This window comes from Protopterus annectens, chromosome 10.part0, assembly GCF_019279795.1.
Source record: "Protopterus annectens isolate FY-2018-M chromosome 10.part0, PAN1.0, whole genome shotgun sequence".
Lineage (NCBI taxonomy): Eukaryota > Metazoa > Chordata > Ceratodontiformes > Protopteridae > Protopterus > Protopterus annectens.
The window spans coordinates 1,160,307,514-1,160,379,602 of record NC_056744.1 but is presented as its reverse complement, the minus strand read 5'-3'; positions in this window follow the sequence as shown (position 1 = coordinate 1,160,379,602).

Below are 72,089 nucleotides of genomic sequence, written 5' to 3'. Positions count from 1 at the left end.
TTACAAAATGTTGATGGGTCAAATTTCTAGTCATTTCATGAAGGTGTTATTTTTACTTGTTGAGTGATGGAGTATATGGCTAGTGGACTCATAGATTTACAGAAATGATAGTTATGTTGAAAGATACAATACTGAAACTCAAATTATATACCGTGCAGGGTAAGGTATTATATAGCAACAATTAGTACATATTTAATTGCATATTTCTGTTTCAATTAGCATTATAGGCAATGTCATGCTCACAAATGATGTAAAGTCACCTCTTAATCTTTGCATCACGTTGTCTTTTCAGCACATTCAGCGATGATTAAATTATACCCGTGCTACATAAAACATACTAATCCTAATCATTACCTTTTTTGTTTCACATTTTTTATTTAGTGTTAAAAAAGTAATATATATATAACTTAGTGTGATTATAACATAATCAGAGTGCCATGTACACCTAGTGATCTTACCAATGTTTTAGTTCCCAGAATTATTTAAATGTAAAATTCTTTCTGCACTTAAATGCACTTTTGTACATTTGCAAAATGTCAAGCAACTCACAGTTACACTGCTTATCCTTAAAAGCCACATATGCATCTGGAAAGCTGTTAGGAAACTGAAACTTCTGCTTAAATTGCTTAGACTGAGAACATAGCAAAGAACAGTGATGGTCCTAATTGAAAATGCAATTGAAAGAATAATTTTCTCACTGCTTTAATTGACTTTCTTTTTAGCTCAGCACTGTTCAAATGTGTCAAGTCTCTTTGAAGGTACACCGTTATTCTGGTCGAAATAATTTCTGTAAAGCCTGTTTCATATCTACTTGGCCTGGTGAGCTTTGAGTATATCACAGAGGAGGAATGTTAAGCACAGGATGGGGGCTTTGTAAATGTGGGAAAAAGAAAAATCTGAAAGATTATTGCAGGTAGCACTCTGATCTCATTTCCTTTAATACTGAAGGGAATAGTGCAACCTCAGAAGCAATGTAATTCATGCTTCATGGTGTAAATGCATTTAATGTCTCTGGATGTATTTAATGCTACAATGACATCTGAAATACATCTATTACCTGCAAGCTTCTGTTCTTGATATAAGCATGTAACGCATAACATTATGAGCAATAATCTCTTTAAGAAGGTGAAATGGCAGTGCTGACAATAGCTGCCACCTATGCTAGAAGCTGAAATTCTGATCGGATTAAAACAAATGTATATGGCAACCAAAAATAAAATCAGTCAAAATGAAACACAACTCTTTACTGAAATGAATGACTGACTTTGCTCTATTCTGTGTATCTCTCACTGCATATAAGTATGTAAATGTATAGTGTGTGTGTGTGTGTGTGTGTGTGTATACATACATATATATATATATATATATATATATATATATATATATATATATATAAACAACCTATCATTAGATTGATGTTTGGTCTTGATGTTTTGTGGTTCAATATTCTGAAATATTAATCTAATTATAGCTCCATATATATATATATATATATATATATATACACACACACACACACACACACACACACACACACACACACACACACACACACCTATTATTATAGAGAGAGAGAGAGAGAGAGAGAGAATGAGGCACACACTTTAAATGCATTTACACACATGCAGACACACACACAAATACTGGTCACACTGGTAGTTTGTTAGAATACTAGAGTGATAGAGATTGCTAGTGGAAATTTTTGGACCAGTAAATAAAACACTGTATTTAAAGAAATTAGAGGTGCTAAAAGCATAGTCATTGTTGGCTATCTAAACAGAATAATGAATATGGAGTGTGCTCTTAAAGTGGTCTTTTAAATTATGGGCACAACTAATACAGGATGCTAAAATAAAAAAAAGACCTTTGGAAGAATTTATAAGGATATTTAGATTTTATTTTAATTCTTTATTTGTCAACAAGCTATTTAAACTGGATCTTCACAAACCTTTTTACCAGTGCCTGAGTCTTAAGAGCAATAGTAAATTAAACACAAAAGGAGAAGCTGTGGCACAGAATTAAATGGTATGTTCTGGGGAGGTGAAAACATATTTGAAAACTTGAGGAAAATATATACAAACATAAGGAGAATATACCCCCTCAACGTGCATGGAACTCTGGTCCCTGAAAGCTGTGAGATGGTGCCTAAATCATCTAGTGTTCTATTTCTGGTGAAAACTCAAATGTGCTAAACATGGTTCCTTAGCTACAACTGAATAACATCATTACCTTTAATAAATAAATCACCTAAGTACATTTACTTATATGTAAGGTACTTTTGGACAATTACAAACATGAAACAGTAAAGCAAGTATTTTTTTCAGGGCACTAAGTCCCCTGCACCTCCTGTATAGGAGGCTTTGAACCCACACCCTCATATTTTTATATTCTTGCTCTATGTTGGCTGCAAATCAGAGAAAGAGTGACTATTGAAAGCAACAAAACAAACAAAAAGCTGCCTTGCTCTTTTTCTTAGATGCCAGAATTTCAGAGTCAATAAATATTAAAACACTTTGACACCAGACATCCACAATACTCCTTTGCGTTGAGAGCAAATACGACTGATTAATGTAAGCAAACACAATGGAAACAAAGTGACACCTGGCAGCTGAAGGAAACTCTGGCCTTGTTTTGTAGGCTGGTATAGTTTTAGGTCCAGTAATTTCAAGTTGTAACCAGTGGGATTTGTTAGGTTCTGTTTCCATCACATTTTTACAATGATTATGTCTCATGGCAGGAAACCTTCATGTACAGAGTGGCATTATGTGCCTAATATAAACTGACTACAGTTCTTATGCTATACATGCCATCCAAAGATCATAAGAAAGGGCTCAGGATAGAAAAAAAAAAGAATAAATGGAGGAAGGATATCTAAGATGGTGTGTTCAAAATTGCAGCATGTAAATCTGAAACAAGATGAAGCAGTTGCAGCAATTGTGCTTTACAACTGTGCACTTTTGCTCCAGTGCTCATCCTTAAATGTCTGTGGTCACTTTTCACAAACCATTTCAGGCAACTTCCAGGATAATGAGCAGCCATTGATTTATCTTACTTGGTAATGCAAATTCTTTTGTAAATATTTTTTAAAGTGAACTGTATTAGATTTGCATTTAATAAGCATTGTACAATTTCAGAGCCAATTAACATGTAACTCATCTAAAAACATACAGAAAGAAGCAAACATATGGATATAAAGACACTGACAACGCAGGAAAAAAGGGGGATAATACCGTTGTTATTAAGTGGATCATAGATAGTAATGTTTCTACTTGGATTTTCATACCTCGCAACTGTCCAGATTTTCGCAGAATGTCCAGATTTTTGCCTTATATTTTTGGTCTGTTCCTCATAAAGTTTTGGTTTTCTGTCAAATGATTGGTAAATCATTGAGGAAGTAAGTCAGAAAAATTATGACAAGCATTTATATTTCAGACTTCATACCCTTCAGAAGATTCATGCTAATGGAAAATCTGTTATGCTATCAATTTTCTAAGTTTATAAGCACAATATTTAAAACTTATCCCTATTTTTGGGTTTTTGTTCCTCCATTATTTATGGATTTCCAGACATTTTTTTTCTCTAGGAGGTTGAGAGGTATGCTTATACTGGATGCCAGCAGCAGTGATGAGAATGATTTTGAGAGATGCTCAATCTATAGCATATATTAAACCCTGAGAAAGATGATCCTTCCTAAGTGAGTACTTGAACTTGCCTTAGAAGGAAATTTTTGTGACAGTGAGTGATGAGATTTTGGAGTCAAAGCTCTGTTTATCACAATTACTTTATATAATGACTTCCTTTCTTGCACTGATAGTGTAATGTGGTATGGGCCTGGCACTATGTTCCCAAAGTATGGTGAAATAAAAGTTATTCTAATGCAGATTATGGCAGTTTGGGGGCTAACATTTAAAGAGTCTGAAATGGAGGGCAATAACAGAAGTTATGAACCCCATTTTCAGGCAAATTTCATCTTTAAATATCCCCAGCATTGTACAGGGGGCCATATGATACCGCTTTGTGTAGTCTTGAAGCTGAACTGTATGCATGAGATCTGACAGGAAAGCAAGTTTGGAAAATGCCCAGTAAATAAATATTCTTGACTTGCTTCATGAGGTACTCAGAGTATGAAATACCATACTACTATATGAATTACCCTATCCTACCCTTGGTGCGTGAGGTTTCTTTATCAATTACAGATAAAAATCTGTATGTCCTCCCTGAATTCATGTAAGTTTTCTCTTGGTGCTCTGTTTTTCTCTCCCAAATTCCAAAGACATTCTGCAAGGTAAATCAGGGACTCTAAACTGCCAGTAGATGTGAGTGTGTGGGGGGTGGTGTTGTTTGAGTGTGGGTGTGATAAGGAAATAAAGGCCGGGCAATCTATTTTTGTTTACACTTATGCTTTGTATTCTCCAAGGGTAGTAGTGGCTATCCACAGGGTCACTCTAGGAGTCAAATGCAACTTGTAACTGAGTGACCAAGTGAGCAGTACATGAGAAGCCTGCACTTGTCTTATATTTTTAAGGGACTAACTCTAGAGAGGCTCAAGCTGTGAATCAGTGATTGAGCCTACTGACTGACATTTAAAACATAGGTTTAGTGAAGGCCAGTCTTAAGTGGAAGTGTTTGCAAATATTCAGGCCATGTATTTTCTTTAAGTTTTCAAAGGTTAATAATGTTAGGGTCTTGTTTGCTACTTGTTGGATATAAAAAGAAAAAACGCTACTTAGGAATCACAAACCAGAATTTATAGTTTAGTTTGCAAGGATTTTAAAAAAATTTCATTTTCTATCCTTGAACAGGTAGAACAAAAACCAATGGGGGGGGGGGGGTGATTGGGAAAACCTGCTGGAAAAAAGGGAATTCCATTGGCAAGTCTTGTTGAACTGCACTTGCCCACCTGGTATCAATGAAGTAATTTCTTTAAAACTTGTTTTAAAAGGCAAATCTTTATGTATTAGTTAATCTTGTTTTTTTAACCTTATGCACTTTCCTAGTGATATTATGTATTGTTTGTTGTTTTTCCTTTTACCATAAGTCATGTTTACATGTATATCTTGGAATGTTGGCAGCTTTATGATTTGAATTTTAACTGTGGTAGTTTTAACAATGGTGTATTTTACTTTAAGGAAAAAGGAGGCATGTTTTTGGCGCCATTTTTTAAAATAGTTGTATTTAAGCATTGTTTTCTTTTGGTTTTATTCAGTTTCTGAAGAAGTTCCTTACCAGAGTGAATGGAAGTGCTTAAACTGATGTGTTTTTGGATGTAATAAATTCTGGTCCATGATTCCTGAGTAGCTCTTTTTTCTTTTTATTTGTTTTATAGTACGCTGCTAGTCCATTGTTTTGTTCACTTGTTGGATATCTTCAGTCATGCTAAGCCCTCAATTCTCCAACATCTATAGGTTATTTTAGTATCATCCACTAAAAATTTAGAATGGCTGTAATCCCCCTACCTATCTAGCATCTTTAGTTTATTTTAGTATCACCCACTATTAATTTAGGAGAGGTTTAATAGAGGAATCTGTTCCCATTAAGCCGTCACTCTTTCTTTCCTTTCTGGCAAGATAATGCCTTTTAGGGGTGGTCCCCTATAGGTGCCAGCCTCATAGATGTTGTGGAAGACAGGGCTAGGATAAGGCCAGTTGGGATGTATTTAACCAACACATATATAACACAAAGTTTACTAGGGATGAAGTGATCCTGAATGAAATTATGCATCATGAAGGCTATGGTGTAGAAGCCCAAGTTAGACAGCTACTGCCATTCCAGAGTCCATTAACAATATGCAGATTGCCTAGTTGTTTCCCACTCCTTACCATTCAGCAAAGTCAGAGCAAACATGCTGATGGTTTCTAGTCACCCAGATAAGTGTGTGAGAAGCAGTAATGTGACTTGCGATGCAGATGGCTATAGGAAAGAACAAAAGTTTTATGGCATTAATCCTGCTCAGAGTCAACAGACACTAGGTCTTTCAGGAGTGGATTTAGGTCATGATGTGCTCGTGTATTGGCTTTAAGTTAATTTTTATCATTTTCTGTGGTTAGTAGTAAGTATAATCCCATATATTTTGAATGTCCATTGCACCACTAGAACAAAGAATGTGTGGTTTCTGATTTTTAGACAGTAGCCACTTTATTAACTAGGAAACATCTGTTTTGTATATATTGGCTTTTTCACTGGACAACTCCTAATACAGATGGAACATAGACTTTAAAATTCCATGTTCCTATCCATGGTCATTTGAGAAATTAGACAATTACTAAAACACATACAAGGTGCTTACATTTTGTCTTAATAAGTCCCATTATTGGAGTCTATCTGTTTTACAGAATCTTACAGAAACTAAAACGAATATGAGTAACTAGCAGCATTCTTGTTTCATTCCCCTTTCTAGCAAAAACAGAGAGGAAAAACAGGGCCTTTGCTGCCTGGATGATGGCTTGAAAAACATTATATTGTCATGTGATTTCCCACAGACAGTCCAGTCTAACCAAGTCAAATATCTTCTCAAAAATTACTATAGTAACTGCCACTGACTTTCAGCCTCTCTGTTGTGCTTTGTGCAATTACAGGCCCAAGAAGGGTTGCAGTCTTTTTTCAGTACTTTGGGGTATGTACTAGCCTGTACTGAAATCAGAGAGAGAGTGTGTAGTAGTTGAAGGAAGATGTGGCATTTTTGCCTGGCATGCAAAGTATGCAAATATCTTATGTTTTTATGGAAAAGGGGGCATATCTCCTATCCAGGACAAGGTTTACAATAGGGCAGCAAATGCTTTTGATATTACACCCTGTTCTTGCTAGTATATTTCAATGGGGACATGTCCCTGACCAGATGTCTTCAGTAATAGAATTTTTTTTTTGTTTTGTTTTGTTTTGGTTTTATGGAATGTTTAGAGTACCTTGAATGTCTGCTCTGGAGAAATGTCTTGCTGTAGCTATAGACAGAAGATCTAACTGTGCTAAGAGTTCTTGAAGACTTTCCAGCAAATGCAAGTATAATTATGCTGTTTTCATTAAGCAGAATGGAATTCTTTGTTGGCAAAATGAATACTTTGTGATTCTGCTATTGCAAATTTAGTCAATAAGCTTGTCATAAGATGTATTCTTTGACCAAACTTTTCTTTAGCCAAGGAAACAATATTTTTCCTAATCTTCTTCACGTCTAGTCTCTTATAATCAGATACTTTATTCTGCTGAACTATAAGTGTTTAAATCATACAACTTTGTGCAATTTTTACTTCACACAAGAAAGGAAAAAAGTAAAGTATGGTAAACTTTGTAAACTTGCAGGTGAATATACTACGGAGTAGAGGGTAAGACAGTTAAATGGTTGGAAGGGTTTGACACCTGCATAAATCACCATGTTAGACAAATGTTCATTCACAATCTTTAGAGCTCAAGTTTGTACCCATGAGGTGGAATCCTCAATATTTTAGAAGAGATTCATTCTGACCAGGTATACATTTGATGATATTTTGCATAATGCATCAAACTTGTATTTGGTTGTTTCATACTCCTTTAATGTTGGGATATTTTCACAATTTTAAATGCATCTTGACCCTTGGTCACCTTTACGAAGATCATGGGTATTCTGAATTTCTGCTGCTTTTGCTATGCAGCTTATGTTGAAAGGAGTTCCACCAGCTGAACTTGTAAATTGAACATAGCAGAATCCTAATGTGGTTTCTAAGTAATCTGAAGAATGGCTTATGTTCAGAGTTCATTGCATTCACTACAGCAATCCTGAGTTTGAATATTAAAAGTATGCCAGGGAGCGGACATGGAATGATCACTACTTCATGTATAGCAGTTATTAGGTCTGAGAATCCACATCAGTAATCCATGTGGTTATGATGATTATTACTTGTACTGGACTAGATAGATAGATAGATAGATAGATAGATAGATAGATAGATAGATAGATAGATAGATAGATAGATAGATTTTACTTTGTGGGAAGCCCTCCAAACACCTAACAAATTCTTGATTGATAGTAGTTTATAAAGATGCTATTGTGCTTTTGTGTCTTATTTTGATTATCTGCAGATGGACTGCACCCATCCAGTGCTGAATCTAAACCACATTTAATTTCCCTACCCCCAATGACCTCCACCCCCAAAACAACTGAGCAACATGGGTTCTGATGAGACAGTGAATTGACTTTGTTGTTTATCCACAATAAAAGCCATATGCACTTTTTTCATTTTTAAGTTATAAAAATGACTAGCTTTGATTCACCAAAATATTTACAGCATATTATTACAATAAAAATAATACTGAAAAATCCATAAGGAAAATGAAATAGGAAAATTACAATACAATAATAAATAAGGAATAATGAAAATCGTAGACAAAAAAGGAAACTCAAAAGTACAATAAACAAGGAACTAAAAAAATTCAGTCCTCTTGGGAACACATACAATATATGGGGCTAAAAACAAGGAACCAAACAAACAAAAAAAATCAGATCTACGAGAAACAATTACAGTAATTAACAAACTCAGTTCACCATTTTTTAAGAAGCTAACCAGAGGAGATATGTCCATTCTTCTTTCAACAAATTCTTTGTGTTCACATATGCCTGCACCACATGTATTTGATGGAGTCTTGAAACCTTAAAAAAGAGAGTCAAAGCAAATGTTCTTTCAATTATCTTGCTACTAGGTTCATAGGCTTAAAGGTGGTTGCAAAGCTATCAGCTAAAGAGCCATTTTAAGCCTAACCAAGCTTAACTCAAATTTACCAAAATATTGTTGACATGTGGCAATAACACAAGGAATTTTACAGATATGATATAGGCTTGTACACATCAAGCATTCACAAGTTACCCCTGTCCAGTAAGGACATAGGTGTCAAACCAAGGGTAAATTTATTATTTCCCAGCCATTTGTCCAAGTTACATTTTCATAGAGTTTAGGATGACCTTTGCTTCACATGGATGGAAAGCATGTTTTAGAGAATGGGTTGTCTTTGAGACACATACCTGTCCCACTAATATGTCCTGTTTATGTTGCAGATGAGGATTATATCCTTAGATTGGTTATTCCTGATATTTGTTTTGTGAATGTGCAACAAATCCATCAGTGCAGGATCAGGGGATGCCTTGTAGGCTAGTCATAGATCATTGCTCAGCAGTTTGTAGGAGACCAAGTACAGGAATCAGGCTTCGATATGATCTGCACAGGCCTTGTTGTTTACTCTCTGCATTTTTTTTTATTTTTGCGGGTGACTATTGTGGACTCTCAAGCTGTTGCAAATGCCTGGTCAAGTTCATGTTGAAGGATGCTTTGTACTCAATGATTGGTCTGATGAGACCAAAGTGCATCAAAACAATAACCTCCTTGGACCTGGATGCCATGCCATTACTTATACGTTGTGCAATGTAGAATGATTTTCTCACCATAGTAGACAGATGGTGGTGAAAGGTCAGGTTACTGTCAACATGCATTCCCAGATCCTTGACCACTGTTTCTACTTTTAGTGGTGCATTATCAATGTGGTAAATTCCAGGGTTAGACATTTTTTCCCAAGGTATTATTATGCATTTTCTCACACTGAGTTTTAGTCCATGGCTCTGGCACCAGTTGTATGTTTGCCTTAGGCCCTATTGAATGGTATCTGTGTTTTTCGGGGGGTTATGGACCACACCTAGTTTGCAGTCATCTGAAGTTGTTGTCAGCCAAAAGGCCTTGATGTTTAAATTAACTTCAAGGAAGTAGATGTCAAAAAGGGGAGGCCCCAGCACCAGTCTTTGTAGGACACTGCTAGTGACTGTCTTCGTTATGCAGCTGGAATCCCTATCCTAACTTCATACATTACATCAGTGAGCCTGCAGGCTAGCCATTAGGTGACATATGGATTTATATCTAATTTTATAAGTTAATCTACAATGCCCGAGTGAGGTATTGTGTCAATCACAATGACATTATCAAAGAATTCCACTAGGTTAGGTAGGCATAACCTGCCTTTGACAAAACCAAACTGGGTTGGGTCCAGTATCTGTAGGTTTCTTATGTCATTGTTTATCAGATCCATGATAATTCTTTCCATGTCCTTGCATATGAGATTAGACTTATTAGTCTATAGTTCCCCGGGTCTGTGCAAAGCCCACCATGTGTAGAGGAATAACTGCTGCAGTCCTCTATTCATTTGGCATGAAGCCTGCATTGAGGATATGGTTAACTAGAGATTCTAGTAGACCTGACAGGTCATGTTTCATGCTATGCAGGCATCCTGGGATATTATCAATGACTGAGATAGCACAGTAACGACATAATCCCTAGTGATTGTTGGAAAATCATGTGGGATATTTCCTGGGGAGTGACTACGATGATAGGGTTGGGGTAAAAACAATTAAATTAAAAGAAACAAAATAATGAAATGGTTATATGCCTGCCACCAAACCTAAATATTTGGGTAGGACTTCAACACAGTTATAATATTTGTCTCACTTTGCCTTCACTGTCAGTATGCTAAATCATTGTAAACACCCATAAGAAATTAATTTATAATGAGTACAATGTATGGTTATTAATATTTTGTATTGGACTGACATGTATCTTAAAGAGAGATACACCTTGATTAGTTCTGTAAATAGATCAGCCCACTTCAAATTCATCATACGAAGGCTAATGATTTTCTATTACATTAGACCTACTATGTCTCCTGTATTCTTAACTTTTCTTACTTCTTATAGTAGATATCCAACTTATATACTATAAGCTTCTGAGACTGTCTTTTTAAATGTGCACTTAGGGAGGAAAAACTTTTGTAATAGCATCTGGCAAGCTTACAAATATTTTGACAAAAAGAGTTCTAAACTGTCAAGATATAACACATGGCCTTTTATCATTAAAGCTATCCATATTACACCTGATCAGTACACAATCAAAAACCTAAACGTAGACCATTTTTGGGAAAAAAAGTAATCATCGGAAACAAATTCATCTCAGAGTTCATGACATAATGGGTTTATGCCTAATTTCATAAATTAATCCTCAATGACTGAGTGATACATTGATTCAAACAACTTGGCCAAGTCAAGCAAGGCAGTGTATACTGTTTTGTCCTCGTACATAGCTTTAGTGACCTTCTCAAACAAGTCCACCAGGTTAATTAGGTATGACCTGCCTTTGACAAAACCAAACTGGATAGGGGATGGTGTTTGTATGTTTCTTATGTCATTGTTTATCAGATCCATTATAGTTCATTCCATGGCCTTGAATATGAGACTAGACAAACTTAAGTGCCATGATTCTAGCTATGTAATATATTGCTATACATTCAACGTGATGTTGTTTTGAGAGCACATCTTCTCTTGCATTTAATTTAATTGGGTTAGGCATTAACTCTAATGGTAAATGTTTTGGTTTGTCTATTTCCAGTTTCATAATGTTGCTGCACATGTAGCGGATCCAAATGTTTGCTACAAATCATGTTGAGAGCTATTCTGTTTAAATTAAATTCACTTGATATTAACAAACGTTACAGACATAAAGCTGATGATGGGAAGAAGTTGTACTATAACAGAACAGAAAGCTAATATGAAAATATTACTTCATATACTTGAGCATGAGTGGTCAAGTTCTCATTCCTTTATATTCTCACTCTCAAGCAATTGAATTTGTGAGGAATCTTACTGCAAATGATATTAAGCCCATAGCATTCTTCTAATACTGAAACATTTTTAATGACAGCCTGCAAATTAATGTACCATCATTGAAGGGCAAAGGTGTTGAAAATGAGCTCCTGGTTTCATCAGGGTAATTTACATGAGTATCACATGTAATTTACAGTGGTCATCCTTTTAGACTACCCTGCAGTGTGAATGTCAGACAATATGGAAGCATGTGAGGCAGAACAGCTAAGTAAAATCTTGCTATATAATCAAACTGAATTAAAAGCAAAGTAGAAGGCTGTTCGTTGTCTTTTTCATAGTACCAAGAGGTATATTTTAATGGTCATGTTCAGGTGACGGACATTCAGGTTTGCACTTTTTGAGTTTTTATATGTTATGATTTTTTTTTTTTTTTACACAACAGAATTAGGACAGTCTGAGCAGCTTTACCGACTGCCATATTAAAACATCACATACTTAATGTGTAATTAGCATGCATATATAAATTAATATTGTAAAATTATTTCACAAATTTTATGATAGCGACCTGAAAAGGGGGTTAAGCCATTATGGAAGAAAATAATATTATTGTTTTATAATAGTGAAAGTGCTTCAAAATCTCACAAGTTCATAAACTAAACATTTATTTAAATTATTTATATAGTTTTCATTTACCTATTTTTCCCAAACAAGATCCTAAGCACTCCAGCAGACTGCTATTTTCCTTTATTTCCTGTTTTAATTCCTGCAATAGCAACAGTTCTGCTTATAACCAAGATGATTTGTAAATGAAGTTTCATAAAGCAGGTCCTGGAGATACACAATGAAGCATGCAGCCGGATAGTTTCTCTTCCACCATCCCAGTTGTCTAATGGCCACCCCCTCCCCGTAATATTCTACATGAATGATCTGTGCAATGTAACATCAGCTAGTTATGACAAAGGGTACTTAGGGTTCAGTCTTTTAGTTCTACATGGAGAACATCGATATCTGTGCAGTAACAGAAACCTGGTTCAAGGCTCCCGAGAGCACCCCAGCACCACCAGGTTATACCTCATACCATGCTTTTCAGCCCCAAAACTTGGACCGAACCACAAAAGGAGGGGGAGTATCAATATTCATCAAAGATACCCACACCTCCAGGTTGGTGGCACAGCACGAAGCATCAGAGACTATCCATGTGCAACTAACAGTGGGTAAAACTGCCTTCCAGTTTATAGCCTGCTACAGACCACCCTCCCAAACCCAGGAACCCCACTCGGCCTTCCGGAGAACACTGGAAAATATGAAGGTCTCTCTAAACACCATTATATTGGGTGACTTCAACTACCCAAACATTAGACTGGGAGCATTACTCTAGCTCCAACACCCTAGCCCAAAGGTTCCTAGAATTTATAAACTCAAATGCTATGGAACAACTTGTTACCACTCCCACAAGAGGGGAAAACATACTGGACCTGATCATCACCAACATGGGGACTTTATGCTCGAGACCAGAAGTGTATCCCTCACTGGTAAGATCAGACCATAAACTAATCTCACTGGATATTCACATCCCGACCCCACCCCCTGCCCAGAAAACCACAGTGAAAAACTTCTCAAAAGCAAATTTCATACTCCTCAAAACCGAGGTGGAATCCTTCAAAGCCCCCGGGCCTGTGGAAAATATGGCCCAGACCACAGAATCCTTTATAAATGCATTCTATTAACACCTTCAGGAATGCATGGATCATGCAATCCCAAATAAAACCAAGACCCAATCCTCCAAAGGTAGACGTCCTGTCTGGTGGACCCCAGCCATAAACAAACTATACAATAGAAGGAGGAAGCTACTACATGATAGAGCAAAATCCCAAAAAGGGAAGGCATCTCTGATCAGTATTAGCAAAAAACTATGGGCACTCATAAAATTGTCTAAGGCCAGCTTCGAGAGAAAAATTGCACAAGACACTAAGGATAATCACAAGGCGTTCTTTAGTTATGTTAGGAACCTGGGTGGGAATTCCCAGATATGCTCAGAATTAGTCCAAAATGACAAAAAATACACCGAACCCACAGACATTGCCAACATCCTAGCTGACAGGCTCAGCACAAACTCCCCCCCCTCCCCACCAAAAGGGCAAATATCTATCCCAGCAGAATGCTGCCCCCCTGACATCTCAGATGCTCAGGTAAGAGCCGCCCTCTCCAAAGCAAAAAACACAGCATCAATGGGACCAGACGGTGTCCCGGGCAGCGTCCTACATGAACTCCAAGAAGAGCTAAACCCAAACATAAAACTACTGTTCAATCTCAGCCTTACTACAGGATATGTACCCAAAGAGTGGCGTACAGCAACAGTGGTCCCTCTCCACAAAAGTGGTGCCTCAACGGATCCTGGAAACTATCACCCCATAAGCCTGACTAGCTTGGTCTGCAAAGCTATGGAAAGGATCATCATGGACCTAATAAATAAAGATATTGGGGACCTACAGACACTGGATCCTACCCAGTTCGGCTTTGTTAAGGGCAGATCCTGCCTCTTAAACCTGATTGATTTCTTTGAAACAGTCATCAAGGCCATTGACGAGGGGAAGGTGGTCCACACAGCCTACCTGGACCTCACAAAAGCCTTCGATACAATTACCCCACTCGGGCATTATAGATAAGCTCACCAGCTTAAATATAAACCCCTATGTCACTAGATGGGTTGCAAACTGGCTCAAGGACAGAATCCACATGGTTAGAATTGCTGGAGCCATGTCAGACTCCAAACCAGTTACAAGTGGCATCCCACAAGGCTCAGTCCTGGGACCTCTCTTGTTCGGTATATATTTCTTGGAGGTACAGGCCAACACGGAAGGACTGTGGCTGACCATGTTCGCAGATGACTGCAAACTGGGCGCCATAATTGACTCTCCAGCCAACACAAGCATCCTCCAAAAGGGCCTCATAGAAACAGACAACTGGTGCCAGAGCCATGGCCTCAAGCTAAACGCCAAAAAGTGTATAGTCATCCCCTTTGGCAAAAACAAAGTGCCCACAAATTACCACATAGGTGGTAATCCATTACGTACAGAAGAAGTAATTAAGGACCTGGGGACCCAAGTTGATAGCAATCTCTCATTTGACAACCACATGGCCAAAGTGGTTAGAAAAACATTTTATATAGTCCACCTAATCATGAAGGGATTCACATCTAGATCAGGGGAGGTCATTGTGCCTCTTTACTCATCCCTCATCAGGCCCATAATTGAGTACTATGCCCCTTTTGGGATGTACCTTACCAGACACCTGCAGCAACTGGAAAGACCCCAAAAGTACCTCACCAAGAGGATCAAAGGGCTCAAACATATGCCATATGCTGCCCGGTTAAAGAAACTCCAGCTCTACTCAGTGGCATACCGCCTGCTCAGAGGCGATCTGTGCCTGACGTATAAAGCCATGTCCAACCCGGAATTAATGGACATGCTGCACCTCAGAAAATCCAAATCCCATCAAGCTACACGCTCGAAAGACTTGAACCTCAGCACTAAAATAAATAGGACATGCTGGAGGGACAAATTCATAACCCAGAGGCTCCCTTCACTCTGGAATAAAATCCCAGTCCAGGTTAGGCAGAGTCCCTCATTGACTCTCTTCAAGAGGAATCTTGATGAGTGGATGGGAGATCGTAGGTTTACCCTGGGTATCACTTCTGTGTCACTGTTAGACAGAGGCACAGTATACTAACCTCGAAAAAGGGCATAGCAAAATAAATTTAAAATGGGTGGTGAAAGCCAAACACACTCTGGCTAGCCTTATAAATGCCCTAGGGCAGATAGCCTAGTATGAACCTATGAACCTATGAACCTATGAAACTATGAACCTATGAACCTATGAACTTATGTAAAAAGAGAGTGAAAGTACACTCTGAAAGAAACCCTTACAAGCTGCAGAATACTGACTGTTTTAATTATTTCAGTTTCCAGTAGCATCAGACAGTGGGACAGGTCTGGCTGCCAATCCACAGAGAATTAATACTACAGTTGACAGCTAAATGGTTACATCTGAGAAAGGTTTGAACTGCATGACTGAGTACTTTCTGTCACTTTAGACCTCACCTCTCTTTTCTTCTGGGAGAGACTAGCACATCTGTGCATAACAGGCTGCAGGAATTCTGGTCGGGTCTGCAGGTTTATTGCAGCACAGAATAATGACTATAGGGTAGTATATGAATAGAGCTCACAATCTGAGTCATGATCCACTCGAGCAATGATTTTTTTTTTCTGCATTATCATCTGTGTGGCATTGTCTGGCAATGTAACAGCTGAGACATTTGCATATGGAAATACTATTTTAGAAACATAATACACTGAATAAATTAAACTGTAACAAATTCTGTATTTGACTATATAACATGGTGCATATTCTATTAACCTGTTTTTCCTGCAGACTAACATTTCTAGGGAAGACAGAGATATAAGTCGGATTTTGTTGTAGGCTTGTATTCATTACAGACAAAGCAGCTCATTAAGTGCTTTTTATGATAAGATCCAAAGTGCAACAATAAAGCATATAAAAGCTATCAATGAAAAATCCTACTTAAGTAAAAAATGCCAAAGTTAAAAATTGAAAAAAAAATCTGAAAAAGAAAACAGAATAACTGCCCTCATCCCATGACATCAGTGTTGAGACTGAAACAAAAATATGTTATTGAATGATGTTAGAATCCAAACAAAAATCAAGATCAACTGATGCATTCCCTTCATTTGGAATTACTGAATCCTGGCCCATGGAATAACAATTTAATCTGCATCTCAATTGTTTTCTTTTTATTTTTTAATATCTTTATTAGACATAACATTTTTAAAACTGCTATAGGTATATATACAGTAATAGAAAAGAAAACAAACTGTAATAACATTCACTCTCTCATTTTTATGTAGCATACGTAAGTTTTCTTTTTAATAATTTTGCATTCGCTCCAACCTTACATAAAATGCTCAGTTCCTGCTTTCCCTCAAATTTCATTCCTCCTGAATATTAATCTACATTTATTGTTACCTTAACTTCCATTATATCTAGGTCATTTTCTTCTTCCCTTTTTTCAAGATCTTACCTCCAGCTCTTTTATCTCTTTTGCAATAGTCAGTCCTTCAGTTATTGTTGGTTTTGCTTTAATTTCTATGTTCTTCCAATTACTTTTTAGCTACCAATAGCATAAACTTAGTAAGGCAGAATTCTGACTGGTCAACTTAGATCCAGTATCCTAGCTAAAAAGAATAATTTCCTTGGTTACAACCATATGATCCCCAAACTTTCTGACAAAGTATTCTGTTGGGAATTTTTAAAATATGCCAACTTGTTGCAAAAAAAATAGCCCCTATTACTTTTCGCTTTACCATTACACCTCCATCATTGCTATCTACCAGAGTAAAAACTCTCTGAAGTCTGGTTGTGGTAAAAAAAAAATCTGTTCAAACACCTCTTTGCAAAAATCGAAAACCTTCTGAAATTTGCTGAAAATCTGAGATATATACAGACCTTACCTCTCAACCTCTTCAAGCAATAATTCTGAGCAAAGCCTAAAATGAAGGGAGGTAAAAGGCCCAAAATTATGGACAATTTTAGCATACATTTTCAAATGGAGCTTAACTGTCTTTCATTAGTTAGTGATGTAAATCTTCAAAAATCTTCAGTGATTTGTCAGGAAAAAGAAACAGATTATGAGGAACAGGCCAAAAAATATGAGGCAAAAATCTGGACATTTTGCAAAATACTGTACAATTGAGAGGTATAGTACAGATGTCCGCCTATTGTTCTTGTGTATCTTGCCTTTCCATTCCCTCTTCCCAATCTTTTCTAAACTCTTCTGATTGAGTCTTATATATATATATATATATATATATATATATATATATATATATATACATACATATATATATATATATATATATATATATATATATATATATTTATATCTTATATGTGTATATATATATATATATATATATATATATATATATATATATATATATATATATATATATTTCTTCTCCCTTATCATAAAATTTAGAAATAGATGAAAATAACTACATTTCTTAGCAATGGGACCCTTGGCACAATAATGGACCAGTTCCCTTACTTGGCTTTCATTCTCCAATTACCATAAACCACTGCTGAGATCTGTCAGTCTGTATACAATACATTCTTTATAAAACTCACTAATATTTGGGCCTAATTTAAATTTTTTATTTCAAAATTTACAGCAAAAACATTGAAAATCATTTGTTAAACAAAACAGAAAAACTCTTAAACTGAAAACACACCGAGCAATGGAAATGGTGAAGTCTTATTCTTTTTGAATATAACATTTAATGCAAGTAGACCTGACAAGCTATTAAACTACAAGAAACATGGGCTGGGAAGGGATTCACAGTCCAAGAGCATAAAGCAAATAAGTAATTATCAGCTTTGCAAATAGTGCAGAGATTCAAAGATAATACTTGCTATACCTTGTCTGTGAGCCACCCCATGAAGCAAACTCTCAAAAATTAGTGCTGTGTGACAATATAGCCCTTATTTATATATTCCAGTAATAGTTAGCTTTCCATTTAATTTCCTGCTTACCAGCCTCAGACATGGAAAGGAAAAAGATTTTGACCTCTATTTTTGCATACATGTTCAGTGCTCTGTACACTGCGGGTGTGCCTATATAAATGAGAAACAGCTGGATAAGAATTCAAATAGAAATGAATGTCAAGAAATTTACCTCAACAGTGAAACCAAGCTCTAGAGGAGAGTCTTGACATAATTCATGATTAGGGTAATAATAACTTGTAGGGGAATGACAAAAATTGTTATGCACTTTTCTTTTTTTTTGTAAAAACTTTTTTTATTGATTTTTTTTAACAAAAAACATAACATTTGTATATATTTCTTCAAATTCAGTTAAATCAAAACTGAACATAACAAAACTATTTACAATGACCATAACAATAACTAATATATGTGATTAATATTACATATTATCTAATAATTTCTTAAGTTTCAGCCTAGTTTCTTATGTGTTACTTTTGTTGATCAAAAATCAAGAGTTAACAGTTCTCTGTTACATACAGTTTTAGCCAACAAAATAAATTCAGTAAATGAGAGGACATTTTTACTTTTCCAGTTAGATGTAATTACTTTCCTTGCTATTGCAAGAAGAGACCAGAGAAGATGTACTTGTGTTATTGGGATATGTTCTGGCATTGGTGCATTAAACAGAAGTAAAGAATCAGAAATGTCACATCTCTCTGACCACAATGCCTTTGAAACCATTTTACATTCTAAAAACATATGAGCCCAATCTGCACATAATATTTCATCACATCTCCAACATTTGTGACAATTATTATGTGTAATTAAATCTAATTTATGTGGAGTTATATAGCTCCTATGAATAAATTTCCAAGTGAAAATTTTTCAAGATGTAGATGATGTCTTGTTAACAGATTTTAACACCACTATTTTGTCATGATCTGAGATTTCTAATTTGTTTACTTTTTCCATATAGTTCCATAACAAGCCTTCTGATATTTGTAATTCAGCCCTTAGTGATTTATATATTGTGGATATTGAAAGCCCTGTATTATATTTTGTCATGTTCAGTTCACAAAAGAGAGAGATTATCATTGGATGTGACAAAATGTTAAGCTCCTGATTTAATTTGAGCTCATTTATTAGATGTTCTCTAAAGATTTGTATATTTAACCAATTACTTTGATTTGTGTTCTATCTTGCTATAAGGATATTTGTATCATAAATATTATTATTTCCAATAAATTGGTGCCAGAATATAAGACCATTATCCTTCATTTCCATTAACATCTTTATATTAAATGAATCTATACATTTTTCTGTAAACGCTATCGGAAACATTAAAAATAACAGCTGTCTAGTCTTATAATTACTAATCATTATCTTTTTGAAATTGTTTAGTATGTAGCTAATGCAATGTGGAAATCTTTCAAATTTGTTTTCTTTGTAAATGATGTCTTTAACAACCAAAAATAATTTGATATTGTCTGAGAAACTATCCTTGTTTAATGTTTCATTGAGATTAGCAATTAATATAGTTTCATGTAATTTCTTACAATTTGACATGTATTTATGGCTTAACCACCAGCTCACAATATGTAAAATAATTGATTCTGCATAAAGTTCTATGTTTGGAAATGCTATACCTCCCTTTTTCCATTCCCTATAGTGCCAATCATATTTTATTCTTGGTTTTATAGGGTGTCACAAGAACTTAAACAGGAGTGCGTTGATTTGTTTTATTACTTTTGTAGAGGGGCCAACTATTATAAATTGAAATAGAAAAATAATTTTTGGTAGTATACACATTTTTATTAATGATAATTTTTCTTCCATATTAAAGAACATTTTCTCCCATTTGCATAATATTCTTTGATCATTTTTAATAAGTTATTGTAGTTCGAGTGGTGTCTTTTCAGTTTGTTTTTATATGTATTCTTAAGTAATTGAATGTATCATTTTTCGAATTGAAATTGTTATGTCTTTCCATTATGGTGCTATTTTCTTTATATAATAGTATAGTTTTAGTTTTATTATTGTTAAATTTTAAACCTGAAATTTCTTCAAAGTATTTTAAGGTATTTATAATATGTTCTATAGAAGAGTCTATATTCCCAATAGTTAATAAAATGTCATCAGAGAAGAGTTGTATTTTGGAAGTATAATTTGAGTTGATGTTAAAATTAACTATATTAATGTTTTCTCTAATACAATTAGCTAAAGGTTCCACTGATAAGGCAAATAGTAACAGTGATAGTGGGCAACCTTGCTTAGTTCCTTTCCGTATTTTGATCTGAGAGGATAGATATGCACCAATTTTGATATATGACACCGAGCTTTCATATAGGTTGTTTAGTATTCTAATAAAATCAGAGGAGAAACTAAACAATTCTAATACTTTAAACAGGTATGGTCAGGTTATAGAGTCAAAAACTTTATCTAGATCTAGACTAATAATAGACAATTCTTTTTTTTCTTATTCGCAAAGTCTATTAATGACAGAAGTTTAATTACATTATCTTGTACTTTCCTGTTTAGTATGTATGAAATCCATTTGATCTCCTTCTGTTAGATTTGGCATAATTTGACTTAGTCTCTTTGCCAGAACTGAAGTGAAAATTTTGTAATCTACATTCACTAGGGAGATAGGACGATATGAATTTACTTGTTTGTGATCTTTGTCTTGTTTAAGAATGGGCAAAATTAATGCATATTTCCATGAGAGGAACAGAATTCCATACTTTCTGAACTCCTCAAAAGCTGCTACTAAAATGTTTAGAGTTTCATCAGGGAGAAATTTATAATATTCTCCTATAATTCTGTCTATACCTGGAGCTTTATTATTCTTAATGTTCTTAATACTTTCCATAATTTCTTTTAATGTAATTGATTTAGTTAGTTTGATGTTTTGTTCATTTGTAACTTTTTTGTTGATGTTTTCTTTCAGAAAATTATCTCGTAATGCATTTTTATCTGATTCCATAGTTGTATTATTTAATATGTCATGGTGTGTTCTAAAATTTTCTAATATTTCTTTTAAATCTGTTATTTATCTATTTTGGTTTCTATTGTTATCTGTGATTTCTTTTATATAATTTATGTTTGATAGGTTCTTTGCTTTGACTGCTAATCTATACAGATTTATAGGATTTATTGAGTAAGATTGAAGCTTAAGCTTCTCCAGATTTATAGCCACTTTATGATTTAGTATTTCTACATACATAGTGTTTAATGCTTTTAACTCAGAGATTTTAATGATATCCTTGGTATTTAAATTCTTTTTTAGTGTGTCAATCTTTGATTGTAATGTGATTAGGTTCATAGGTTCATAGGTTCATAGGCAGGTACTAGGCTATCTGCCCTAGGGCATTTATAAGCCTAGCCAGAATGTGTTGGCTTTTGCCTCCCTTTTAGTCTAGATTCCTGAGTCTCTGTCCAGCAGGGCCATAGAAGTGATCCCAGGAGCAAATGTATGATTTCCCATCCACTCATCAAGATTTCTCTTGAAGAGGGTCAGCGAGGGGCTCTGCTTAACATGGACTGGGATTCTATTCCAGAGTGCGGGAAGCCTTTGGGATATGAATCTATCCCCTCCAGCATGTCCTATTTATTGTTGTGCTATCGTTAAATCCCTGGAGCATGTAGCTCTAATGGATCTGGTTTTCTTGAGGTGGAGCATGTCCAACAATTCCGGGTTAGACATGGCCTTGTACGTCAGGCAGAGATCGCCACTGAGTAAGTGGTAAGCAAATGAGTAGAGCTGGAGTTTCTTTAGTTGAGCTGCATAGAGCATCTGTTTGAGGCCCATGATCCTTTTGGTGAGGTATTTTTGAGGTCTCTCCAGCTGTTGCAGGTGTCGGGTAAGGTACATCCCAAATGGAGCATTGTACTCAATTATGGGCCTGATGAGTGATGAGTAGAGGGGCACAATGTCCTCTCTTGAGCTAGATGTCAACCCTTTTGTGATTAGGTGAGCTATATAGAAGGTATTTCTAACTACTTTGGCAATGTGATTGTCAAAGGAGAGGTTACTATCTACTTGGGTCCCCAGATCCTTAATTACTTCTTCCATACTTAGTGGATTACCTTCGATGTGGTAGTTTGTGGGCACTTTGTTTTTCCCAAAGGGGATGACTGTATTTTTTTGCATTTAGCTTGAGGCCATGGTTCTGACACCAGGTATCCATCTCTGTAAGGCCCTTCTGGAGGATGCTTGTGTCAGCTGGAGAGTCTATTATGGCTCCCAGTTTGCAATCATCTGCGAACTTGGTCAGCCACAGTCCTCCCGTGTTTGCCTGTACCTCAGAGAAGTATATACCGAACAAGAGGGGTCCCAGGACTGAGCCCTGTAGGATGCCACTTGTAATTGGTTTAGAGTCAGACATGGCACCTGTGACTCTGACCATGTGAGTTCTATCCCTGAGCCAGTTTGAAACCCATCTTCTGACATATGGGTTGATATTTAAGCTGGTAAGCTTATTTATGATGCCAGAGTGGGGTATTGTGTCGAAGGCCTTTGCGAGGTCTACGTAGGCTGTGTGGACTCCCTTTCCCTTATCTAAGGCTTTGGTAACTGATTAGATCCTCATCCCATTGTTTCCTTTTATTTAAATACCAGTTTTTAATTTTACCATATGCAAAAGATTTTAATGAGTCCCAGACAATGGTCTTCGAAGTCTCATTATTATCATTGATAATGACAAAAGATTTAATTTCATTTAAAAAACATTCCTTGAAACCCATGGGCTTAACAATATAAGCAGGTAGTCTTTGCCAACCTATCAGTTCTTTTGGAGTGATATTAATCTTAAATAAAATAGCATTATGGTCTGACAGAGAGCAAGACCTGATTAAAACTTCTTGAGTTTTAGAAACTAAGTTATTAGAAATTAACACTTTATCAATAGCTGTTTGTGTACCAAATGTATATGAGAAATGTGTGTAGTTTAATGACTCAGGTTCTTTAAACTCATGTATGTCTCTAAGATGTAATGTATTAATAACATTTTTTTAATTTTTTGGCTGGGGCTGACAGTTTGAAATTGTCATTCTTTGTGGTGTCCTTTTCAGTGAGAATACAATTAAAATCCCCAGCATATATTATGTCTCCTTTGGCTTTAATAGATATTAATTCTAAGTGTTTATTAGTTGTTTCAGCCCCGATACCAGGTCTCTAGTATGAACTGACTAAAGTAATGTATCTTTTCATTATCTCCAAAACTACTAAACACAACATACCATTCTTCTCTGAGAATATTTCTACTATTTGAGGTAATGGTACAGATTTATTCCATAGTATCATTGTACCTCTTATCTTGGTCTGAAAGTGTGACTCCACAAGATTTGTATAACCTTTAAACACTATTTTGTCTATATCTTTCTTCATAAAATGAGTTTCTTGTAGAAAGGCTATATCTACTTTGTTCATTTTGAAATATTTAGTAAGGCTTCCTCTCTTCATTGGGTTGTTAAGGCCATTAACGTTTAAAGATACACATTTATAAGTGTGCATTTTTGAGAGAACAAATCAAAATTCTTGTATTTTTTCATGGGCAAATATTTAGTACAAAACATAACTAACAAGACAGAAGTAACTATATACAATCCTATACATGGAATATTAAATTCCTGGTTAGATGAACGTGTCATCTAAACCACCCACTTCAAACTCTAAGACTTTCGACAGTATCCAATAAGATGCATCTGTCGCGTATGTATTCATACAGAGTACGTTTAAGTCTCAACTCTTAAATAAATAAAATTTAAATTCATATTATATTGATAATTGACACATAACAAGATGACTATTAATAAACTTTAACTAGCATGCTGGTTACTTAATTCAAATAAGTACTTATACTGACTAATATAATAAATCATCCTGAAAAGACACTCTCAGCTCTTGATAAGTAAAGATTTTATATGTAGGAACTAAAGCTTTTTAAAATTATTGATGTTTACTTCTATATCTGTCACCGATCATATGTAAAACTAAATAATTATTCCTATGCTCAAATCTCCTCCCCACCCCCTCCCCTCTCTCCCATTTCCAATTACAGGTAAGGTATAATGACCTTTACATATTGATTGCATGCTCTTAAATAATCTTTATGTTATATGCATGAGGAGATAGAAAATAATTTGTTTCTTCAATTGCAATATATTCAAATGAATTATGCACTTTGAATCATGCTAGTATTTGCCATTTGATGATAACTACAGGTTTTACAACATGTAGCAATCATTCATTAATATTAGATGAGTATACAGCAAGATTAATCTGTATTAAAGCTAACATAAACTTGCGAGAATGACAAATCCGAATACCTGTACAAAACATTACATCCTAAACCATTGTTTTATACAGTGACTCATCCTGAGTGTTATAGTAACTCTGCAAGTGCATAAGCAACAAATTTACACCATTCTATCCACAAAATATTAATAACTTCAGCTACAATACATTTGTAGTAGTCCTGTGAACCCTGTATTGGTTATCTATTTTCAAGCCGTTTTTGTATTTTTGAGCAAATCAAGGGTAGAAATGACAGGAAACCTTTACAAAATGTTAAAATACAGTCTTGTTTCTCAATTTTAACATCAACTTACAGTTTATATTAATGATGATCTTGTAATTAGTCTGTACACGTTGTGACAGCTTGAGATTGCCATTTTCTTTTGTTGCACATAATAATCAATGTGAGACTATAGTTCAGAGGTCAACAGAGTTACTTTGCCATGTTCCCACGCTCGTATACTGGTTTCTGGACTCGGGGAACTTTAATCAGCTCGCAAAATGAATCTAATGAAGCTTTTTTTCCTCTTCTGGCACCAATACATGCCTCGAGATTAGTAAGTTACACTTTTAAAATGAAAGTTTCCTGATCATATGCTCACATGCTTGGGAATCGAGTTTTCAAGCATAAAAGAGAAATGTACATAATTAATAGCTATCTGAAACGTAGTTACTATATAAAATATTACAGCCTGAATGTATATGATTTTGTTTAGCATTTTCTATATAATCAATCACTATTTAATTAAACTTAATATAATAATCATGTTTGTCTGAAAATATCAGCATATTGACTATAACATATGCATCTCTATATTAAGTAACCTAAACATGACCCCCACCCTCTAGTTCTCAATCATCTGAACGGATTATCTGTGTCTTATTCTAAAAGTGCTTTGTGGTGTGTATGCTATGGTACAGTAAATGGTACAGTTAGTTAATAAGACTAGGCTATTCTTATTTGTGAATATGAGCATCACTTGCATTTATACTTAACTATTTCAATGTAGGTACAAAATTATTTATATGTGTGATATGTTTAATTAATTAGAAAGACATATAGCTGAGTGGGGAAGGGAAAGAGCTGAGTCAGAGACCTATATAAGCACAAGCATAAGAACAATCATGAAAAAGGTATATTTTAGAGAAAGTATATTTTAAGATTTTACCATGTGTGTTATTTGTAGTTTTCACTTGTTTAATGGTTTAAGTCCCATATGTGTATTTCATTTAGGAATGACAGTAGATTTATTTCCCTTTAAATTTCTTGCTAGTTTTGTCATTAGTTGTAATTTTCCCATTTGTAGTTTGTCTTTTTAAACTAGGTAAGGCAATGTCCATATCTTCAGCTTTCTCTAGTACGTTATTCTTTTTGACAAAATTTGTGGCTTCTTCTAAATTGTTGAAAGTTTTCTGACGATCTTGTAGAGTAATCTTAATCCTTGCTGGGAAGAGGATTTGAGCTTTTATATTAGCTTTTTTAAGTTCTTAAATAAGAGGAATGCATGCCTTCCTTTCTGTTATAGTAGTAGATGTGTAATCATTATCAAATCTGATGTTTTAACCATTGTCAAAATGGGTTTCCAGACCACGCAGCTTTCAGGACTAAATCTTTATCCTGCATGGACAAGAATTTGACAATAATGGATCTTACTGAAGAGGAATTTCTTGTAGTATTTGGATTTGATAAAGATCTATGCGCTCTTTCAATTCTGAAAGACAGGGATTCTGGAAGGTTTAATACCTTAGGTAGCCAGTTGTTCAAGAAGAGAATCATGTTGTTTCCCTCCATCTTCTCAGGAACACCATAAACTCTGATGTTATTTCTTCTTGATCTTGATTCTAGATCTTCTATTTTTCAGTTAGGAAGTTATTTTGCTTCAGAAGAAAGTTAATTTGAGTGTCATTTTCCATCTGTCTTCCATCAATTTCATTAACTGACTCCTCTATACTTGCTATTTGGTCTGAGTGTTTTGTGATTATTTCTTTTAGATCATCAATTTGTTTCCTGTTTCTTTCTTCATGTTTTCCATGATGTGTTCTAAATTGTCCATTTTTGTTGAGAGATCTTGAATACTACTAATAATAGTTTGAAGTTCCTTCTTCATGAGCCTATCTTGAGCTGAAGTTTTTGGATGACTCATATCTTCTATATTCTGTATGCAGCTGTAGAAATTCTGACAGCGAATTCTAAGAAAAAAAAGCACTAAAAGTCTGAATTTTCCTTTTACGTAATCCAGAATAGTATATAGATTATTTATATCCAGAAATCGTCTATGTTTTTTTGAGAAAATTTATAAAAATCCTGTCAGAAACATAACTTAAAGACAGAGCATCTAAAAAGTGCTGCTCTCACTCTGGTATTTTGGCCACGCCCCCGGTATGCACTTTTCTGATATCCTCTAAGAGAAAAGTAGATAGATAGATAGATAGATAGATAAGCTGTGTGTGTGTGTGTGTGTGTGTGTGTGTGTGTGTGTGTGTGTGTGTGTGTGTGTGTGTGTGTTTGTATATACTCAAAAATTAAAATTAAGGTGGTTTGAATTTTCAAAAAAAAAAAAAATCAGCTATGTACAGCTAGAAATGGCATTTATAACACTCTTCATCTGTGGCAAATGCCCATAACTCACTCCTGTCCTACAGTGTGACATTCCCACGAGGGTCTTTAACTTATCAGACACAAATCTACTTCAGATATAAAAACATGGAATACTTTTGATGTGTCCCTGTATTCCATCTATGTATTTAAATTGTGGAACTCCTTCCCTACTACTGTTAGGCCTATATCCTTCCCCAGCTGCTTCAAAATCAGTCTAAAGTACCACCTGCTTAATTCCTGTTACTGTTTTTGTTCCAACTCACCTGGCTAAAATCACCATTGCATCTCTTGCTTTTCCTCTACAACTATTTGCATATTGCATCTAAACTGCATTTCCTTTAACTTACTTCTTTGCTACTAATCATTGTTCTGCCCTTTATCATCCTAAAAAAAACATACATTGCTATTCTCTCTTACAAATCTAAACTCTTACCTTTCCAGTTATACTAAATTCCTCATTGCAATCTACTCCAATAATCTTCCTTTAATAATGCCTCCTTGCTCTCTTGTCTCTTTCAAATTAGAATCCTTCTGGCTCTAATTAATACTCCTCTCCATCTCCACCCTTCTCTTTACACACTAAGTATCTTACACTATGTAACTATTCTTTCTCCTGAAAACAATCATTGTGCTTAGTCATTAATTTTGTCATGTTGTGTTTTTTATGTATTGTTTTTACATATATTTTATATGTTTTATATGTCTTTAAGATTTTAACATGGAAATACAGGTGCAATTATGTTAGTTAATATACCTGATGAAGCCTAACTGGTGAAAGCGCTTGTGTTCTGCAGTAATAAAACGATTTGGAGAAGCCTGGAGCCTTACCTCTGTTCTGTTTTTGCTTTCTTAACAAGAATATACTTTTTATTGAGGTACCTGGTAGCTGTTGGGACTGTTTTATGTTGTATTATATATTTTTTCATTATTCTCTACATTTTTTTCATTTTATTGCAACAATGTGTAATTTTGTAGTCATTTTTCTCTACAGGTCTGCTAAAAAGAGATCTGTTATGGTCCTACTGAGCCATCCCAGTAATCAAACATCAATAAATCAATTATAGGTACTTTTCTGTTATCGGGGCAACACTTCTAACGTGCACGCAATGATCGCACAAGCAGTAGCTCTGAAGCAATTGTTTTGAAAGAGAAAGAAACACCTTAGAAATCATGTTTCTAAAAGCAGGGTTACATTTTTAGGTCAGGGTAATGTTATCTCGATTTTTTTAAGGGCTTAACAAAGACTCTAAGCCAAAAAAAAATGTGTTACATGGATAGAAAGCCCTTGCTGCAGAATGCGAGTTGGTAATCAAACATCGAAATAGATAACGGAAAAGTCCTGTAATAATAATAAATGTCACTGGAACCCAGCAAGTGGGTTAACAAGTGTGCGACCACAAAAAAACAAAATAGTAAACAACAAATGGAAGTGCAGGTCGTAAGAGGCAATAGCAGGAGTCATAAAAATATCACCAAGCAAAGAACTTTCAAGCTGTTTCTGAAAACATAAAGCATGCAGTTAATCTCATGCGGTTCACTTATGTCATATATAGAAAAAAACAATCCAGTTGCTCAACAGGCTGTTACTCATTAATCGCTTCAGACCGCCTTTACTATTTTTTGGCTCCAATTACAAACAGAAAATCAGCTCGGTAAATACCACTGAATTGTCTTGTCACTTCCGCTCCGCCTCCTCCTATTAATCCTAACTTCCCTTTCAGTTCAGCAACCTGTTTACCATCAATTCTTCACATTTACCTTACAACTGTTAACATGGTCCTTCTGGAAAGCAACATTCGAGTTAAATGTCCTCTGCAGGTTTCCGTATACAATTTCATATTTATAAGTGACAGGAAAATAACTGCGTGGTGCACACAACAGCAGACACTGTGAAATCTTTGCGAGCATGGAATTGCAAGCGGTCATTAGAAGTGTTGCCCCGATAACGGAAAAGTACCCAATTATACATATATATATATATATATATATATATATATATGTGTGTGTGTGTGTGTGTGTGTGTGTGTGGGTGTGTGTGTGTGTGTGTGAGCGAGACTCTCTGGTTGTTAGTTGGGAACTTACAGCCCTCTTAGACATGTTAGGACATATTTTTCACAAATCACATCTAGAAAGGATTGTCAGATCACCATGAATGAAAGGATTTTTTTCAGTAATACCTACATAAAAAAATGTCTTATTTTATGAGTAGAGCATAATTTGGGACACATATGTGCTCAGACAGGATGGCTTGCACTTGACAAGACCAGAAAAGAGAATATTTGCAGCAGATATTTTGCAGTATTTGGCAAACACAAGGCAGGATTTTTGACAGGTGGGAAATTTAACAGTTCACAGATAGCAACATGATATGAGTGTTAATAATAAAGTATTTTTTTTATTGGAAATTTGCTACACTCCCACCAGATTGATATTGTTATTGTTTGTGAAACATGGTTAAAGAACAATGACTGGAAACCAATTCTGTCAGGGTATAAATGTTTTTAATGTAACAGACATTCTAGCAAAAAATCAGGTTTAGGGATTATGATAGGAATTAAACATAGTAATGAGATCTGTGTTTATTACATATTCATTGATAATGCCAGTACTATAGATTGTATAACACTGACAAAAATACAACCTTGGAACGTATTACAGTTGTTGAAGTATACAGACTGCCAAAGACAAATGCTGATAACCTAAAGGAATTCATGCACAGGAGAGAAGAATAATAGTGACTGGCATACTTCCCAACTGTGCCAAATTACTCGTTTTTTACCATGTTTTAGGGTCCAAATAATGGGATGCCATGATTCCCAAGTGCCACCCCTTCATTTCTGAATTTTTCCCAGCTTTTTTGTTAAATTTTTTTTCCGCGTTTTGAGCTGATGTCATCACATGCGTGATGACGTCAGCTCCGTCAGCCTATTGGAATTGAGTTCAAGGGCTCACATGCACACATTTCCAACTTGTTTGAATGGATCTGTGAGTGGGAAGGACTGCTTCTTATGGTACTGCTACAGAGCTTGCGAATGGGAAGGACTACTTCTTATTTTACTTAATATCTTCTGGGTACTGCTTGCGAGTTTGAAGGACTGCTTCTTATGGTACTTCTGCAGAGCTTGCAAGCGGGAAGGACTGCGACTTATTTTATTTTGGGTACTGTTTGCGAGCTAGATGGACTACTTCTTATGCTACTGTTGCAAAGTGGGAAGGACTGCTTCTTATTTTATTTATTAAATTCTGGGTACTGCTTACAAGCAGGAAGGATATCTTCTGGAAACTGCTGCAGACTGGGAAAGAAATGACTGCTGCTTGAATTGGATCTACGTGGGTATCATGAATGGACTGCTTGGATTGAGCATTTCAGGTATCTAAACAAAAATGGTGTGTGTGTGTGTGTGTGTGTGTGTGCGCGCACTATATATGAATTGTTAGAGTGAAAGCGCAGACAGGCCATGTAGATATGCACTTTGTAGGGATAGTGACTGAGAAGACATGCAGCCACACTATGGATTTCTTTCTTTTTTTTTTTTGCCCAGGTCCATTGTAAAGGCATCAGGATAGTTAATGGGGGTATAACACCCTTAAAATTGCAAACTCATTATTAGCAATTTTACTGCAGTTTCAGATTTTCGTGAGCAATGTTGAATGTGTAATATATTATGTTCTAGCATAAATGGGGGACAATTAAAGATGGATTACTTGCTTATTATAAGTGAGATGACTAGTTTGAGTAATGCTTTCATGGAGTGTAAGGCAATTACTCTGGGTTTGAGAGAAGAGATCACAATAATCTTTTGAGGTGTTTGATAGACTTATCACCTTAATTTTGGAACTGTGTTTGCCCTGGGGAAAACAGTACCTTAATACTCTGCAGAAAAATATAAATATTAGGTCCAAAGATGAGGAAAGGAGATTGCTTCCAGTGGAAATTGTTAGTCCAGGGGGAGTAGAGGAGGATTTTGGTTCTATTGTAGTAGATAGGTGCTACATATAGATGTTCAGCTTTCTTTTGACAGTGTAAAGGATAAAAGAAGATTTGTAAGAATTTTGGGGGGGGTGGACTGGTTTGACTCCACTACTATACTCATGTGTGGGTGGGAGATATTAGGGGGAATGGAGACTGAGGTGCAGAGAAGTAGCTACTTGCCGGATTATAAGTTCAGGTTTAGAAGAAGTGAGAAGGGCCCATGGAAATATGGTAGGTGAAAGCAAGCAGGAGACCTTAAAATGATGCTGAGAAATATGTTGTTAGAAGTGAGGGGAAGCTAGTATGACATGGCATGAAGAGAGATAGGATGCTAGTACGTATTTCAGGAAATAAGGGTAGATAAGTTAGATAATCATTGTGTGTTATGTATCTGTGTGCATTTGTGGTGTGTGTGCATGTGAAAATGCCCCAGGTGAATACACCTGGTGGCTTGAAGTACTCAGGCTCAAACTCTGTACCTTGGGTACAGGTAAAAAGAGCCTAAAGTCCATAGCCACCACCACTTGTGAATGGATGCCTCATACGTTTGTTCTGTTCCTCATAAAATCTGTGGTTTTCAGGATTTTTGTGGCAAACCACTGAAGGATTGAATTCACTAAATAATGACAGGCATTTGAATTTCAGACTTCATGATAACACAAAACCTTTTATTCTAGCAGTTTATAAGATCAGTATTTGAAATGTGTCCCTATTTTTGGGCTGTATTCCCCCATTACTGGCTTTGCCCAGTTTTTTTTTTTTTTGCTAAGATGTTGAGAGCTATGGTGAAGTGATAACCAAATTCTGCATTCCCCCATTATTGGCTTTGTCCAGGTTTTTTCTGTTAAGAGGTTGAGAGCTATGGTGAGAAGTGAGAATTGAATTCTCTAAATGATAGTGATTAAAGTTTCAGTCTTCCTGTCTTTCAGGAAACTGCTTATTTGGCATAGTGATATGTTGCTCTGACTATGGGTTTTGTCCCCCTCAAAAAAAAAACTGAAATTGAAAATAAGTGTGAGAAGCTGTGCAAGATGCCTATGGCTTTCACTACTGTCATTATATATATATATATATATATATATATATATATATATATATATATATATATATATACATATATATATATATATATATATATATATATATATATATATATATATATATATATATATATATATATATATTACTGTGTGTGTGTAGAAGTAGACTTTTATGATGGAAGTGTTCTGAATTGGGCAGTTTTGTCATTATTAGGTCATTCATTTTGTTTCATTGCCTACTGGAAAAATGTTCAAACAATAAATTTAAAATGCAATTGTGTGTGTGGAAGTAGACTTTTATGATGGAAATGTTCTGAACTGGGTCGTTTTGTCATTATTGAGTCATGCATTTTGTTTCATTGCCTACTGGAAAAATGTTCAGTCAATAAATTGAAAATGTGCTCTAAGTGTAGCAAGTGCGCTGTATTATACAAGGAATATATTTCCATAAAGTCAGGAAGGTGTCTCAAAGAACACATGTATGTTTCTTGTTTTGTGTGCAAGGGGCCTATGATTTGAAAAGAGCCCAAAGGTAATCTTTATCCATCACTGGCCAGATGCATTTTCTTTGGATGTGGTGTGGGTTTCAATACTCATTCAATGAATGTGAGTTTCAAGGGCAGAGAAGTTTTAATGCCAAGTCTATTTTCATTGTGAAACAGTATTGCTTTGCTTAGCACATGTCTATTAGTGTTTGTGCATTGTGCTATAAAATGTAAAAATAAAAAAACAAATAATCATTGTAGTAGTAAAGCAGTATGCACACATTAGTGTTTATAGTAAATTGGGTGAAATAGACAGGTAATGGGACATTGGAATGGCTGCAGGGGGACTCTGGTGCCATATTTTGGCTGTCTCTTCTTCAGTTTGCATTTGAAAGTTGGTATCCCATGATTCCATTGGAGTGGGTGGGGTTACATAATTTTGTATGGAAATTTTATGTTAATCGACGTACAGATTTGACCTATTTTTCATGGGCCTTGTCCAGATTTTTGATGTTTCTAGGTTGAGAGGTATGGTGACTGGGTACTTATATTTACCAAAAATTGACTGAAATAATATTGATTTAACAACATTAGTAAGGAAATTATTCACCACATATGGTCAGAAACAGCAATTGCTTCAGATTCTAAAAAAAAAGCCTACCAGAGAATGGAACATACTAGGCATTGTTTGTGTTCATAAAGAAATTACTGTTACTTCAAGTCAAGTTTTACCACCATTGATACTCAGTAATCATGAGGTTATAAAAGTTAATTGTTGCTAGATAATTCTGGAAAACTGAAATCTAAGCCAATGCACAGAAGGTTAATTACAGATTATATGTAAGAAAAACAGTCAATATGTCAAACTAAATGGAATGAATCATACAATGGAAAACTGCAGAAGAAATGTGAAAAGTTTTGAAAGTGAAGTTATTTGAATGTAAAAAAAATCAAAAATGTATTTAACATCAGATACTATGCACACAACATCAGGAGGATGTATTTCCATAAGAACAAGATAATTAATTAAAGTGAGAGACAAAAATTATAAGAAATGGAAAAGAGGTCAAACTGCAACTTTGAAAACTGAAATAAACAGGCTGGACAGACAAAGTAAATATAGCGTGAGACAAGATCAAGAAAAATGTAAAGAAAATTTATAAAAGATATTGAGCATAACATGAAACTATTTAATAGATACATAAAATGTGGAAGGTGTAAAGACATACAAATTGATAAACTGTATGTAGATTCTAAAATTTATTCTCAGACATAACAGATTATAGATATATTTACAAAATGTTATGCAAAGCAGCTTGGCTCCACAAATGTGATGATAAATTGTCCTAGTGACATCCAGATAACCTCAGGTAGTGAAATCAAATTAGATTAGACTGAAAAAGAACTATGAAACCTGGATCCAAACAAAACATGGGAAAATACAGAATCAGTAATAATGGCCTAAGAACGCATCAGCAAGAACTTACAAGTACCATTAAGAGTCCAAATGGAAAGAAGAAGAGTTAGCAAGCAAAGGAGAGTAGTAGTGCTGAAATTGAACTCATCCTCAAATCTTGGTGAGTACCTTCACGAGCTGGACCCTGCTTTCTACAAAATCTCACCAAGACGACACTGATATATAAACTGTATTTATATAGCATAAATCATGGACAGAAGTAGATCAAAAATAAAAAAAGCTGGGTGCACAAGACCCAGGATAAAAAGTGTCCAATCCTGGCAGGTGCACTGGTAGCAGGACTTGAAAAATGACAGTGTATAATCCTCAAAATAGAGAAAAAATCCCACAATGGGGCCAGGCCCAGGGGGAGGATGGCCCCTGTTGTAGAAGGAAGTAGCAGTCCACAAAAAACACAAAAACTCACAGGCCAGAGAAGAGCCATAAAGATGACAGAGTGGACTGTTGAAGATAAGAAAGAAAAAAATTATGTATTGTTACTATTATGCAAAAAGCCCAGAATTTCCAGATACAATATATACAAAAAGATTAAGATATATATTAGAGGAAAGAAAAATGCTTCCACAAGAAAAACTGCCAGAAGCTTCAAATAAAAATGTGTGGTCATTAATACAACCAATTTTTGAAAAACAGTATATAGACCAGGAAACTTTGATCAGTTTGGAAAAAGAAGCATCTGAGGAGGTGCAAAAATATAAACAACAAAACCTAGATATTTTTGAAAAGTATAAAAAAGAAATATGGACATGGGAAAGAAAGAGAGATTTGATATGGTGCAATATTTATGCAAAGCCAAAAGCCAAATTAATCAACATAAAGAAGGCAGCCCCAAAGATATTCAAACAGAAATACAAGCAAAGGCATTCAGACATGGAAAATTTCACAATAATAAAAATAATATCACAAAGAGGGAATGTAGAAAACCAGATTAGTAACGTAGAAGTTAAAAAATAATAGAAGTTGAAGTTTTGGAGTGCATGTGAAGTGAAGGATTTGATGTAGAGGTTCTAACACAGGTTACATCACAGCACGATGGAACAAATCCCAAAGTAAGGAGAAACAGGAAGATCAGGAGACCTCTGAATAAGAAATATGGACATAGGAAAGAAAAAGAGAGATAATATGGTGTAATATCTATGCAAAGGAGAAAGCAAAACTAATCAATACAAAAAGAGCAGCACTAAAGATATTTGAAGAGAAGTACAGGTAAAAGAATCCAGATGTGGAAAATGTTACAATACAAAAATTGAGAAGACAAAGAGGAAAAGTAGAAAAGTAGGAGAAGTAGAAAAGGAGATCAGTAATGGAGGAGCTAAAGAAATAGAAACTGAGGTTATGGAGTACCTCCAAAGTGAAGGATTTAGTGTAGAAAATCTAATTTAGAAAGCACCACAAAAGGATGAAGTAATGGAACTCGAAATTAAGGGGAAACCAGTGGAACAGGAAGTAATTGGTCAGGTGCCATATGAAGATATTTGGAGCCTTCCACAGGAAATGATTATAAGCATTCACTTGAAGCTGGACAGCAAGGGGAGGAACAGGAAACTGTGGAAACTCTGACACAGCTAATGTTGAGGAATAATAGGCCAGTTAGTTCTCATATGACAGAACAACAGATAGCACAGGATAAAATTGAAGAGAATGTGCCACAGGAAGATGCAATAGACCTTTCTATAGAATGTCGGCAGGAAATGGAAAACAAAAAATATACCATCAGTTTAAAAGAAAACAAGCTAAGAGAAGAGTTGCTTGACTTACTAGAGATAAATAGACATATTAAGATCAGTATAAGAAATAGACTGCAGAAGGTCAATAAAACCCAAAAGTCAGAACTTTGATAAAACAAATGAACACAATAATTAGGACTGTCCATAAAGATCCATGCAATATAACAGAAGTAAGTAGGATATATTACTGTGCAGCTAAATTAATAACTGATAAAGTTCTACCACAAGAATATAGGTTAGTGAGGGAGAGAAAGGGGAGAAATCAAATACCATAACGGAAGTATCAAATAGAGAAAACTATAAAGCAAGTAAGACAAGAAGTGTCTCTGTTAGAAGAGTATAGAAGAGGGAACAGATCAACAAAAATACTTCGAAACATAGACATGATAAAAGCAATTTGCAGTATTAGAACAGATCAGGATCTATTATGCACTACAGCAAATAACAAACTAAAAATCTCAGCACAGGCAGAAAAACTTAGAAGATACGCAGATAAATATAAAGGTTCATAGGTTCACAGCTGTGTACTAGGCTAATGGCCCTGGAGTCTTTACAAGCCTAGCCCATAGGATTACCCAGGCATTGTGCCACCCGACCTTAGTTCCCAGTGCCTCTGTTGAGTAGAGCCACTGGAGAGATCCCTGAGGTGTATTTTCTATTTCCCATCCACTCATCAAGCTTTCTCTTGAAGAGGGCCAGTGAGGTGCTCTGTTTGACATGTATGAGAAGTCTATTCCATAGCATGGTCAGTCTCTGGGTTATGAACCTGTCCCTCCAGCATGGTATTTTGATTGTGGTAATGAGGTTGAGGTCTCTGGAGCATGTAGTGTGGAGGGATTTGGATTTCTTTAGATGTAGCATTTCTAACAGAGCTGGGTCAGATGTGGCTTTGTAAGTCAAGCAGAGATTGCCTCTAAGTAGGCAATATGAGAAAGAGAATAGTTGGAGTTTTTTGAGTCTGTCCATATAGGACAAGTGTTTAAGGCCTAGGATCCTCTTTGTAAGGTACTTCTGAGGCCTCTCCAGTTGTTGCAGGTCTCTAGTGAGGTACATGCCACATGGGACATTGTACATGATGATTGGCCTAATGAGGAAAGAGTAGAGAGAGACAATGACCACTTTCTTCCTGGATGCAAAACCCTTAGTAATGAGATGTGCCACATAGAAGGACTTTCTGACCACAGTGGCAATGTGTTGGTAAAAAGAGAGGTTGCTGTCAACCTGTATTCCCAGATCTCTTATAATGCCTTCTGTGTTCAGTGGACTACCATTGATGTGGTAATTCATGGGAACTGGGTTTTTTCCAAAGGGGATGATGACACATGTTTTGGCATTGAGCTTACGGCCATGATTCTGACACCAGTCATTGGTCTCCGTGAGGCCTTTCTGTTGGATGTCATCATCACTTGCGGAGTTAATAATGTCTCCCAACTTGCAATCATCTGTGAAATTTGTCAGCCAGAGTCCCTTCACGTTGACCTGGACTTCTGAGAAATAGATACCAAGCAGGAGAGGACCCAGGACTGATCCCTGTGGAACTCCACTCATGACTGGTCAGCAGTCTGACTTGGAGTCAGCTACTTTCACACTGTGGGTTCTATCTGTGAGCCAGTTTGCAACCCACCTAGTGATATAGGGGCTGATGCGTAGCTTAGAGAGTTTTTCTATGATTTCTGAGTGGGAAATGGTATCAAAGGCCTTGGCCAGATCAAGGTAGGCTGTTTGAACCACCTTGCCTTCATCCACAGATCTGGTGACTGACTCAAAGAAGTTGACCAAGTTGAGCAGGCATGATCTACCCTTCACAAAACCAAACTGTGTGGGATCCAGAATTTGGATATTCCCTGTATCCTTGTTTATTAGGTCCGTGATGATGCATTCCATAGCTTTGCATATCAGACTTGTCAGGTTAATGGGGCAATAGTTCCCTGGGTCTGTAGTTTCTCATCCTTTGTGGCGAGGGATAACTATAGCAGTGCACCTTTTGGTAGGGACAAAGCCTGAGGTGAGGCTGTGACTGCACAGGGCACACAGGTGAGGTGCCAGTTCAGTCTGTAGTTCATGTAGAACACAGCCAGGGATATTGTCAGGTCCCATGGAAGCTGTATTCTTGGCGTTGGACAGTGCTGTTTTAACCTGTGCAGCAGTAATACTGGGTGCCTGGCAATCTACTGGTATTGTGATTGGTCCTTTGGTGGGGGAGAAAGGGATAAAGTTAGCAGCAAATTTGTTGGCCAGCATATTGGCAATATCTGTTGGCTCGGTATAGGAGGTACCATTGTGTAGAAGCTCAGAGCAAATCTGGGTATTGCTGTGGAGGGCCTTTACATAACTATAGAAGGCCTTGTGGTTGTCTTTACTATCTGCTGCAGTTCTCTTTTCATAGCTAGCTTTGATTTGATGAGGGATCTCAACTTTTTGTTGAGGCTGATAAGGGAGTTTTTCCAGTCTTGTGACTTCACCTTATTCCACATCAGATTCCTCCTTCTGTTGTAGAGTTTGTTTATGGCAGGGGACCACCAGATTGGCTTCCTTTTATTGGAGGAGAGCGTCTTGGTTCTATTGGGTGTGGAAAGATCCATGCATTTGTGTACATGTTCGTACAGTGCATTTGTGTATGATTCGGCAGTCATGCAACTATTCTCCATTTGCATGGGTGCTGTAAAGTTAGCCACCTCTGTTTTTAGGAGCCCAGAGTTAGCTTTGGGGAAGTTTTTCATGGTAGTTACCTTTGTGGGGGGTGGGTGGAAGGGATGTGGATTTCCAGGGTGATTAGCTTGTGGTCGGATCTAACCAGGAAGGATTTGACTATTGGTGTAGAGCAACGGTCGCCCATGTTAGTAATGACTGGGTCAAGGATGTTGCTACCTCCAGTGAGGGTAAGAACGAGCTGGTCCAGGGCATTAGAATTAATGAATTCCAGGAAACACTGGGCAAGTGTATTGGTACATGAGTAGTTTTCCCAGTTAATGGAGGGGTAGTTGAAGTCGCCCAGTATGAGAGTGTTAGGATGGACCCTAATATTCTCCAGGGTGCTAAGGAACATGGAGTGTGAGTCTTGGGACATGATTGGGGACCTATAACAGGCTACGACCTGAATCGCTGTCTTACCCAATGTTAGCCACACGTGAAGTATCTCTGATAAGTTATGTTGGGCTACCAGTCTGGAGGTGTGTGCATCCTTTATGAATATGGAAACACTACCGCCTTTGGAGCTTTGGTCCATGTTTTGGGGCCGAAAGGTGTGGAATGAGTTATAGCCTGGTAGTGCAGGGGTGCTTTCTGCTGCCTTGAACCAGGTCTCTGTTACAGCACAAATGTCGATGCTCTCCCTTTTAAGGAGTGCTTCGAATGAGTGCATTTTGAGAATTAGACTTCCAGCATTGAGCAGCATGATCCTCAGATTGCATTTGTTTGTAACTGTTACAGGAACAGTACAAAATAGTACAAAATAAGCAATTTATTGCTGACCAAAAAAGTTTTATAGACAATTGGGAAACAAGGTAAAAGGAATTGAAAGACAATCTAAAAAAGTAGAAATAGATACATTTTGGAGAAGTATCTATGAAGATCCTGTGGAACATAACAAAGTGGCTAAATGGATAGAAGAAGTAAAAGAAAGAATAAGAAGTTTACAGGTGCAAGATATGAAATGGAATGAAGTGACAGCCAAAGAGATTGAAACAAAGTTAAGAAAAGCCTCAAACTGGAAAACCCCAGGCCCAGATGCAGTACCTAACTTCTGGCTAAAAGTATCACATCTTTGCATGAAGATTTAGCCATGAGTAAGAACTATTTATAGTTGCAACCCGAACAGACACAACCTGTCTAACAACAGGAAAAACAATGGTCCTATTTAAGAGTCAACCTGCAAGCTACCCTAAAAATTATAGATCAATAACGCCTTTATAAACTATACACTGGAACTGATGCCGACAGAGTCTACAGTCATTTAGAAGAAAACTCGATTATGACAATAGAACAAAGGGGCAATAAAAGAAAGTCACATGGAACAAAGGATCATTTGCTGTTAAATAAAGTCATAGTGGAGAACTGTGAAAAGGAGAAGAATTTAAGTATGACATGGATTGATTACAAAAAAGCATTTGATAGTATCCCACATTCATGGATAAAAGAGTGCTTAAAAATGTATAAGATGCACCCTACACTGATCAACTACATTACAGTCAGCATGAATCAGTGGCAGACAACTTTGCAATTAAGCCATGATAAAGAAAAAAATATTATTCTAGGGATAAATATTCAAAGGGGGGATATTCCAAGGTGACTCTCTGTCACTGCTGCTATTCTGCCTTGCCCTTAACCTGTTAAGCTGTCTGTTTAGCAGCTTAGACCATGGCTATAATTTGGCTCCTAGAAAACAAGTGTTAAGTCTTCTCATCTTCTCTTTGTCAATGATTTGAAACTGTATAGCTCATCACATGAGGAACTGAAAGTAAAACTGCAAGTTGTCAAAACTTTTTCAGGTGATGTAAGAATGTCATTTGGTCTTGATAAATGCTCAAAAGCCACCTGTAAAGCAGAAAAACTGCAATACCAAGAAAACATTGGTTTGGGACATGAATGTGATATAAAAGAACTTGAGTAAGAGGGAGTGTATAAATATTTGGGAACTGATGAAGGATCAACAATAAACCATGAACAAATGCGAATAAAACTTAGTAAGGCATACTTTAGAAGACTTAATTTAATCCTGAAAACAGCAGTGACATCTAGGAACAAAATCCAAGGTATAAACCAATTTGCTCTTCCTGTCCTAACTTACAGTTTTGGAATGATTGACTGGCCCCAAAACAGATTGGATAGATTAGATGGGAAAACAAGAAGGATGCTTCATGCTCAGCAATTGGTTTATAAAAATCAGTATATACCAACATTATATATTCCCTGTTCTGATGGAGGGATGGGCCTCCTGAAACTGATTAGATGTACAGATCTGCAATCAAGGGACTCCAGACATATCTGCTGACCCATAGCTCTCAACCTTCCATCTCCAAAATGAGGAACACTCGCCTTCATAATGTGGAACAAATGGGCAAAATGTGGAACACATACTAATGGCTTACTAACAACTTCAACTAGGAAGGTCCTAGGATGGTTAAAATATGCTGGTTTTATGGTTTTACTTATAAAGAAGATCCTTTAATGAATTAATATGATTAATTTCTATTTACGATGGATTTTACTTAAAGAAATTCCTAACACTGAATATGTCACAGACTCTTTCAATGTGGAACTTTGAGGAACTTTGAGGAACATGAACTTTTTAAGACCCTAAATGAGGTACGTTCCTCGTAATGAGGTACACTTGAGAGGTATGTGCTGACCTCACAAGACCTAAATGTAGTAAAAGTTTTGAAACATGAGGAGAATAAATCTAAGATGACTTTCCTGCTTAGGCTAGCAGAAGCATATTGGTGTCAAGCAGGAATGGAAATCAAACCACAAGTGGATACAAATTAGGCAGCAACTGAATGTGCAAAAAAACAAAAGAAAGAATATAAGGTGAAGGACCAGATGAGAAGAAAAGAAATTTGGAAAATGCATAAATATAATTGCAAGTATAGAAAACTTCTGGAAGAACTTCATGTTGATCGGGAACAAACACAGGAATGTTTAAGGAGAGGCAAATTCAAACCAAGAGATGAAAGGTTAATATTGGCAGCACAAGATAGTGGGCTACGTATACATTGGTTTACAAAGTTCATTGAACATGTGGGAGAAACAGACAAATGTATATTTTCTAAAACAGAACTGGAAACAGTTCTACACCTTGTTGTTGGTTGCGACATACTAATGGCAGGACTGTATACTGAAAGGCATAATAATGTGGCAAGACTGTTTCACTGGGGATTGTGCAAACATTATGGTATTGAAATTGATGAAAAACACTGGAAACATGAGCCACAACGCATCATAGAAAATGCTGAAATCTATATCACATGGAATCATAAATTACCAACAGTTCAAAAGATAGATGCTAGAAAACCGGATATAGTGGTTCAAGAAAAGAAGACAAAAGTAGCATTAATCATTAAAATTGCTGCACCCAGTGACTACAATGTCCTGTGTACAGTGAAACAAAGTCATAAAATATTATGATTTGCAAGCAGAAATGAGAGCAATGTGGAAGAAAGATACCCAGATAGTTTAAATAGTAGTAGGAGCAATGGGTCTTACAAAAAACAGTCGATAATCATATTTAGGTATGCTACCAATACATGTAACTCCATACGAATTGCAGAAGGAGCCATTACTGGACACATTGCGGGTACTCCAAAGAGCACTTTTGGCTGACATCAAAGAGTGAAACAATACTAATTTCATGAACTTTAACCGTACTTTGGCTTAGGAATGGGGCCCATTCTTGTCATGGTATTAGAAACCCAAATGATTTGGAGAAATTAAAAAGAGAGCTGCCATTACTTACAGTTCATCAATGCAACAGCTCCATGAAAAAAAACTATATAGACCAAGAAACCTGGGCCACTTGGAAAAAGGAGTGACTGAGGAAATGCGAAAATATAAAGAACAAAATCTAGAGACTTTTGAAAGGTGTAAAAAAGAAATATGGACATGGGAAAGAAAGACAGATCTGATATGGTGCAATATTAATGCAAAGGAGAAAACCAAATTAATCATCACAAAAAGGCAGCCCCAAAGATATTCGAAGAGAGATACAGGCAAAGACATTCACAATGAAAAAAAAAAGATCACAAAGAGGGAATGTAGAACAGAAGATTAACCAAGTAGTAGTTAAAAAAGTAGAAGATAAAGTTATGGAATACTTGCGAAGTGAAGCATTTAGTGTAAAAAGTCTAACACAGGTTATATCACAATATGATGGAACAAACGGGCCCCCAAAGTAAGGGGAAACAGGAGGAACAAAAGACATCTGAAGATGAAATATGGACATGGGAAAGAAAAATAGATTTAATACGGTGCAATATTTATGCAAAGGAGAAAGCAAAACTAATCAATACAAAAAGAGCAGCACCAAAGATATTTGAAGAGAAATACAGGCAAAGGCAATCAGACATGGACAATTTTACAATACAAAAAATAAGAAAACAGAGAAAAGTAGAAAAGAGGATTAGTAATGGTGAAGTTAAATAAATAGAAACTGAGGTTATGGATTATCTATGAAGTGAAGCATTTGAAATGTAGAAAATTTAACTCAGATAACATCACATTAGGATAGAACAATGGACACCCAAATTAAGGCGAAACCAGTGGAGTGGGAAGCATCTGATCAGTTGCCATACAAAAATACTTTGAAGCCTTCAATAGGAAGCTGGTACAAATGTTCAGTTGGAGTTGGACAGGAAGAAAAGGAACAGGAAACTGTGGCAATTCTGATGCAGTCAATGTTATGGAGTGATAGGCCAGTGAGTTCCCATATGAAAGAGCAATGGATAACCTCAGACCTGTGACAAGTGGAGTACCACATGGTTCAGTCCTAGGTCCTCTCCTGTTTGTTATCTACTTCTCTGAAGTACAGACTAACACAGAAGGTCTTTGGCTAACAAAGTTCACAGATGACTGCAAACTAGGAGCCATAATCAAAACATCTAACGATGTGGACATCCTACAAAAGGGCCTCACTGAGACAGATGCCTGGTGTCAAAGCCATGGCCTCAAGCTCAATGCCAAAAAGTGCATTGTCATCCCTTTTGGTAAAAACTCTGTACCCATGAAATACCACATAGGCAGTAGTCTACTTAACACCGAAAGTGTGATAAGAGACCTTGGGACATAGATGAACAGTAGTCTCTCCTTTGATAATCACATTGCCACAGTAGTCAGGAAATCTTTCTACATGGCACACCTCATCACAAAAGTGTTCTTATCCAGGAAAAAAGAAGGCCATTGTTCCCCTCTACTCGACACTCATCAGACCCATTATAGAGTACAACACCCCTTTTGGAATGCACCTCACAAGATATCTGCAGCAGCTGGAAAGGCCACAGAAATACCTCACAAAGAGGATTAGTGGGCTCAAACATATGCCCTACACTGGCCGTCTCAAAAAACTCCAACTTTACTCCGTTGCATATCGCCTGCTCCGAGGTGATCTTTGTCTAACATATAAAGCTATGTCAAACCCAGAGCTATTGGACATGCTCCACTTAAAGAAATCCCAATCCCTCCGAGCTACACACTCTAGGGACCTAAACCTTGTCACCACAATAAACAGAACATGCTGGAAGGATAGATTCCTGTCCCAGAGACTTCCCATACTCTGGAACAAAATACCTATCTATATCAAACAAAGCTCCTCATTAGCACTCTTCAAGAAAAATTTTGATGATTGGATGGGAGATAGGAAATTCACCCTGGGGATCACTTCTGTGGCTCTGCTTGACAGGGGCACAGGAAAATAATTTTCTTGCATGGCAAAAGCCAGGGTACCGTTTGGCTAGGCTTATATAGGCCCTAGGGCCAATAGCCTAGTACCTACCTATGAACCTATGAACCTGTAACACAGGATGAAACTGAAGAGAACGTGGCACAGGAAGATGCTTTGGAACATTCTATAAAATGCCAGCAAGAAATTGAGAACAAAGAATAAACCCTCAGTTTAGAAGAAAATGATCTAAGAGAAGAGTTTCTTGATTTACTAGAGATGGACAAACATATTAAGATCAATGAAAGAAATAGACTACAGAAGGTCAATAAAACCCAAAAAGTTAAAAGTTTGATAAAACAAATGAGCCCAGTACTTAGGACTGTCCATAGGGATTCATGTGATATAACAGAAATAAATATGTTAATGTGCAGCTAAATTAATAACAGATAAAGTCATATCACAAGAACACAGGGCAGTAAGGAAAAGGAAGGGGAGACATTGAATGCCATCATGGAAGTATCGAATAGAGAAAACTGTAAAGCAATTAAGACAAGAAGTGTTACTGTTAGAAGAGGATTGACAGGGGAACAGATCAACAAAAATACTTAGAAACATAGACATGATAAAAGCAGCACTCAGTATTATAATAGATCAGGATCTATCGTGCACTATCCCAAATAAACTGAAAATCTTATCACAAGCAGAAAAATTAGAAGATGCGTAGATAAATATAAAGGAAAAGTACAAAATCAGCAATTTATTGATGACCCAAAAAGGTTTTATAGACAATTGGGAAGCAAGGCAAAAGGAATTGAAACACCACAAAAAAGAAAAAATACATATATTTTGGGGAAATATATATGAAGATCCTGTGGAACATAACAAAGATGCTAAATGGATAGAAGAAGTAAAAGAAAGAATAAGTTCAAATGTATAGGGTATGAAACAGGATGAACTAATGGCCAGAGAGATTGAAACAAAGTTAAGAAAAGTTCCTAACTGGAAAACCCAAGCCCAGATCCAGTACCTAACTTCTGGCTAAAAGTATTAACATATTTGCATGAAGATTTAGCCATGAGTAAGAACCATTTATATGCGCACCCTAAACAGACACCAGCCTGGCTGTCAACAGGAAAAACAATGCTCCTACTTAAGAGAGAACCTGCAAGCTATCCTAAAAACTATAGACTACCAAGTTGCCTTCCGACGACATATAAACTATACACTGAAATTGATGCTGACAGAGTTTATAGTCATTTGGAAGAAAACTCATGATTTTTTGAGTTATGATACAGAATCAGAATTGCCTAGACATAGTAAAGCCTTGCTGAGTCTAATTATGGTGGCTGCTAAAAAGCAATTACTAGAAAATGAAAATCAAAGTTTCAACCAACTTTACAAGAAATAATGAATACAGTAACCGAGATAAAACTACTGGAATTGGGATAGGAAAAAATGGGAATTTGGGAACAATATATGTAGAGCAGGAACAAGGTTTAAGAGGCAGGAATTGATTGAGCCATATAATGCTTAACTGACAATGACTGGATAGATTATAAGTGATGTATGTTTGCAACTACAGTTGTTTCAGTGGTGTCTGTGATGTATACTGCTTGCAACTAAAGAGGTGTCATGTTGCTTATTTTTCATTTGCATAAATGTAAGTTTGCCTATGTCATGTGAAAATTTAATAAAGATGTTTGTTGGAAAAAAAAACTCAATCATGGCAATAAAACAAAAGGGTAATGAAAGAAAGTCATATAGAATAAAGAATAATTTGTTGTTAAAGTCATAATGGAGAACTGTAAAAAGGGGAAGAATTTAAGTATGGCATGGATTGACTACAAAAAAGCATTTGACAATATCCCACATTCGTGAATAATATACCCTACACTGACCGATTACATTACAGTGACCATGAAACAATGGCAAACCACTTTACAGTTAAGCCATGTAAAGGTCAAATTATTATTCCAGGTATAAAAATTCAAAGGGCAATATTCCAGAGTGACTCTCTGTCACCAATGCTCTTTTGTCTTGCCCTTAACCCATTAAGTTGTCTGTTTAACAGCTTAGGTCATGGCTACAATTTGACTCCCATCAAGACAAAAAGTATAGAGACTTCTCATCTTTTTTCTGTAGATGATTTAAAACTGTATTGTCCATCAGATGAGGAATTGAAAGCAGAACTGCAAGTGATCAAAACTTTTTCAAATGATATAACATGTCATTTGGTCTTGATAAATGTGCAAAAGCAACCTTTAAAGCAGGAAAGCTGCAGCACCAAGAAAACATCAGTTTGGGACAGGAATGTGGTATACCATTTTGACGGGTATGTACACTTTTTATATCCACTGTATAAACACACACACGCACACACATATATATGTATGTATATATATATATATATATATATATATATAGTTATATAAATATGTGCACATACATATATTACAGGATGAGCTATACAAGCAGTCCGGAAATGATACACATAGGCACCCAAGGATACACGAGAGAAAGTATTTATCACATACACAGTCTATTTTAGGAAATATTTGAAGTGAGCTGAGTGAAAATAAAATGGTTGTAAAGAACACAGATAGGTAAGGAAGAAGGAGACATGGAAAAGTATAGCACCAGAGAAAGCTGAGGCGATTGAGATAGTCATTAAACTATTTATTCTTTTCCAAAATTTATCTAAATTATTTATTTTGGTAATGGCTCAAAAGGTAGAACAGTCTCCTTTGATGTCAGAAAAGATAAACAGAATGGATTTTATTCTTTCGCAAAGGTGGTGGGATTTAAGTACCAATTTTAGTACTGCAAGGTAATATAGGGGTTTTACTGCACTCTGTATCTGTTAGTGCTCGCTAAAGCGAAAAGTTCATAGGTTGTTAATAGGCTAACAAACACTAGGGCCCTAATAAGCCTAGCCTTGCACCTCAAACCATTTGGGTCCCAAGCATCACAAGGGGTGTAGGCATGTTAGTAGGCAGGTAGCTAAGAATATGTAGAAGTGTTAGGAAAATACTTTTCTTATTGACGGCTTCTGTCTATAAGAGACATGGGGGTAGACTGGGTAAATTAATGATTTCCTATCCATTTGTCAAGGTTTTGTTTGAATAGGGTTAGGAATGAACTCTGTTTTACATGGATGGGGAGCCTATTTCATAGTCTGAGGATTCTTTGGAACACATTTCTGTCTCTCCAGCATGTTCTGTTTTGTCATAATTGAAGTTCAGATCCCTGGATCTAGTGTTTCTGGTGCTGTTTGTTGTAGGCATGTGCAACAGATCCATCAGGGCTGGATCTGAAGAAGTCTTGTAATCCAGGGGAAAGATCCCCTCTCAGCAGCTTGCAGGAGTCTGAATACAGAGACAATGCCTTTAGATAATCAGTGTAAGGCAGGGTATTCATGCCGTGAATTTTCCTGGTGAGAAACCTTTGTGGGCATTATAATTGTTGCAAATGTATGCTTAGGTACATGCCAAAGGGGGCATTGTATTCAATGATAGGTCTGATAAGGGCCAAGTAGAGTGGTACTGTACCTTTTCTGAACCAGAATGCCATACACTTACCTATAAGTTGGGTGACATAGAATGTTTTAATTATTATCATAGTTACATGTTAGTCAAAGGCCAGATTGCTGTCTACATATCTTCCCAAATCCCTTACTACTGGGTTAAGTCTTAGAGGTGTTTTATCAATGGAGTAATTAACTTACATTGACATTTTCCCAAAGGGCATTATAATGTATTTTATGGCATTTTTAGGCCATGGCTATGGCACCAGTCATTTGTCTGTGTTAAACCTACTTGCAAGATGTTTGTGCCTTGGGGGAAAATCTATAATAGCTCCAAATTTACAGTCTTCTGTGAACTTGGGTGAGCCAGAGGCCTTTAACATTAGCCTTTGCAACCTCCAAACACTCAGTTCCACCCAGTTTGGCTTCATCAAGGGGAGGTCATATCTGTTAAATTTAGTCGACTTTTTTGAGACAGTCACCAAAGCCATGGATGAGGGGAAGACAGTGTACACTGCCTACCTTGACCTGGCCAAAGCCTTCTACACTATTCCCCACTCAGGCATAATAGATAAACTGTCTCAACTAGGCATCAATCTGTATGTTACCAGATGGGTAGCCAGCTGGCTCACTGATAGAACCCACCTAGTCAAAATAGGGGAAGCCACCTCAAGCAGTAGACCCATAACGACTGGCATACCCCAGGATTCAGTCTTGGGGCCTATGTTATTTGGGATATACTTTTCTGAGGTACAGGCCAAAATCAGTGGGCTATGGCTGACCAAGTTTGTAGATGACTGCAAGTTGGGAGCTGTCATCAATTCCCCTGGTGACGTGGACATCCTCCAAGAGGGTCTCACCCAAACAAATGACTGGTGCCAGAAACATGGCCTCAAGCTGAATACAAAAAAATGCATCATCATCCCCTTTGGGGAGAGAGATGTTCCCACAAATTATCACATTGATAACAATGTTCTAAGCATGCAGCCAGTCATGAGAGATTTGGGGTCCCAGATTGACAGCAGCCTGACTTTTGAGCACCTTGTTGCTTCCATTGTACAGAAAGCTTTCTACATGGCCCAGCACATAAGTAAGGGTATCTCATCCAGGGACAAGGAGGTCATAAAATCCCTGTATTCTTACCTTATAAGCGCCATTATTGAGTACAATGCCCCATTCTGCATGTACCTCGCAAAGCACATGCAACAGCTGGAGTGACCACAGAGATTCTGCACCAGGAAAATCCAGGGCCTCAAAAATCTACCATACACAGATAGGCTAAAAGCCCTATGCCTCTACTCTGTTTCATACAGACTCCTCAGAGGTGACCTCTGTCTGGCATACAAGGCGATCTCAGACCCCACCTTAATGGGACTGCTGCATATTCGTAAGTCAAGCACCAATCAAGTAACCTGCACACGTGGACTCAACCTGGTCTATGACATCAATAGAACCTGCTGGCAGGACAGATTTGTGTCCCAGAGATTCCCCCATCTATGGAATAAACTCCCACTCCACATCAAGCAGAATACCTCTTTACCCCTTTTTAAGTGCAATCTGTATAACTGGATGGGAAATAGAAAATACATCCCTGGGATGCCACCTGTGTCCCTATGGGACAGGGGCATCGGGTGCTGATTTGTTAATGCATGGGCTAAACTCTTGGCTAGACTTATAAGGGCCTCAGGGCCAATAGCCTAGTAACTTCCTATGATCCTATGATAAAAGAACTTGAGCAAGAGAGAGTGTATAAATATTTGGGAACTGATGAAGGATCAACAATAAAACATGAACAAATGTGAATAAAACTTAGTAAAGAATATTTCAGAAGGCTTAAATTAATACTAAAAACAGCATTAACATCTAGGAACAAAGTCCAAGCTATAAACCAATTTGCTTCTCCTGTCCTAACTTACAGTTTTGGAGTGACTGACTGGCACCAAATGATGTTGGATAGGCTGGACAGGAAAACAAGAAGGTTGCTTCATGCTCAGGAAATGATTTATAAAACTCATTGCATACCAAGAGTATATATTTCCTGTTTTAAAGGAGATATGGGCCTCCTCAAAATGTATTACATGTATAGATCTGCAATAATGGGACTACATGCATATCTGCTGACCTCACAAGACCTAAACATACCCCCGGATTTACTAATCTTCCATGCAGGACTATGTTAGTCATGCACAGAAGTGGCTGTTTAGGAGTAGGGCGGCACTGCACCATGCATATTAATGAGGCGAGCTGCCTGAGCTCCCAATCTTACATGGAGCATGTAAGAGTGCAGGGGGTGTGTCTGAGAGCAGGGTTCTCAGAATATACATGCTCCTACAATGAAGAACAGCAGAAAGGTCTAAGAAATGAGCGAGACCACTCATAGGTGTCCACATATCCCCACCAACATTCCCCTCGTGTACATCACCAAGTAATTACAAATAAAATGAACAAACCTTATTTTTATTTTAAAATCCAATTAAAGCTAACCATAGGTGTGCTGCTGTGCCCATCACTTAGCTATGGTTAATGCAGCTTAAATGGCTGAAGAGGATAACAAGGAAGCTATATGCAAATGAAGCAGCATAGCAATAGTGTACTGGGTAGAGCATTCGCCGTATGAGCAGGCATTCCCAGTTCAAGTTCCACTGCAACACATTCCATGGCAAAGCACATTATGACAAATATTTTTGTTGTATAACCCGTTAAATAATATATATTTGTGAAGTGGAGTACTGCATTAAATGCACATGTGAGGTGTCAGTGTCATAATGAATAAAGCACTAGTAAGCAAGTTAAAGCACCAATAAGCAGTAGTAAGCATATGTAAGCACTAGTAAGTGGGTTTAAGCCCATTTGCATGGGGGTACGCAATGCGCACATAAGTTAAGCAGTTTAGAAGCTAACTCTCTGTAAGCATCATTAACTGGAGGTAAGCAGTGTTTACCCTCACACAAACCTGCTTACAACTGCTCAAAAGTGCCTTAATCGCTCTGTATCCAATGGCCCTTGTTCTGCCCAGCAACAAAATAAACAGCCTTGCAGGTCTTGAACCCAGGACCCTATACACTATAGTCACAGTAGGTAACCACCAAGCCATCACAGCAGTACAGAAGAGTGAGATATCAGCAAACAAGTCCTCACTATAGTAAAATCAAACTAAACCTGTGAAAGGAATCAGAATACAGTCATATGTTCCATAACCCACTACATAACATAAATATGTGAACTGGAGTACAGAAGTAAGCCCAGAAGTGAGGTGTAATTGTAATAGAGTGCTGAAGTCCACAATAAAACACAAGGACCCAATACAGTGTATGTACGTACACATGAATCATGGATACCAGGCATACATATAAGATATAATGAGTAATAAATCAATGCCAAAAAGAAAATATAATGCAGAGTCTAATGTAAGCAATGCTAAGCATTGCACAGGCCAGCTTAGGAGGTGTAAGCAATGTGTAGGCCAGCTAACTCAATGTACTCAGTGCTATATCCCTTTAAACAATGCCAACCTTAATTAAGCAGGTTTGCCCATAGCTTAGCATTTTCAAAACTGGCCAATCACGAAAAGGTGTGGGAAATCGGCCCTACTTAAACCTAACAGGTGGGAATACATCTCATAACTGGTTGTAGCTTCCCTTGCAGGCACCATGTCAAGAAGGGGAGAGGGTGTGCGCATTCGGGCACAGTGCTGGTGCATCCAGGAATCCAGAGTCATGGCAGGACTCCTTGTCAAAGACCATGAGCAGAAACTGCTGCAGGGCCAGTACCAGGGTTCCCAATATAAGGTGGAAGCCTGGGACCATCTTGCCCGTGACCTCACCAGTGTCACTGGCATACCCTGAACTGGTGAGAAGGTCAGGCATCACTATGCTGACCTGAAGTGGCATAAGTGGGACCTCTTGGAGCAGTGGATCCAAGAGGCTAGAACGGTAGGCAATGTCCTAACTGTGTGTAAGTATCACCCCACTATGTGTGTAATAATTGCCAGCTCATGTATATCATGGATACGTATGGCTAAATATTCCTCTTATGTCCTCCACAGTTGCAATCGAGTGGGCTGTGAACCAGGAGGCCCATGGAAGTCACCTGGAGAGGTTGTGATGTGAGGCAGGTCAGTAATACTCTTACATGTACTGTCATAGGAAATAAATCTAAAAGTATTAGTAAATTAATTGCCTGTATAAAACCTGTATTGATTAAGGCAAGTACTGCATACACCAGAGAATATGGCAGGAAGAGACTCATATAGTATGTATGTAAATAAAAGTGTAATAGCCTGACAATAAAGGTCTAACTGCTGGACTGCATGTGTATACTCTGGTATCATATGATAATGTAGATTTGCATTCACGTAATAGTACTGTTGTATTAAGCACTGTTACCCACACCATGCACCATACATAGAATGTGTAGGAATGCCTGTATATGACTGGTGTAATCCCCAGAGGCCATTTAGAAGAACAGAGAGACACATAGGCAGAAAACAGGGAAAAGGAAGACAACAAAACCCGAATAGTGCATGCAACTGAGATGTGAACTGTTGTATTTTTAGCACACACAGCCATGGTTCAAAACCTGCCAGTGGTAGTAGTCTGCATACAGAATCATACCCCACAACTGCACAGATATGTCCAGAATGTCCAGTAAAGTGGCCCATATCTGTTGCCTGTCAACCTGTCCCCCTGGGAAATCAGTGGGATGATCACAGACGTATAGGCAGCAAACAGAAAATACAACTGATTGACACACATCTATGAGAACAAAGCTGGCACACTAGGAACTCCCCAAAACCTTATGAGACAAAGAAGCCATGTATGTCCCATTTGCAGCCCCATGCTGTCAAGCTGTGGCCAGAGTGTGTACAGTAACAGAGTGAGATGTATGTGCATAATACTAATGTGTAATCTGGAACTTTGTGTGGCAACATTCCGGTAGTGCTAACAAACATTGCTCCCACAGGTACGTCGGATACACACACTGTGCTGAGAAATAAAAAGCAATAAAACATGTACTGGTACTCTTTACTCTGGTACTGTAGGGAATTGTGAGTGTTGCAGTTTCTTTGAATAATAAAGTATCATTGATCACTGTCACCCACACAGTGTTACATAATATAACTGTGTAGAAAAGCACATATATGTGTGTGTCAAGTCACTAAAGGTTGAAGAGGGCAATAGTCTAGATATGTCCCGGTGCACCTGCATGTGGTCAACACATGGCCAGAGTCTGTGCAGAAAGAGTTGGATAGCTATGTGCACAACATCAACCCAGAATCTGGGAGCATGTGTAGAAACAGTGTTAAGAAACATTCCCACCACATGTTACCAGGTAAGAGGTGTATACTGCAGGTAAAACCAGTTCATGTATAACAATGACGACAGCCATATCACTGTGCAAACTAAGGCTAAAGGGTAGTGTAGTAAGACTTGTAAGGTACAGATAACAGCACTGACTAGGAAAGTAATGTGGACTACAGGAATATACTAGTTGTTAATTAACATATTTCTCTTCCCCCTAAACACTATAGCACGTTTGGGAAGGCTGGTCCCAGTGCTCTCACCTGTCTCACCACAGCTGGCCATGGCACTGGGCACCAGCATGTCTGGGGCCCAATCCAGGACCTCCCTGTCCATTGGTCCTGCACCACCTTCGGGTGGAACCGCCTCAGGGTATGGGGCTCACCCCCCTCGGGAGCAGGTGCAGATAGGAACCTGTCACCCATCACCAGGTTCGGGTCGTGGTGCGTAGCAAACTTAACCAGCAATTAGTTGATCTGCTATGCCAGCTCGAGGGCTGCATGTCATAACTAGAGGGTCAGCCTGGCTCTGCAACTCAGCCCCCAGGACAGCCACCTTTGAGGCTGTGAAGGTACAGTGGTGACTGCTCATGGCTGGGGGACCTCAGTCCCACTGTTTCCACTAGGGGGCTCATGGGATTCTGATTTCCAAACACCCCTCCCCATCAAGGGTTTTACCCCCATATGTGTCACATACTGCCCCTGTATGCATCTTGTTTGTCTTGTCTGTTAACCTACCCAACCTACCTCCCCAAATATACTAACAATCCCTCCCCAATGTCCCACTCTCACTTGAAAAAAAAAATAAAAAAAGTGCAATCTGTTCCAAAAAAAAATCTCTCCCCATACATAGCTGTCCATTTCACACACATGTCTACTGGACACATGTAATCTGGTCTAATTGGCATCACAACTCATTATTGTTGTCCTCAGCCCTCTCCTAGGGGTTTGAGTGTCCAAATCTACCTCCAAATTCAGTGTCTATGCAGAGCTGTTGCTGTAGAAGAAATGGGCAGCTATTGGACCTTCCCCACACCCTTCCTAGCTATTTTTCCTACTGTCTTTCCCTCTTTGTGCCCCTTTTTCACCACTTTCCTATCAACCCTTTTTTCTTTTCTTTAAAAGAAATTAGCGCAGGGGTAACCAGGAGTAAGCACTTTTAAGCGGCAGTAAGCGGGTTTAAGCCTGTGTGCGCGGGGGTAAGCAATGCCTACACTGGTTAAGCAATTTAGAAGCTAATTGAGTATAAGAAACTGTAACTGGAAGTTAGCAGTGCTTACCTCTGCGCAAACCCATGCAAAACCGCTTACAACAGCTTAAAAGTGCCTTAATCACTCTGTATCCAAAGGCCCTTGCTCTGCCCAGCAACAAAATAAACAGCCTTTGCTAGGCTCAAAACCAGGACCCTGCACACCATAGCCAAAGTGATTTACCACTAAGCCATGTCTGGTACACATAACCCTGATGTTTTCACAAACATATCATCCAGCTCAGTTATTCAACAGTACAGGGACTGTATTCCAACATGTAGATGTATGTGCATGTGTGTATATATATATATATATATATATATATATATATATATATATATATATATATATATATATTAATACCTAAACAGCAGATAAAACATATCTATATATGCAGATATAATATATATATATATATATATATATATATATATATATATATATATATATATATATATATATATATATATATACATATATACATACAAATGCATACATCTATAGATATATATTTCTACATCTCTTTATATGCACACACACACACACACACACACACACACACACACACAGGTATATGTATATATAGATATATGTATGTATAGCTATATATGTATGCAAATTCTATGTGTACAGATATGCCTAGTTATGTTGGTATATATGTAGATATCTATAACTATATGTGCATATATATCTATTCTGTTATACCTACTATTGTCAATATATATGTATCTATCCATACGTATATGTGCATATGTATCCCTATCTGTATGTGTGTAGACATATATTGCTCTGTATATGTATATATCTGAGTGTTTATATGTATATCTATACATATCCATCTATGTATGTCTATATGTATATGTGTATATATCTATATAGCTATCTGGAGAATTATATATATATATATATATATATATATATATATATATATATATATATATATATATATATATATATATATATATGCTCACCATATGTCCTGAACATGGAGTGGAGCTCTACCTCAGCCCCTATAGTCCCAATTTTATAGTGCAAGGGGATGTCAGGTATGTATTGCAGGTGTATTTGTAGACTATTTCTACTGTAATAGGGATTGTCTTCACAGACATGGTGTGTGTGGGAGGTCACATCTGCTTTTAACATGTTCCCCATTGGCTACTGACAGACATCCTAAGGACATCATAGTACAGTACCACTGCTAGCACAGTAATGCTCCTGTGGACTACAGCAGAGATATTGCCCAATATATTCAAAAAGTCTGACACACTCTGGGCAGTCCAGAGGTATACACAGAACCCCTTAGTGCAAGACATGTGGACAAAGCCTGACAATGTGGATGTTAACAGCCATACAGATGGGTATAACATGTACCTGCTGGTATACATTTCCCCCCATAGATTATGCATTCACACACCCCTGTCTGTCCTGACATATAATAACCGCTAGTACAGAGGCGCCATGGCCATCCAAAGCCAACTTCATGCTTCTTAAGACAGAAGTGGTGAACTTCATGACACCCATGCAGATGGACAATACAGTTATGACTACTGAATCCTACACAATTGCACTTTATAAGCACTTACATGAGTGCATGGATCGTGCTATCCCAAGCAGAACCAAGACACTATCCTCCAAAAAAAGGAAGCCAATCTGGTGGTTCTCTGCCATAAACAAACTGTACAACAGAAGGAAGAAACTGTTGCAAAAGAGAGTAAAATCCCACGAGTAGAGGAGCTCCCTGGGCAGCCTCAGTAAGAAGCTGTGATCCCTGAAAAATTCCTCCAAAGCTAGTCACAAAAACAAAATCACCACTGATTCTAAAGACAACCACAAAGCATTCTATAGCTATGTCAAGAATCTCAATGGCAACACTCATATCTGCTCTGAGTTACAGCACAATGGCACTAAATATACAGACCCAACTGATATTGCCAACATCCTGGCAGATAGGTTCAGTGCTAACTTTACCCCCTCTCATCCCCTAAAGAGCCCATCTCTATACTGGAAGAATGCAAAGTTCCTGTAATCACGGCTGCACAGTTAAAAAAAACACTCTCCAAACCCAAGAACACAGCATCCATGGGACCAGACAACATCCCAGGCTGTGTTCTACATGAACTATGGAACAAACTGGCACCTCACCTAAGTACCATGTTCAATCATAGCCTCACCTCAAGCATTGTGCCTGCTGAATGGCACACAGCAACGGTTATCCCACTCCACAAGGGGGGAGCCACCACGGACCACGGGAACTACTGCCCCATTAGCCTGATGAGCCTGGTCTGCAAGGCCATGGAGCGTATCATCATGGAACTTATAAACAAAGACACTGGTAATCTCCAAACTCTGGACCTCACCCAGTTCGAGTTTGTAAAAGGCAGATCATGTCTCCTAAACCTGATAGACTTCCTTGAAGCAGTCACCAAAACTGTAGACAAGGGTAAGGTGGTTCACACAGCCTATCTAGATCTTGCCAAGGCTTTTGACACCATCCCCCACTCTGGAATTATAGATAAACTCACTAAACTAGGTATAAATCCCTATGTCACAAGATGGGTTGCTAGCTGGCTCACTGACAGAACCCGCACTGTGAAAGTAGAACACTCCAAATCCGACTTCAGACCAGTGACAAGTGGAGTACTACAGGGTTCAGTCCTGGGTCCTCTCCTGTTTGGTATCTACTTCTCTGAAGTACAGGCTAACACAGAAGGTCTTTGGCTAATGAAGTTCACAGATGACTGCAAACTAGGAGCCATAATCGAAATTCCTAATGATGTCGACATCCTACAATAGTGCCTCACTGAGACAGATGCCTGGTGTCAAAGCCATGGCCTCAAGCTCAATGCCAAAAAGTGCATTGTCATCCCCTTTGGTAAAAACTCTGTACCCATGAACTACAACATAGGTGGTAGTATACTTAACACCGAAAGTGTGATAAGAGACCTTGGGACACAGATGGACAGTAGTCTCTCCTTTGATAATCACATTGTCACAGTAGTCAGGAAATCCTTCTACGTGGCACACCTCATTACAAAAGGTTTCTGATCCAGAAAAAAAGAGGTCATTGTTCCCCTCTACTCATCACTCATTAGACCCATTATAGAGTACTACGCCCCTTTTGGTATGTACCTCACAAGACATCTACAACAACTAGAAAGGCGGCAGAAATACTTCACAAAGAGGATTACTGGCCTGTTGGGAGGGTGGCCTAATGGTTAAAGTGTTTGCCTTACAAACACAAGGTACAGGGTTTGAATCTCACAGGGGATCATTGGCTAGGCTTAAAATGGCTTGCAAAGGCAGTTAGCCTAGTATGAACCTATGAACCTATGAACCTACACAGACTGTCTCAAAAAACTCCAGCTTTACTCCATCGCATATCGTCTATTCAGAGGTGATCTCTGCCTAACATACAAAGCTATGTCAAACCCAGAGCTGCTCCACTTAAAGAAATCTCAATCCCTCAGAGCTACATAGGTTCATAGGTTCATATTAGGCTATCTGCCCTAGGGCATTTATAAGCCTAGCCAGAGTGTGTTTGGCTTTCGCCACCCATTTTAAATGAATTTTGCTATGCCCTTTTTCGAGGTTAGTATACTGTGCCTCTGTCTAACAGTGACACAGAAGTGATACCCGGGGCAAACCTACTATCTCCCATCCACTCATCAAGATTCCTCTTGATGATAGTCAATGAGGGACTCTACCTAACCTGGACTGGGATTTTATTCCAGAGTGAAGGGATCCTCTGGGTTATGAATCTGTTCCTCCAGCTGGACCTAAACCTTTTCACCACAATAAACAGAACATGTCTGAGGGATAGATTCCTGTCCCAGAGACTTCCCATACTCTGGAATAAACTACCTATCTATATCAAACAAAGCTCCTCATCAGCACTCTTCAAGAAAAATGATGATTGGATGGGAAATAGGAAATTCACTCCGGGGATCACCTCTGTGGCTCTGCTCAACAGTGGCACAGGAAATAATTTTCTTGGGTGACAAAAGCCAGGGTACCTTTTTGGCTGGGCTTGTATAGGCCCCAGGGATGATAGCCTAGTACCTACCTATGAACCTATGAATCTATTAGTTATTGACATATATCTGTACTGCATCCCACTGCTTTGTCTGACATACATGACTGTTATGGTGGCTCGGCAGCAGTACATCTGGCAAGTATCTGGACATGACATCTCAGTGGGTAAGTACACTAAGCTGCTATGCATGTAACAAAGCACTGTGCAGGCTAAAGGCATGCTGGCTCAACACTGGCCAACATTTCCTATAGGGGAATACACATGTACCTGCATATATAGCGGGCTCTACAAGCATGTCACAGCAGAGAGTAACAGACACATGTGTGAAAGTGCATAACCATAATCAATGTGAACACAACCAAAGCCACATATGGTAAGCTACCGTATTATTACAGTATATGGACTATCTGTTCAATACCATCCTTATATGTGCCACTCACACACTAACCCTACATATACTGGCCTGCTACACATTGTGGTCCGATGCCTGTCTGTGGTATGGGACATGTGTGTGTTTGGCCCTACAAACATGTAAGCTGACAGGGTAGCATACAGTTGAGCAGCATGTAACATCAGATAGACCAGGACCAAGAACAATGACATCTACCACAGTCTGTACACAGGCCAAGGTAAATATTAACAATACACACACTGTCGACAATCACCATAAGTACACAGACCTCAGTACTGTACACATGACCACAGAATGTCCAGGTTATGTCATGAAATATAACCCCTTCTATACATAACATGTGTAGCAGTCTGATATCTCACTGGCTTGTTATCAGATATGATGTCATTATATATGGTCTACAGCACATATGCACCTCTTATTGCATAACATATGTACAAAGGATGACAGAGTTGTGGCTGGAGGCACAAACACAGGGCCAATATTGACATGTTGCTGTGATAACCTCATACATTTACTGCTGTAACAGGGTTTGTTGCAACATATGTCCTATGAGGGATACAAAGTCAGTAACTCTCACGGCTGTCATCATCTACAGACTGCAATCCTCACACTACCTTCTGCAGTTCACAGATAAGTGCTCTGTGGGTAACACATGTAACAAAAGGCACCACACACTGCCCAGTCTGCAGATGACCCTACAGATGGGGGTTTCCTCATAAACATAGCACTGACATGACAGGTATTAAAACATGTAGGGCAGCCATATCCACACACACCCTGTTAAACCAAAATTACCTCAAATGCAGTATAGCAGCACTTACAGTCTATAGTCAGTTCAGGCACATCCCCCTCCTGTGTGTTGGCCTATTTACACAGTTTATGGTGTTAGAGGTAAATCTCCAATCCATATGTGATGCTGTTTGCCAAACAACAGATCAAGTTCCTCCTCACAGTGAATGAAAAGGCCCAACACCAACATGGTGTTCCTAGATATTGGAGTGTGTTACCATGCAATTGTCTATGGGAATGTTACCACAGCTGTTCCACATGCAATCAGCTAGAGGAGGGCTGCAATTCATGCAGAGGCCATCAGATGATCATGACCATCACTTAAAATGCAGATGCTACTGCCTAATCAAAACAGGTGTAAGTCTCCACATCCACCAGAGAGGGAGTGAGACAGGCAGACAGAGGCAAAGATAATTCAGGGAGGGGTGGGGGAGTAAAACATAAGCATGTTTGTGTCACACACCTACCAATACAGGGTAACAAACCCCTGATGACTATGTAGCACTATCACATATATATGCGGTTATTAGATGTGCCACATAGATTACATGTTGAAGAGCCCTCCAAACTTACATGTGATGGTGAGTGACATCTGCAAAAGTGATATGGTAGCTATATGGTAGGTGTAGTACACATGGCTGCCCCCATGAACAGGTGTCAGTGTCAACACAGCCACACTCTCACAGGGTCGCACACACATTGACACACTTGGCAGGGCCAGGGATACAACTCACCACTAGTGAGATTGCCATAACACAGTACTGTGCAGGTATCACATGCACCACAGGGGTCATACGGAGGTTATATGGGCAAAGGGTATGTGGAGGTGTCTGACATCAGACAGCATGCTTCAGTATGCCAGTGGGGGTTGTAGTGAGTGTGAATGTGGTCATAGGCATCATACAACACACACAGAGACACAGGGTACCAGTAGTGACATGCATGGGTGCATTTATTCATGGGAGTGTAGTGGTCGATTGTGACAGATGGCTATACAAGGCTAGGTGATGGGTATACCTTGGCATCAGCCCACATGACAATGGTTTACAGTGTGGCTCAGGGGTGTAGTGTCTGGATTTTCCCACACAGGTGGGTATTGTATTCACCATCCAGTCACCTGGGTAGCTATTGCATGTGGCCAATCTTGTGCATTGCTTACCATGTATGTATTCCTTAGTCCATGACATGGACGGTGTCCGGGATGTGTACAACTCCCATATGCATGTACAGTGACATGTGGAACTGTAGCTGGAGTGTCTGGCCCATGTTGTGCACACAGATTATCATCAGATGTGCCAGTCCTGGCCTCATGTGGTGGGAACAGTTAAAGAACAGCAGGTTGACCCTGCACCTACATTTTTAGCATGATACCGGTACTCCCTGGTGTCAGTGGCATCTGTCCATACAGGGCATGTTTTTCAGGCATGGTATGTCATTTGTGGGTCACATCTGATGGCACCACTGGTGTTGCAGCTGTCCAGTGGGGAACATAGGGAAGGTGCACTGTCAGCATGTAAGTGTCTATTGGACTGATGGACAGGGTGCCATGCCCTCTGTAGCCCACTGCAATCACACCATGGTTACTATCAGTGGGCAATATGCAGGGTACTACCAACATAGCAGATGTTGCCCAGGTAAGTGTGTGTGTTTATGATACATGGGTTGAGAGTGTTCTCTGGGTAATACAAGGGTTGCTAACTTTGTTCACTTGGCCTTGATGTCACATGTAGGGGTATAGATTTGCACCCCAGTCTCTCGGCTATTTCACATCTGTTATCCCTGTATGGTGGACATTGTGATGTATACTAAGGCCAACATATAAGAAAATTGCAAAACCCGCTTCACATTGAGTCCAGTTGTTACACACCCCCATCCACACAGGATACGAATGACAAACACAGACACAGACCTATCATGTTTCAGATTAGAACTCCTACCTAACTAGTTTACTACACTACAGCATTACGCAGTTATAGGATGCACCATGGAGATTATTGGAGTTCACCTCCCCCAAAGGTGTATTTCACAGTGAATGACATCAGCAGGATTGCCACAGTAGGGCATTTGAATTGTAGTGAGTGTGACTAGCCTAAAATGCATTGCTCCCTACACAGACAGAAATACACACACACAGTTTCCATGTCTTGGATTAGAACTCGTACTTAACTAATTTATCACACTACAGCAGTATGCAGTTATAGGATGTGCCACGGAGATTACTGGACTACAGTTTTCCGAAAGGTGCATTTTACAGTGAATGACATCAGCAGCCTTACCAAAGTAGGACATTTGTATTGTTGTGAGTGTGACTAGCCTAAAAAGCATTGCTCTTTACACAGACAGACACACACACACACACACACACACACACACACACACGCACACACACGCACACACACACACACACACACACACACACACACACACACACACACACACACACACACACACACACACACACACACACACACACACACACACACACACAGTTGCAATGTCTGGGATTAGAACACCTATCTAACTAGTTTATCATACTACAGCAGGGCACAGTTATAGGACTCACCATGGAGATGACTGGGCTGTAGTTTTCTGAAAGGTCTATTTTACAGTGTATGACATCAGCAGCCTTGCCAAAGTAGGGCATTTGAATTGTGGTGAGTGTGACTGGCCTAAAAAGCATTCTTTTCTACACAGAGACACACACAGTTGCCATGTCTGGGATTAGAACTCCTACCAAACCAGTTTATCACACTACAGCAGTACACAGTTATAGGACATGCCATGGAGATTACTAGGCTATAACTTTCCCAAAGATGTATTTCAAAGAGGATGACCTCAGCAGACTTGTCACAGTAGGGCTATGGGGAGAGCAGTGTGTGAGCATGGGCCATAACCCATTCATCTAGAGGCTGACAAACCACATGTGGGCACAAACAGGGTTATATTCCACAGGTACATGTATACAGCTGCTAGATGACTACTTCCTTGTACAGTCATGTTGCACAGTTAGCACTTGCACCACATAGTCTGTACTGCTGACAGATACCGGTGGCTAATATTTACAGTGAGTGACAGTTACACCTCATGTGGTTGTAGCCATTTGGCTGTGTGCTGGGTGGGACAGGCCTCATAATGGATGGCTCCTTGTCACAGTCACTCTCTTCCACACATCTATGTATGTCTACTTTTGGCTTATTATAGTGTATGTATTCCTGTCCACTGTGTACGCAAGGCATGACTGTTGCATACTGAGGAGTGTATGCACTAACATCTGCAAATGCCAGATATGTATGGTCCACTGTTGTTTGAAGACATGTGTGAGCATGCCCAGTATGGCCTTTCAGTATGTTGTTGTCTGACATTGCCTTAATTTCTCTAAGTGTGTGAGCACGCCCAGTATGCCCTTCTATATTGAATGTGTGGATCGATTCCAGGTAGTTTGTACTGTAATGCAGACCTTTGTGTTGTACACCTACAGGTAGCATACTGTTACTACAGGGTATATGTCACGCATTTGGCAATACGGGGACAGACTGTGCAGGGGATAGTGTGTACTGTAGGTGATTGTGTCTGTGCTGTTTCAGCTGCATGGTACTGCTGTTAGCAGAGATATTCAGACATGTGTACTGTTATACACAGTGATGTTTTCTGTCCTCATGTACTGTCAGGTGGACATTCTTGCTCACAGTGATGTCTTGGTGGACAAGAGTGACTGCAGCTGTATCCGGTATTATGGGAAGACACCTAAGTATTCATGGTAACTTATGCCATTCTGGAGGGGGAGCTGCAGACACTTGGTGCAGGGTCTGTGTATCCGGTTCAGCACCTTGGTACAGTGCTGGCAGAGGATCCCATACTTGAACGCCCATCAATATGACAGTATGGGCTTATCTTGCTGTGGCAATGCCTCACAGCTGTACAGATTTGCACAGGTTAGCCAGAGGCAGGGGCCATGGGTAAGGACATTAACCCCATTGTGGTGTACAGGCAGGTGTGTAGCCACCCATTTATGTATTTGCAACCAGGAATAGTGTGTGCACACAGCTTTGTGTTGGACCCTGCACATTCCATGCTGCCCATGCTCCCTCCCCCCTCTCCGTTATTCTAACCTCTTCCATATATTATGCATACATTCTCTGATACCTTCCATAAGGGCATCACCCCATCACAGGGGTGTGTTAGTGTTGGTCCACAGTTCATGCAGTGGGACATGGTGGAAATGTTACTGTGGTTTGTCCACATGGCCTTGCATATGGCTTATGTGGAGTGTGTTATGTTGTTATTTGGGTGTCCATGACATAACATGCACTGGCAGTACGTGTGAGACACAGGCCTTTGGCAGAAGCCTGTGGGGCATTAGGTGTTACTGCAGGCCAGATGTGGCAGGCCATTGCATTCTGTCAGTTCTACAGTCCCAGACTACCATACAGTATATACCCCTGGGGTGACAGGGTAGGTGTGATAGGTGTTCATGCCAATATCTTCTATCAGTCTTGATCAGGTGGTGTGGATGCTGGCAGGGTGCTATCTACAGCTAGGGACACACCTGCATGGGACACCTGCATTGCATGCTGCATTCTTCCACTATTGCCATATACAGGTGGGGTCTTACTGTACCCATTCCCCACAGCAGGATATGACTAGAGAGCTGCCTGTGGATGGTGTTTGCTTGAGCTTGGTGCATGTGTGCTATGGACACTACTTGCATCTGACACACAGATATGCATGGGGCATTCCAGTTATTCTAGAATGTGCAGGTACAATGGCTGTTCCCCACTACATCAGTTCTACCTCCTTTGTGATCTGCAAGTGTTCGGGCAGACATCACCAGTATCCCCTACTATAGGTCCAGTTACTGTGATGCATACCTGTATGTACAGTTCCAAGGGTGTCTCCATTTCACAGTGACGCAATATATAATGTATGTATGGGGTACTTTCCCTTGTGTACTGCTTGTATATCTAGACCAACAGCCATGCCATGTCAGTCTTTCAGATGGTGACACATATTACCATCATACATTTACAATGGCTTACTGCTAGCATGTGTTATACTGGTGGGGATTGTCTTTGGCACTGCAGTTGTGAGGGCTTGTCCCTGTCATCAGCAGTAGTGGGCAATGGCCACCAGGTCTTACCTCAACATGCATACATACTGACCACTCCCACACATTATAAAACACACACAATCCTAACACACACTATAAACATTACTATGAACCATGTCATTATTACTTATGAACATGTGCAAAATATGCATAATAAATATCTAAAAAATGTCTGAACATTCCTAAAAAATCAATAGGTAATCAGACCTAAACAAAGTGAATTGTTTTTGATTTCTTGTATCCTTAAACTGAAAAATTTAGAGATGTAAATATAACAACATATGATGTATTTGGAATATTTCTTAAATAATAGTTATTATTTTTTAGCATGTTTATATATTTTTAATTGTTTAGGTTGTGCCTTGTTACTAAACTATTCAATTTATTTAGGTCTGATTACCTATTGATTTTTTTGGAATGTTCAGACATATTTTAGATATTTATTATGCATATTTTGCACAGATTCATAAGTAATAATGGCATGGTTCATAGTAAACACACATTATAAACATATACATATATATTTTTTCAGTCATGAGTATATGATGAACTTCAATATTCAGTTTTAATCAATATATGATTTTAGCATGCATTATATGTTAGGCTGTACACCTAATTAAAAATTGTTTAGGTCGGATTATTATTTGTTGTTTTTTTTAGATATTTATTATGCATATTTTGCACAGGTTCATAGGTAGAAAAGATACGATTCATAGGAAACACAATACAAGTGTATGTTTAGCTACATCTAGTAGCGATAATATTGTATATAATACTACATACATCTATTTTTAGATTTAATTCCAAAATCAATAAAAGGTCGATGCATGTTTTTTAAATGTTTTTTAATAGTATAATATTAGTCATTATTTATTGTTTCTATCACTTTTATTTTTAACAAGTAGGTGGTGTTTTGTAATAATTAGGAGGAGTGGCAGAGTAATATAAAGAGTTGGTTACTGTGTGTAATTTTACCTGAAGAAGTCTCTGTATTATATGAGACGAAAAGCGCTTTGTGTTATTTGTCTTGGATTGATTAAACTGTTTGAAGTGCAACCCAGTCCATCTGTGTTACTTGTTTTTCAGTTATTTGGACTTTCTTCGGTTTATTTTAATAGGGTGTGACAGAGTACTCCATAGATTGCGTTTTATGTTGGAACTCAATTTGAACAGTCAGTCTCATGTAGAAAAAATATTTAAGGGAAAAAATAAATAAAAGTTCACTGGATTATGCGGATTTCCAGCATTAATGATTCACCCCTCCCCCCTCCAGCTAGCACAGATCTGATTTTGCTCAGCAATGACTAACAATTTCTTATAGAAAAGTGCAAGAAAAAACAAAATGTGGTAGTCTGCTAGAGTAACCATATGGATTTAGGATAATTAAATAAACCTTCTAAGAGTAAATTGAACACAGTTGATCTCTTTGGATCTTGATCGCAGAAACAATTACTAACATATTTCTATGTTTTGGGAAATTCCCAACTCTAAAACTAAAAAGTACTAGAATATCAGGATGGATTCACACCACTGACAGGAAATTGCATGCATCCTCTGAGGGAAAAATATCCTGGATAAGTTTCTCGATATCTATAAAGCAATGTATGATGGGAAGCAACAAGTGAGGGTGCAGTCATCACTTTATGGGTGGTTCAGTATGTTTGGTGTAGAAGTAGAACTAGAATGGCTGTATGAGCCAAGATTATTTTCAGAATGCAAGGGGCACAGTCTTAGAAAATGCAGGGACTAGTCCTGAACAGTCTAAATGTTTTTACATCACCTCATCATGACTGGCATTCTTACTCCTCTACCAGCACCCAGATGGCCCATTACTTCCACGGAGTGAGAGCCAAGCATCCCTAAATGAGATGACAGCCTTACAGCTCATGCATTACTGCCTGGGTAGTCCAATCAGCTTATTAATTTCTAAACGCCATATGTCAGGTGGAAGGGGGTAGGCCAACTTGTAGGACCTATGGCTTTACCTGTCTCTTTCCTAACATAGCACCTCTTTCCCTTATAGTGACACCTCAAGCTCCACTACTGCTTCCTTGCCACAGGAAGCATGCCTCTGCAGGTTCATTTGGCTATGTGCATATGCACAGTGGAGGTGGGCACTCATAGTATTTTGTGTCATGATACAACGCCTAGTGCTCTTGCCAGTTGTTGCCAAAGTGACAAGCCAGGGTTGGCTATAGTCTAAATATTTTATATGACAATTTTATGAAGACATCAAGATACAGACTGATAATTGTAATGTGTTAGGTACTACAAAAGCAGTGAATCAAAGAGGAAAGAGATGAAAAAAAAGAATCCATCCTGGTTTACATTTAAGATGAAACAGTCAGCATGGCAAAATTTATCAGAATTTAGAAAAGTAATGTAAAGAGAAGGGAATTCATGTAGCAGCTAAGAGAATGGGAGCTATCATGACAAAAGAAGCTAAAGCAAGAATTGTAGTATTAAAGGGAAGGGAAAAGCCTGATACAATCTTGTTGACACTGGAGATGCAGAAAAAAGGAGGCTACTTTTCAATATATGGACATAAATTAATATTCTAACATAGTCTTTACCAGGGAATACCCGAGAGAGACTTTATTTGTGCAGGATGAGACTGGGTAAAGGGATAAAGGTTGTAGAAATGAAATAACTGAACAGTTTAAGGAGATGAAAGGGAAGTAAAATAAATGACCCCCTCATTACTGTATTATATACTTGGATGTCTTAGTGAATAATCATGTGAGCCATACATGGGCAACTTATAGAAAGATAGACAGATAAACACATAGACAGACAGATATTTTTATGCATGCATGGGTGTGTATATAGACACACATGCACACACACACACACACACACACACACACACACACACACACACACACACACACACACACACACACACACACACATATTTTTGCCCACTTAACACTCTAGCAATTTGTGTGTAGCTCTTTGAAATTCTTCATCTCGTTAGTGTGAACCCCAGAATATGAAGATTGAATGACCAAAATTGCAGTCATGTGATATATATATATATATATATATATATATATATATATATATATATAGCCTGAGATTGCTATATTTATATATATATATATATATATATATATATATATATATATATATATATATATATATATATATAAAATCTGTGTAGGGAGCATGGGAGCCTTGTTCACTTCATCAGGGATGCCAGGGGACTTGCTCCCTTGCAAAAAAATAAAAACAACTTTAAAAGAGAAAATGTTACCTACACAAAGACACTAGTCACCAGTGGTTTAACTCAGGTATTGTGCTGGGACATCTCCTGTCTGACATCTACTTTTCCTAAAGTAAAAGACAATACCAAAGGGTTCTGGCTGACTGTGTTTGCAGAGGACTGCAAGCTAGGAGCAGTCATTAAATCCCCAAATGACTTAGCCATCCTGCAGAAAGATTTGCCCCAAATAAACAACTGCTGCTGATATCATGGACTGAAACTAATTGCCAAAAAATGCATTACTGTATCCTTTGGGAATTCATTTACCCCAGGGAACTACCACATTGACAATACGCCCATAACTGTTAACCCAGTTGTTTAGGATTTGGGAACTTATCAGAAAGTCCTTCTATATTGCACAGCATAGAAATAAAGGGGTTGTGTCTACATCTAGGGATGTCATTGTCCCCCTTTACTTAGCCTTCATTAGGCCAATCATTGAATATAATGCCCCTTTGGCATGTATCTGATCAGACACATGCAACAACTGGAACACTCACAAACATACCTTAATAAAAGGATACAAGGCCTAAACAGCATGTCCTACATGGACCATCTCAAAGCTCTGTCACTATACTCAGTATCCTACAGTGTGCTAAGAGGTGACCTGTGTCTGGCATGCATGGCATCCTCTAACCCATCATTGATGGATTTGCTGCACATCAGCAAGTCTAATGGCAGAAATACTCAGTCTAGGGATCTAAACCTCTTCTACAACATCAACAAAACAATTCAGGACAGGTATATCGTGCAGAAGATATCACTGCTCTGGAGCAGACTCCCCATCCACATAAAACAAAGTTAATCTCTATTCATATTCAAGTGCAATTTAGATCTACTGACTGGAGCAGAACATTTATCCATAGACTACCCCATGTAGCACTAATAGACAGAGGCAACTCCTAAATGCTTTATCCCATACATGGATCCCCTTAAATTATCTATGGTATGATCTCAATTATTCTCATTAGGGTTAATATATAATTATTGACCATGGCATAAGGGGTGGCACAGTGGCACACCAGATAACATTGTCACATCACAGCAAGAAGTTCCCCTGTTATATTTTCAGTTGGGGTGTCTTCTGTGTGGAGTCTGCATGTCCTCCCTATGTTCAAGTGTGTTTCCTCCAGGTGCTCCACTTTACTCCTACATTCCAAAGACATGCAATAGGTGGACTGGACACTCCAAATTGGCAATAGGTGTGAGTGTGCATGTGTGATGTGGAAGAACAACCACAACAGGGCTAGCCACCTGCTGGTGTGAACCTTGTCTCTGGATGATTGTCACTGTTGAGGTAACACTGTGACCTCATGTGCAAAATATGGGAAAAAGTTGTGGATGGATGGATGGATAGATGGATGGTTGAATGGATGGATGGATAGGTAAGGCTAATCTATAACCAAATGGGATAGATTATTTCTAGCACAAAAGGGAAACTGGCTAGGCGTAAGAGCGTCTACAAGGGCAGATAGCCTAGTACATACCTATGAACCTATAAAAGTGATGCTTGATATCTGCTGTTCTCCTTTTCCTTTGGTCTTTTTTGTCATTTCAGGGCTCATTATTATAAGTGTTTTGTGGATTTCAAGAAAAAAAATTGGAAGACCATCGCTTTCTAAATTCTACCTGCTGCTGCTTCTCTGGTATTACCTAACCTTGTCTTTCCATCCACCTTTCTTTCTTTCTTTCATTCCCATTGCACTTTTTTCATATTGTCTCAGGCAGATTAACTTATAGTTCCATAGGTTATGCACTTGATCTTTTTTCATCTTTCCTCTTTCCCCTTTTCTACTCTTTTTTTCAGCCTTTTCTGTTATTTTTCTCTTCACGTTTATTTTACTTTCTCTATTTCCTTTATTTTGTCTTTGCTACATTACTTGTTATTTTTCATTCTATTCAATCTACTTTTTGTATGTGGTTCCCTTTACTTGCTGTTTTTACAATGTGTGCATTTTGTCCTAGAGGTATATGGGTGTAGGACACCCAATCAAATGGACACAATGCCAACACTTGTCTGGTCAATACCATTTGTTCAGTGCAGACAGATAGTAAACAGGTATGCAACAACAACAATCCCTGAGTGGGGGAGTATTCCTTTTCTATGAAGATTGTGCGATTGCATTGTTAATATTTATAATTATCACTTGTTATTGGTTTAGTTCACTCCAGGGTAATGCACAGAGCATGCACAGAATGGGTCATTGTTTGTTCATATAATATTTTCACATAACTCTCCTGGGTGTCAGCATTGTGTCCATTCACTTGGGTGTCCTATACCCATATATATGGGGTCTATATTATATAATTGACCACTTAGTTTGTCAAATGCCTAAACTTCAGCAGCTAAGGGTCGAAAACTGACAATGTCGAATGCCAGTTAAGCAAATATTTTCATTGGGAAAGAATTTGCTTGGCCATTATCAGGAATTTGCCCCTTCCCCAATGTAGAGCAATCTCGGAGTTATTATATTTAGTTAGGAGGTATGGGGGCACAGCCCCCCACATTGGGGGGTTTAGGCGAAAAGCCCCCCCACTTTGTTACTCCTTGTAAGTTTGTTACTTTGGCATGGTCAAGCAAATTTCTTCCCGATGAAAGAATTCGCTTAACTGGCCATTCAACATTGTCAGTTTTCAACCTTTAGCTGTCGATGTTTAGGCATTCGACAAGTTAAGTGGTCGATGATGTAATATAGACCCTATATATGTATACAAACACTCACACATTTAAAAGATTACTTTGCTGCTTGAATTGTCTTAATGCTATGTTAATTCATGCTAGTAACTGTATTTTACTAATATATGTATATATTATATTCTCTTATTGAAAACATGCAATTTTTTTTGAGTTTGTACTCCTAGGCTGAAACGGAAATTGGTTCTTTTTGGATCAGTGTTCTACCTCAGTCATCAAATGAATAAATAAATAAACAAATAATTAAATCTTGCTTAATGTTGTTTCTCCATTAAACAGTGAGCCAAATAATATTTGTAGTCTTGTAAAACAAATTTAAATATTCCTCTTGCTTATAGTTGCCTTTAATACTTATTTTTAGATATTGCAGAATAGAGATTGCCAACAACCAAGGCCATGTTGTTACATGTTGCTTTCTTATAATCATTTTTTTTTATCAATTACATTTGCATGTTAGAATTAATACAGCATCTAGCTGAAGCATTTTGCTGTACCCAGAAGTAAAGCACAGTATGTGAGTCCTTATATCTTCCTGCAAATAGTACAACAGGTGATATTCACAGTCATGCAAAGAAAGTTTAATATTCTTCTTACTAATCCTTGTTGATTGCTTCTCATCAATTATTGAACAATCAAAACCATGCTGTTATATGCTGATACCTCATTACATAGTGCACCAAATGAAATTTGCAATCATGCAAAATAAAGCAAAGTATGTATTTTGCTTGTATTTAGATACTCCTTCACAATCCTGGATATTGCAATACAACAAAAGTGAGGAAGCTCTTTGGTGCACATCTCTGAGACACTCCTAAATGTAATGTAATGTGTGAATTAATGTACACTGGATGAATTAGTTCTGAGACTGCCACATTGCAGAGAATTTGCCTTAGTTTGGGGACTAGCATTGTCAGAGACAATATGAATAAGAATTTGGAGTGCAATGGTGAAGCTCAGTCCAAATATGATCAAGTTGTGATGCAGCAATTTTCAAGCTTTACTCTTTTGTTTAGAACTCATACATTAATGATTGCACTTGTAAGTGTTGAACACCAGTCATACAATCACATGTAACAAATCTCAGTCCACAATATATTGCAGTATGTTGCTTCCTCATCATTTTTCCAAGCGCATTAGCATAGTGGAATTGATGCAGACAGAGATGCAGTGTTTCACTCATCCCTAAAACAAAGCAACAATATTTAACCTGTTGTGTTAAGGAATGCAATATTCCTCTAACTTATATCTGGGTATTAGTGCCCACTGTAGGCTATCTTACAATACACCGTTTCTGAAACAGTCTAAGACAGTGTTTCTGTGTGTTGCTGCCCCACTAAACCGTGTACCTATGATATTTGTAATCTTTTTAAATAAAAGTAAATGTTCCTCTTTTCCAACATTTGTCTTTGAAGTTTCCCTTTTTATTATGATAGAATGTTGCTGTAAGTTGTTTCGTATTATAATGTTTTTATATGAGCTTTTCAGTATATGGTTAGTGTTGCCGCCTCACAGCAAGAGGTTCTCTGGTTCAATCCTCGGCTGGGGTGCCTTCTGTGCGGAGTCTGCATGTCCTCCCTGTGGTC